Source organism: Enhydra lutris, unplaced genomic scaffold (genome assembly GCF_002288905.1).
Source record: "Enhydra lutris kenyoni isolate GAN:26980312 unplaced genomic scaffold, ASM228890v2 scaffoldscaffold6, whole genome shotgun sequence".
In the NCBI taxonomy this organism is placed as follows: Eukaryota; Metazoa; Chordata; class Mammalia; order Carnivora; family Mustelidae; genus Enhydra; species Enhydra lutris.
In genome coordinates this window covers 25890905-25962121 of record NW_019154090.1, presented here as the reverse complement: position 1 = coordinate 25962121, position 71217 = coordinate 25890905, and the positions used below count along the sequence as shown (strand labels likewise).

The following is a 71217-nucleotide window of genomic DNA, read 5'->3' as shown; positions in this document are numbered from 1 at the left end:
GCTTAACCCAGTTAGCCACCCAGGCGCCCCTCCTTGTTGCATTCTTAACATTAAGATTTTACTTATTTGTTTGACACACAGAGAGAGAGAACAAGCAGGGGGAGTGGCAGACAGCAGGAGAGGGAGAAGGCTCGCTGTTCAGTGGAGCTCCATCCCAGGACCATAAGATTATTTTCTGAGCCAAAGGCAGATGCTTAACGAACTGAACCACCCAGGTCCCCCTGCTTCCCTCAAACTTAGCAAATCTCTGCTCTGACTTGTCAAGATTTCTTTCATTCTGAGTCTCCCTCCAGGAATCTGGGGACTCAGAAAGTTCTTTCCCTATTTTTCTTCTGAAACAACTCTTCCCTGAGCAATAAATGCCTTCCAGTCCAGGTTGGATGGAAAGGGGGTCACAAGCTGAAAAGGAAAAGAAACATAATAGTAATATCTAAAAAAAAAAAAAAAAAAAGATTATCACTGCAGTAGATAACTAACCACCCCAGTATGCCCAGACTGAGGGATTTCTTGGAACATGAGACTTTTGGTGCTAAAACAAGGAAGTCCTGTGCAAACCAGGATGAGTTAGTCACTCTACATTTTAGTACTACTATTACTACTATGAATCCTGTTCCTTCAAACAGAGTCATACAACTTGCTGAGGACAAGTATTGGTTGCAATACCAGACCCTCATCAACACATCAGGAGTGCGTTACCAAAGGTTCTTTTTCTTTCTGATTAAGTGGGGGGGGGGAAATCGTATGGTTGTTTAAATTTTCATTTGCTTTAATATGAGTGAGCAGAAGCATGTTTTCATATGTTTAAAAGCCATGTTTTCTGTTCTTTTTCTAGGAAATACCTATTCATCCCCTTTCATCCACCTTTTTTTTTTTAAATTATGAAGCAAAACAGGCACCCTGTTAAATACAGTGGATTGATGACATTTACATGAACTCCACTTATATGACAATAAGGAATTTTTAAAAAAATGTATCACCTTACGATGCTAATGGTACAGGAGGGAGACATTAGTGGTCCAGAAATTTCAGAAAGCTTTTAGCAGATAGAGACAGAGGGCAAGAAGTAACTGACTTTACAGAGGGAGGAAGTTAGGACATAGAGTCTGTAGAAGGAATATTGATGACTGAAAGGTGAGTCCAGAATCCTTCCACTGAGAGGTTGAATGCTAAAGTGGAGGAAATCTCCCAGACAGTAGGGGGAAAAAAAGCCAAAAAGAGAGAAAATAAGAGAAAAACAATGAGAAAATTAAGAGCTCATTCCATGAGATACAACTGACCAAGAGAAGTTCCAGAAAGAGAGAACAGAGGGGGAAAAAATAGAGAGGAGAAAATCGTCAAAGAAATAATATAAGAAAATTTCCCAGAACAAAGAGATACAAGTCTCCAGATTGAAAGGACTCAGCTAACACAACGAGGGAAAAAACTCACTAAGGAGAATCATCATCACATATCATAACATTATAGATAAAGAGAAGAGCCTAAAAACTTCCAAAGACTAAAAAAATAATTAGTATTATACGAAGGAACAGGATTCAGAACAGGGTTAGAGGTCTTAAATATAGATACCAAAAAGAAAATAGGGCAATACCTTGAACATTCCAAGAGAAAATAATTTTCAACCTAGATTTCTATACCCTGCTAAACTGTTAATCATGTGTGAGACTAAACATATTTGCTTCCATGCACCTTTTCTCAGGAATCTACTGAAAAATGCGCTACACAGAAATGAAGAGTAAATCCAAAAACTGGAAGACGCTGGGTCCAAGGAACAGGAAATCCAATCCAGGAGACAGACACAGGAAAGAGCAAGTATGACAGTTGTACATTAGGTTTGGTGAGCACCAGTCCAGATTGGAGCCAAGGTCTTCAAGAGAAAAAACAAAACTCATGGACTATTTGTTGTGTCTAAGCATCTGGAAAATCCACTGCTAAGTATTTGCCTGATTTATTGACACTATACAAAACAACAACAACAACAACAAACAAAAAACTAAACTAACAATAGCTACAAAGAAAAGTAATGAAAAAGAAAAAAAAAAGGCAATTACTAACCTCAGAAAATACCAAAAGATGTGGAAGAAAGGAAACATAAACATAAACATATTATTTGATTCAGTAGAAAACAGTATGTTTCTTTTTGTTGTTTAAGATTTTATTTATTTCAGGTGCCTGGGTGGCTCAGTGGGTTAAAGCCTCTGCCTTTAGCTCAGGTCATGATCCCAGGGTCCTGGAATCCAGCCCCGCATCAGGCTCTCTACTCGGCAGGGAGCCTTCTTCCCTTCCTCTCTCTCTGCCTGCCTCTCTGCCTACTTCTGATCTCTGTCTGTCAAATAAATAAATAAAATCTTTGAAAAAAAATCTTGAAAAAAAAAGATTTTATTTTTTTCTTAGAGAGAGAGAGCACGAGTTAGGGGAGAGGCAGAAAGAAAGGGAGAAGCAGACTCCCTGCTGAGCGGGACCCGGAGATCATTACCTGAGCGGAAGGAAGAAGCTTAACCATCTGAGCCACCCAGGCACCCTAGAAAATAGTATTTGTAGTCAGTATGCGGTAAACATGATTTACTGGCTTCATTAATATTGAATAATAGCGGATAGGATAGTATGGTAGGTTAACAGGATAAGGGAAATAAACTGGAACCCAAAGGATGATTCAGAGTTATTTGGGACCAGCTAACTATCTTACTTGGGATCAGCTAACTGCTGTGACAAAAAGCATCCACATCTCAATCACTGAATCCAACAAAAATTTATTTTCGGGGAGCCTGGGTGGCTCAGTGGGTTAAGGCTCTGCCTTTGGCTCAGGTCATGATCTCAGAGTCCTGGGATCGAGCCCTGCATCGGGCTCTCTGCTCAGCAGGGAGCCTGCTTCCCCTTCTCTCTCTGCCCACCTCTCTGCCTACTTGTGATTTCTCTGTCAAATAAATAAATAAAATCTTTAAAAAAAATTATTTTCTTGTCCATCTTAAATGGTAGGGGTTGGCAGGCTTCTGGCCAGCTGTCCTTTAAGGGATGTCTCATTGATCTCCTAAGGCCTTGGAGTCCTTCCCTTTTTTTTTTTTTAAGTTTTTATTTTAATTCCAGTTAGTTAATGTGCAATGTTATGTTAGTTTCAGGTGTTCAATGGAGTTCTTCACTTTATTTATTTATTTTTAAGATTTTATTTATTTATTTGACAGAGATCACAAGTCTGAGAATGTGCATATGATACTCAGTTGGCCAGAAATTGGTCTTAACTGCAAGGAAGGTTGAGAAATGTCGTCTACTTGTGTGTTCAGGAGCAAGGAAAAAAGCTCTGGGGAGCAAGTAGCAATATCTGCTAGAGTAAGCAGAAGTAGGGTGTGGGGTAAGGAAGAGCATCTCAGGTATTCATTTATGTAATACTTAACACGTATTTATTGAGCACCTACTATCGACTAGGCAAGGTTTTAGGCATGGCAGCTATAGTAGTAAACAAACACTGCTCCTATGGAGCTTTCTGTTTGGTGGGGAATGGCATATGGATTTTATTTTTTATAAGTAGGCTTCAAACCCAGCATGGAGCTGAACACCGGGCTTGAACTAATGAGCCTGAGATTAAGACTTGAGCTGAGATCAAGTGTGAGAGGCTTAACCCTGGGAGCCACCCGGGGCCCCCCAGGATATGGATTCTTCTTGAGGGGGTGGTGGTTAGACTGGCCTTTCAGACCAACGTGGCTGGAACAGATTTATAGCAATTTTGTAGGAAGCAATAGGGGTTTTGGATTTTATTTTAGGAGCAGTGAGGTTCCGTCAAAGGATGTTAAGCCAGGACCGTGACATGCTTTCTTTTACCTTTTGAAATGATCTCTCTGGCGGCCTTAGGGTAAAATTGGCTTGGCAAGGCAGGGCTGGACATGAACAGAAGCAGATTATTTCAGCCAATCTAGAGGTGAGGGGAGAGCGGCCTGGCCTGGTACGGTGGCACTGAAGATGGAGAAAGGTGGACCGACGGGAGAGATATCTGAGAAATAGATTAAGAGATATGGTGGCTGAGTGGATGAGGGGGTGAAGGAGAGGGAAAAGGCAGGAATAATCCCTAAATGTTTTCGGCTTGAGTGACTGAATGACTCTAAATGAGAGCAGTCTCAGTAGCAGTTCAGGACTTAAGTCAGATAATGAATGTGAAAGCGCTTTCGGAAAGGTCAAATGGCGGATGAAATCCTGTGGCGCGACCAAGGCAGTGAGTTCCATTTTACAGATGGGGAAACTGAGGCACGATAGTCTGGCAGATGGAGGCATTCCACGACGCGCTCGCCTCACACCTCTTGGGTGGGTGAAAGGACCCAAGCGCGTTGGGAACCTGCTAAGCGCCAGTACCGTGCTCCGCCTGGCTCCGCTCCGCCGGTTTCCCTGTTCGCCTCTCGTGTTCCAATAAAGTTATTGAAATTGACACCGGTTGCTAAGGAAGTGGGTCGCTGAGCCGGGTTGCTAAGGAAGTGAGCGGCTGCCTTCTCTCCCCATCCGGGGCAGCGGGGAATGGCTGAGCCCGGGGTTTGCCGCCGCCCCCGCCGCCGCCGCCGCCGCCAGCTGTCGGCTCGAGCCCCAGGTGAGTCCGGGAGGGTCCCGGGCTGCCGCGGGGCAGGCCCATCCTGCCCGCCGCCCGCCTTCTGCCCGGGGGCTCGCGCCGCAGCCGCAGCCGCCGCCTGGCTCTGCTGCTTCGCGAGCGGGAGCATCCTCTGCCCTGCCTCCCGGGCATCCTCCGGAGGTCTGGGCGGCCTCGCCCCTCCTCCTTCGGGCGGAGGTGCGGTCCGACCCTCAGACCCGGCCTCGAGAGGTCGGGGTCCACCCGGCGGGGTCTGCGGCCGTGGTCAGGGACCCAGCTTTGGAGAGAGGCGGGGAAGCGAGAGCCTGGGGTCTGAACCTCGCCGCTGCCCCGGCTCACTGTGTGACCTTGGGCAAGTCCCTTCCCCTGTCAGGCTTCGGTCAACCGTTCAGGGATCTCCGAACACTTGCTGCTCAGAGTGTTTAAGATGATGAGTTGTGTACGTTGAAAATGTCCTGAATGGGGAGAGGGAGAATTCTTAGGGCACCCCGACATGAGGACCAAGAGTCCGGTTTCAAGTCGAGAGTGTCTGAATAGGAGACTGCATCTCCATTTAGTAATTGTGTGGCCTTGTCTTGGGCAAGTTAATCTCTGAGCCGCCTTTTCTGTATCTGTAAAATGAGTTAATGAACCACGGAGGGAAGCCCGTGAAACAGGGTATGTTAGGTAGTTTGGCGCATAGTAAGGGTCCTGCAAGCTTATTAGGAGGCATGTGGGAAGGTTTGGGCGAGGCTTCCTGGAGATGACTTTGAGACGGGTGGGATTTAGGTGTGCAGAGCACCGGATCCTATGTGTTTTCCTCCGCTTTTGACATCCCACTGCCCCCAGTTTTCCTTCTCCATGCTGGTCGGAGCAGGGGAGGTGAAGCGGCCCTGCGCAAGTAGCCCTGGTGGTGGAGACCGAGAGTTCAAATTCTTGTAGATGACTGAGCTTATGGTCTCATTTTCAAATACTTGGGCTTTGTTGACCCTTCCGGAGCAAAAGGGTGTGTCCTTTTTTTTTTTTTTTTAATGTCTCTTGGAAGGTGCTTAAAGTTTAATCGCTATTTGTAAGTGTATAATTAAGAAGCATTTCTCAGGTACATTATCTCATTTAATCTTCACGTAGACTTGGCCAGGTAGGTGTGATGTTATCCCCATTTCACAGACGAGGAGACTGAGGCTCAGAAAAGTGAATGACTTGCCTAAGAATCTTATCTTTATAAAGTGGTGGAGCTGGACGCATTTCCAGGTAAATCCCATATTTTCTCCCCTGTATCCTGATGTCTCTGCTTTCTCAACAACAGCTGTTACAAAGCCACCAGGTATTCTCTGTTTCTTCTAACTGCTATGGCTAGAGCCTTTTTTTCCCCCCAGTGGCAAGGAAATAAGATCTTATATAAAGCTTCATTTAAATAGATATCATCCAAAGTGTGGACCTCAAAAAAGAGCTGGCATGTTTAAAAGGGGGCTTCTCTATCCCTCAGTCCCCTCCTCTTTAAAATGAAAGACGAGGGCTAGATGACATCTGAAGGGCCCTCTGTTGTGCAATTCTGATGGCAAGCCAGTAGTTTAACAACATGGAATCTGGTGTCTGGGTTCAAAGCTTGGCTCTGCCGCCTCCAGGCTGCGTGCCACTGATCAACAGTCTTCATCTCTGTGCTGCGCCTTCCTCATCTGTAAAATGGGGATAATAATAGCATCCACCATGTATGGCTGTTGTGAGTATTCATTTAAGCTTAATACACGTAAAGTGCCTGGCATGTTTGATATACGTTAGCCATTATTATTTGGGCTTAACATAGCACCTATACTCTATATTCTATTTACGGTTGGTGAGTGAATAAAGTATGTGCTCACAGCACCAGGTTTGTCAACCTCAGAAGATCACTGCAAGCTTGAAACAGTGGCTGTCACAGTATAACGTAAATGTTAGTGTTATTACAAGGTGGCTCCAGGAACCTGCACCCCATGCCAGAATGGGTTGAGAAGAAAGATGAAAGCTGATGGTAGGATGTCAGGTGGTAGCCCAGCTCCCAGTTCAGTAAATGTGTGCTAAACCCCTTGGTGCTGAGCACAACAGAGGATGTGGAAATCGGTCCCAATGCCCTATGCTTCAAGGGCCCCAGAACTTAGTTTGCATACCACTGGCTTTGGAAATAATCTGACTTCTTTTTTTTTTTTCTTTTTAAGATTTTATTTATTTATTTGACAAAGAGAGCAAATGAGGGAACACAGCAGAGGGAGCAGGAGAGGGAAAGGGAGAAGCAGGCTTCCCGCTGAGCAGGGAGCCAGATGCAGGGCTATTGCAGGACTCTGGGATCATGATCTGAGCCAAAGGCAGATGCTTAATGACTGAGCTACCCCGGCGCCCTATGATCTGGCTTCTTTAAATGAATTCCTATCTTGTGTTTGCTGCTACTGCAGAGTAAAGCTGCTGGTCCACATGTCTTCTTTTGTGTCCCTAGGCTTCTGTTGGGTGCCTGGGTCCCTGAGAAAGAACCTTCTCTTGCGCTGGTTGATAATACAATGCTCTCTGTATGGTGCCTACTGGTTTACAAAAGTGTTTAAGTGTGCCTTCACTCATTTGGTATTATTAGTAGCCCTACAAGGAAGGTAAGGTGAAAATGTAAGATCCCCATTTTGCAGTCAAGGGACGTAAGATGAGAGAAACCATGCTGGTAGTAAGTGGCCCGTTTCACCTGGGAATTGGGTCTTCCAGCCCCAAGTTCAGTGCTCTTGCCCTATGCTGCCTCAGTTTTACTCACACTGCATTTGCTGATCACCTCATATGTGTCTGGCCCCTGTTGCAGCCTGGAGATATGATGGTTCAGAGGTAGATGAGGTCTTTGCTTCTATGCAGTTTCCATTCCAGTGGCAGCAATGGAGAAATAAACCAATAAATGAACAAGGTAATTTGGATAGAAATAAGAACTGTGAAAACACTAAAACAGTGATGTCAGAAACAGTAGCTTCTTATGGGGATTCGGACGCTGCTACTTTATTTATTTATTTATTTATTTATTTATTTATTTTTTTAAGATTTTATTTATTTATTTGACAGAGAGATCACAAGCAGGCAGAGAAGCAGGCAGAGAGAGAGGAGGAAGCAGGCTCCCCTAGAGAGCAGAGAGCCCGATGCGGGGCTCGATCCCAGGACTCTGAGATCATGACCTGAGCCGTAGGCAGCGGCTTAACCCACTGAGCCACCCAGGCGCCCTACTTTATTTATTTTTAAAAGATTTTATTTATTTACTTGACAGAGAGAAATAGCAAGAGAGGGAACACAAGCAGGGCGAGTGGGAGAGGGAGAAGTGGGCTTGCAGCTGAGCAGGGAACCCAGTGCAGGGCTTGATCTGAGGACCCTGGGATCATGACCAGAGCTGAAGGCAGATGCTTAACGACGGAGCCACCCAGGGGCCCCTTGACACTGCTGCTTTAATTAGATGGTCAGAGAAGGCCTCTCTGTAAGGTGGTGACTTTTTTTTAATCAATTTTTTTAGTCCCTTTATTTTAGTGAGAGAGAGCGCACCTGCACACTCACGTATAGTGGGGAGCGGCAGAGGGAGAGAGAATTCCCAAGCCGACTCCCCACTGAGCAGGGAGCCTGATGTGAGCCTTGATCCCAGAATGCAAGATCATGACCTGAGCCCAAATCAAGAGTCGGATGCTTAAGTGACTGAACCACCTGGGTGCCCCTAAGGTGGTGACACTTTTGCTGAGATTTGCTGCTAGAAAGGGACCAGCCATTTGGAAATGTGGTAGAAGGAACAGCTAGGGTAAAGGCTCTGAGAGAACAAGTTTGGTAAGTTCTGGGAACTGAAAAAAGGCTCAGAGCGGCTGCAGCAGGTGAGCTGGAGGTGAGAGGAGGAGAGTGGAGAGGTGGGCCGAGGAGAGGCCTCAGGTCTTACAGGGCTTATAGGCTAGAGTAAGTGATTGTGATTTGATTTTAAAAGCATGGGAAGCCATTGAGGCTTTAAGAAGGGGAGTGACAATATTCTATTTTTTTTTTTAAAGATCTTATTTATTTATTTGACAGAGATCACAAGTAGGCAGAGAGGCAAGCAGAGAGAGGAAGGGAAGCAGGCTCCCCGCTGAGCAGAGAGCCCAATGTGGGGCTCGATCCCAGGACCCTGGGATCATGACCTGAGCCGAAGGCAGAGGCTTTAACCCACTGAGCCACCCAGGCGCCCCAATAGTCTATTTTTTTTAAGGTTTTTATTTATTTGAAAGAGAACATGAGCAGGAGGGAGGGGCAAAGAGAGATGCAGACTCCCTGTTAAGCAGGGAGCCCTATGTGACTCTATCCTAGGACCCTGGGATCATGACCTTAGCCTACGGTAGACACTTAATTGACTAAGCCACCCAGTCGCCCCTGTTTTTAAATCACTTTGACCTCTTTGTGGCCAATGAATTTTAAGGGGGATAAGCATGGCAGCCAGAAGGGTAGTTAGGAGGCCAGTAGAGAGGTGATGGTGGCCTGCTAGAGGGGTAGCACTGGAGATGGGTACAGGAGCGTGAATCGGGGAGCTGTTTTAGGGGCAGGAGCAGCAGGATGGTGGTTGCGAGAAGAGCCGAAGGAATCCAGGATGACTGCTGGGTTTTTGGCCTGAGCAGTTAGGTAGATGTTGGTGGTGCCATCTGCCTGTAAAATGATGAAAGAACTTTTGGTAAGGTGCCCTGTGAGGAAGAATGAGCAATGGCTTGCGCTGAACCTGCTGGAGGGGCAGAAGGCATAAACATCATACCTTCTAGTCCTAGGGGAGGAGAGCCCAGCTCCTGCTGCAGGAGGACAGCCAGATGCGTCTCACGGAAGCCCCCACTTTGGATACCCGCAAGCCCTGCTCTCCTTGCACGCTGGCTCTTGGCCAGTTTGTGGAGTGGCAGGCGTGGGCTTTGCCAGGGCAGTGCCCATCTGTCTCATGCTGTTGCCATTGCTGTCCTGACTCGAGATCTTGGCTGATGAAGGCTGGAAGGAGGCCGGCCAGCTCAGGGAGAGAGAATGGAATCGCTGGAGAAGCTCACCGTCGGTGCCTCACATGGCCACAGTTTCCCTGCCAAAGTGGTTCTTTCCTTGGCCATCAAATGATATTTCTAAAGTTTCAGAGCTTTTGATTTGGGGATCCCTTGAAAAGCTGTTGTGTCCTGCCAGAATTCCTAGAGGATCCTTGAATGGAGGATCTCTTCTGAGCAAGAGAATTCAAGCCTTTTTTTTCCATACATGTTAATAATTGCTCTTGTAAATTTAGGCTTTACAATGTTCTAAGTTCCACGCTGGGAATAGTAAGACTGATAATTCCATCACCTCCACTTGTAGAGCAGTTCAGAATGCTCTTTCCTGTGCATTCTTACTTACTAATGCCCGTCAGTGGAGATCACGTGGAATATGATCTACCCTCAGTTTATAGACAAGGCACTGAGATGCTAAGAGGTCATTTGTTTTTGTCAGTGTTAGGCACCTGTTAGGTGCTGGGTTAGGTAGATCCTTGCTGCTCAGAGTGTGTTTTGCGTGACGGAAGTACCCATGTCCCCTGGAAGCTTGTTAGAAATCTGGACCTAGATAATTCACCAGGCTATATTTTACCAAGACCCCCAGTGTGTCCTGCATGAGTTAAGAGTTTCAGGTGCACTCTTTTGGTAATAAGTGGCAAAACTAGATCTTGCCCATGATAATGATAATAAAAGTAATAGGACTAGCCAGCGCTTATCCAGCCAATCCCTGTCATAAGTGCTTGACACAGGTTGTCTCTTTTAGTCCTCAAGGCAGCCCTGAACATGGGTACTGATATGAATCTCACTTTCCAGAAGAGGAAAGTAGAGGTATACAAAAGTGAAATAACTTCCCCAGATCTTCTGAGTCCAAGTCCGTTCTTCTACCACTGAGTTCATTCATCTTTCAGGGGGACAGTATATCCTTGCTGTCTTGTCTGGAGCCCTTCTCTTCGTGGGTAACCAATGTCAAATGCTGATGAAAAAGTGACTTCAGGGGCACCTGGGTGGCTCAGTCGTTAGGCGTCTGCCTTTGGCTCGGGTCATGATCCCAGGGCCCTGGGATTGAGCCCCACGTGGGGCTCCCGGCTCAGTGGGAAGCCTGCTTCTCCCTCTCCCTCTGCCCCTGCTTCTGTTCCCTCTCTCACTGTGTCTCTGTCAAACAAATAAATAAAATCTTAAAAAAAAAAAATACCCTATTCATTTAAAAAAAAAAAAAAGTGACTTCAAAGAGTGTTCGAGGAAATCAGGGGAAAAACTCTTGAGCTATATTAACTGAACCTGGATGTCAATCACTTGACCGATAGTCAGTAAACAGATTTCCAATTTATAAGATAAGCCACCTCTAACACTTCTTAGCAGTCCAACCCTCAAGGCCAAAACAGCTGACGCAGGTGGGAACTGTGAGCTTGTACTGCTTGTACTGAGTCATTTGGCCCTACACTGTTTCTTGATAGAGGTGATAACATCTGTATGGGTGAGAAGAGGGCAGCCCAAGTCCTGTACCACCCGCTGACTCACTGCGAAGGCTTCAATTTTGTGGTGCCTCAGTTTTCCCTCTCTGCCCCATGGGCTCATTATTTTCCTTTCAATATCTCCTGATCTCCCCAGAGTCTTAGAAAGATTTCTTGGTCAAGGTATGCCATCATGGGAAATTCTGGTGTGAAAAGGAGGTAGGATCTGAGGAGTTGGGGCAAGAATTTTAGTAGCGATTCTGCCACTTGCTGTGTGACCTGGGGCAAGTAACTCAACCTCTCTGGCCTTCAGGTTCTATATACACAAAATAAGGACCTGGGACAGCCTTCTAAGGCTCTTCCAGCCCTGCCTGGAAGACTGAGCAAGGAGCTGAGTGGTATTTTCTTCTTCCTTGGTGACTTCATGCTGGGCTTTCACCCAGACCTTCCAGGGTGGGGCTTTTAGACCAGATTTCTTGGCAGCCAGAGATCATTGATTGCAATCAGCTCATCTTATTAGCGTCACACATCTGCACTGCAGCTCGGGATGCTCATGTTTAAGGCTCAGTTAGTCATGGTGACACATTGTGTCTCCACACTTTGTCACACGGCAGGCATTGAGTTCTTCACACGGGCAGATCTATCTTTAGTATGCTGATTTATTTAAATCAGAGTTTGCATTAGAGAGCACCCAGTGATAATTGTGGTGGGTGTGGTTTTATTTTTAAAGTTTTTGGCAGGGTATTTGCAGCATTTGCATTTTGTCATCTCTGAACACAGTGTATAAATGGAAGCCGGTCCAAGGAAACTAGAAACTGTAGTGATTATTGGGAGTAGAGACACTACCTGCTCTTACCTACTCTGGGGTCCTCCATATCACCTTCAGCAGTGGTTCTAGGAACTGCTTTCTTTGGGGCTTCAGTGTGGGAATAAAGTAAATAGAAACTAAAAGCTTCTAGCACAGTCTCCAGCAGTAGAGTGGATTGCAGTAGTCATTACTTTGTAACACATTTCAATAACCTAAGCAAAAAAACCTAGCTAGTAAATCACAAAAGATTCCATTCAGGTGAGATGAAGTATCAGTTCGGGTTACTTACAATAACTGCAAGAAGATAGCGCTTAGTTACTGGTTTTGCAAGATCTGCAGTAACAAATCAGATTCTAGCCTAAGAAATACGTCATTTTTTCCTTCCTTATTTCTTCAGTTGCCAGCATTTTATTTTATTTATTTTTAAATTTTTATTATTTATTTATTAGAGAGAGAGAGAGAGAGAGAAAGCATGAGAGGAGAGAGGTCAGCGGGAAAAGCAGACTCCTGGGACGCCTGGGTGGCTCAGTTGGTTAAGTGGCTGCCTTTGGCTCAGGTCGTGACCCCAGCGTCCTGGGATCGAGTCCCACATTGGGCTCCCTGCTCAGCAGGGAGCCTGCTTCTCCCTCTGCCTCTGCCTGCCACTCTGTCTGCCTGTGCTCACTCTCTCTGACAAATAAATAAATAAAATCTTTAAAAAAAAAAAAAAGCAGACTCCCTGCTGAGCAGGGATCCTGACGCAGACTCCACCCCCCCGGACTCCAGGATCATAACCCGAGCCGAAGGCAGTCGCTCAACCAACTGAGCCACCCAGGCACCCTTGCCAGCATTTTTAATTAATTATTTTCCAGCATTTTTAAAATATAATTTTCTTCCTCATTATAAAAATAATGAATTTGTGCTGAGGAAAAATGAGGAAAGTCCTGAAAAGATTAAATAAGATTCACTTTGGGGGCCCCTGGCTGGCTCAGGCGGTGGAGCATGCGACTCTTAATCTCAGGGTTGTGAGTTTGAGCCCCATGTTGGGTAGGGAGATCATGTAAAAATAAAATCTTTAAAAAAAAAAAAAAAAAGGCTTTCAAAGATTCACTTTAAATCCTACCACCCAGAACTAATCACTGTAACATTTTACTATCCAAAGGCAAATATATCCTAAATATATTTTTTTTTCTGGGATGCACCGTTGTTACTTGTTTCCCCTATTATTGTCTTTTAGGCTACTTTCAATATTGAATATTATAAATAATGCTACAGAGAACATCTTGATGATTATCTTTGCATACACCTTTGTCTGCATTTCTGACAATTTCCTTAAACTAGCTGATTTAATTGTTAAAAAATTTTAATTATAAAGGTAGCCTCCTTCAATAATGGTTTGAATAAGGCAGTGTCTAAATAAAATTGCAAAAGCAGACATTATTACAATTCGGTGGGGAGGGATTACCAATGAAAATGGTATCCTATGTCAATTTCAGCACACTTGTCTACTTACAAATACACTTTGAGATAAATGTACTAAAACCGGACCTTTCATTTTCCACTTGGAAATGTTCATTTAACATTTCATAACCATGTTTCCATGTTTATTGTAAACTCTCCCTAGCATTGGGCGTTTGTTTCCAACTTTTTATAATCACATATAGTGCTTTAATGGACATCTCTGCTTCTCTCTTAGCCGCATAAGAGAACAATTCTAAATAAATACTTTGAGGAAAGTTAGAATTTGAAAAAGTTCTAAAGGAGAAGTGTTCATTTTCCTTCTTAAAATCTTATTAGGTGCTTCTAAAATAATTTTTAAAAACCCCAGCTTTATTGAAATATAATTCACATTCCATAAGGATCTTTTAATAATTTTTCTTAGCCTTCTTTGCTGTTTGTCCTGAATTACTTTTCTTTTTGATACAAAATTTCCAGTGTGTAAGACCCAGAAGGTGGTTCTATTTCAACCCTCCATTCCCTGAACAGGCTGTTGGTTGGTTGGTGACTAACCAGAAATGCTGTACATACATTGTCAGGTATGGGCACTGTGTGAGCTGGGAGAGCACGCATATTGTTGCGGACCTGGGCAGTGAGCCATGACAGTACTGGTGGATTTTTGGAGAGGGTTTTAAAAAAAAAGGATTTCCATCGTCACATTACTGAAATAAATCCTGTAATTTATAGGATATTCTGCTTCATTGACTTTGGGAACTGTTTACTCTAGAGGTGGCACATGTAGGCAGAGCTTCTCCAACATTAATGTACACACAGATCACCAGAAATTTTGATAAAATGGGATTCTGATTTTGGGAATCTAGAGGGGGTTAGATTCTGTAGAGTTAAACCAGAGTGGGACAAGAGAAGATTTTTGGTGGCACTCAAATACAGCATCCTAAATTACATTGAATGGCATGATGAGTATTATTCCTTTTTTTTTTTTTTTTTAAGATTTATTTATTTGAGGGATGCATGGGTGGCTCAGTTGGTTAAGTGTCTGCCTTCAGTTGGGTCATGGTCCCGGGGTCCTGGGATTGAGTCCCACATTGGGCTCTCTGCTCAGGGGGGAGCCTGTTTCTCCCTCTCCCTATGTGTCTCCTCCAGCTTGTACTCTCTCTCTGTCACTCACTTTCTGTCTCTCAAATAAATAAATAAAATCTTTAAAAAAAGAGAGATTTGGAGCAGCTGGGTGGCTCAGTGGGTTAAAGCCTCTGCCTTTAGTTCAGGTCATGATCCCAGGGTCCTGGTATCGAGCCCCACATCGGGCTTTCTGCTCAGCAGGGAGCCTGCTTCTACCTGTCTCTCTGCCTACTTGTGATCTCTGTCTGTCAAATAAATAAATAAAAATCTTTTTAAAAAAATTAAAAAAATTAAAAAGAGAGAGGTTTATTTATTTGGGGAGAGGGAGGGCCAGGGGGAAAGAGAGAGAGAAAGACTCTAAGCAGACTCCACGCTCAGCATAAAGCATGGAGCCCAAGCAGGGTGCAGTGTCAGGACCCCGAGATCATGACCTGAGGCGGAACCAAGAGTCAGAGCCTAACCAACGGCACCCACCCAGGTGCACCGAGCATTATTCCATTTTAAGCTCATTTGGTTATTCTCCTGTGTCTAGAAGAGTATTTGTTTGGCTCCTGTTTCTTAACACTTGCTAAACTGGCTTTCCAACCCAGAGAGATCAGACCTCAGTCCTTAGGGAAGCTAAAGTGCTGGCTAGAACTGAGTAACATTGTTATGTGTCCTTGTATTTATTTTCATAGTTACCTTCTACTTACAGCATGTGATACTGATTTTCTAGCATGTTAGTGATACAAAGTTTAAGAATAAATTTGGGTTAAAAGAAAGTAGATTAAAAAAAAAAGAAAGTAGATTTAAGGAAAAACCTTGAGTAAATAATAATACAGGTGGTGCCTGGAAATGGTAAAAAAAAAAAATGTGAAGAGACAACCTGATGACTGATATCTCGGGCTGGTATGGAAAAAAGGCCATGAACTTTGGAGCCAGGTAGACCTGGTTTCTGAGTATTTTGCCACTTATTAACTTGGTGTGCCAGGTTACTCCCCACTCCCCATCTCAGGACTTTTCTGCTCTAAATTGGGTCGGGGCGGAAGCCCCTCCTGCAGGTCAGGCCCTGTAATCCTTATCTCCTCGGATCCTCACACAGCCCCCCTGGTGTTGGTGGTCTTCCCATTTTACAGACAGCAGATAGGCTGGGAGGGCTGAGGGAACTCATGCGGAGCCCCAGAGCTGGGACAGTGGGCCTGGGTTTCAATCTCTGATGTGCCAGGATCTCTCCCTCCGTATTCCAGGCCACTTCCCTCTTCTAAGTGTAGATTTTGCTGAGGCTCTCTGCCCAGCTGGAAGGCAGTCTGATTAAAATGAGACGTCATTGAGGGGCTTCTGGGTGGTTCCATCAGTTAAGCATCCGACTCTTGATTTCAGCTGAGGTCATGATCTCAGGGTCCTGGTCTGCTTGAGATTTGCTCTCTCCCTCTCTTTTTGCCCCTCCCCCTGCTTGTGCACTACACTCTCTCTCTCTCAAATAAAAACATTTTTTAAAAAATGAAAAGTCATTGAGCACACCCATGTTCACTACAGCATTATTCAGAATACCCAGGAGGTGGAAGTAGTCCAGATGGCCATGGACAGATTAGTGGATTAAAAAAATGTGGCATCAGGACGCCTGGGTGGCTCAGTTGGTTAAGCGGCTGCCTTCGGCTCAGGTCATGATCCCAGCGTCCTGGGATCGAGTCCCACATCGGGCTCCTTGCTCAGCGGGGAGCTTGCTTCTCCCTCTGCCTCTGCCTACCACTCTGTCTGCCTGTGCTCATGCTCTCTCTCTCTCTCTCTCTAATAAATAAATAAAATCTTTTTTAAAAAATGTGGCATATATGTACAATAAGATATCATTTAGCCTTCCAAAAACAAGGTGATCTTGTCACATGATACAACATGGAGGTGCAGTGGTAGTTTCCAGGGGCTGGGGAGAGGGGGAAACAGGGAGTTTTTGTTTAATAGGTATAGAGTTTCAGTTTGGCAAGATGAAAAAGTTCTAGAGATCTGTTACAAAACAATGTGGATGTAATTGACACCTACTGAACTGTACACTTAAAAATGGTTAAGAGGGTACATTTTATGTAAGTGTGGGTTTTTTTTTTTTTACTACAATTAAAAATTTCTTTTTTTAAAGATTTTATTTATTTATAAAGATTTTATTTATTTGACACAGAGAGAGAGATCACAAGTAGGTAGAGAGGCAGGCAGAGGGAGAGAGGGAAGCTGGCTCTCTGCTGAGCAGAGAGCCCCATGTAGGGCTCAATCCCAGGACCCCGAGACTATGACCTGAGCCAAAGGCAGAGGCTTAACCCACTGAGCCACACAAGCTCCCCTAAAGATTTTGTTTGTTTATTTGACAGAGAACACACAAGCAGGAGGAGCAGCAGGCAGAGAGAGAGGAAGAAGCAGACCTCCCACTGAGTGTGGACTCTGATCCTGGGTCCATCTCAGGACCCTGGGATCATGACCTGAGCTGAAGGTAGATGCTTAACTGACTGAGCCAGGCAGGTACCCCCACAGTTATAAATTTCTTAAAAGTAGAAAAAAAGAAAAGAAAAGCATTGGTCAGAAGGCATTTTTTTTTTCATTTTGGAAAATTCTAAGCATACATAAAAATAAAATAGTATAATGAGACATGAACCCATTACCCACTTCCAGCAGTTATCAGCACATGGCACTTCTGTTCTACTGATAACCTCCCATCCACCCCGCCCTACCCTGGTTTATTGTGATCCCAGACAACACATAACTTTATCTGAAAACACTTTTGTGTGTATGCCTAAAAGGAAGAACTTTCTTTAAAGAACACATTTTCACACCTAAAAAAAGGTAATAATCTTTTTTTTTTAAATATTTTATTTATTTATTTGAGAGACTGAGATCACAAGTAGGCAGAGAAGCAGGCAGAGAGAGAGGAGGAAGCAGGCTCCCCGATGAGCAGAAAGCCCGATGTGGGGCTCGATCCCAGAACCCTGGGATCATGACCTGAGGTGAAGACAGAGGCTTTAAGCCACTGAGCCACCCAGGCGCCCCATAATAATTCTTTAACATCATCTAATATCCAGTTCAGATATCCCTGATAGTCTCATACATTTTGTAACAGTTGACTTGTATGAATCAAAATCCAAAAAGGGCCCCAGTCAAGAGCCAGATGTTATATTTGGTTGATATAAGTGTCTTACATCAACAGAGTATACATTTTTAGCAGGGAAACAACTTTATTTCTTTCCTGGATTAGTACATCCAATAAGAAGTTCCTGGCAGGAGGGCTCATCTGGCTTTATAATCTCGTGGTGGTTGAGAGTGTATGTTGGGCTGGTGTGGGCAACAGGGTGCACTGGTAGTAGGGGAATTAGTGAGACAGCAGGGGGATTGTTACTGGGGTAAGATGGCACCCTCTGTCAAGAGAGGAACGTGTGTAGCTTTTCCACCTCTGGGAAAGGATCCTGCTCCTTACTCCTACCTGTAGTTAATGTATGTATGTATGTAATGTAGTGTATGCTCAGGATATTCCTGCAGCATTGTGTGCAGTAGCAAAAGACCAGAAACCATGAGAAGATCCCTCAGGAGTTGAATAATCAAATATATTATAAATTTATTTTATTTTGTTTTTTGGAGTAAACTCTACACCCACTGTGGGGCTGGAACTCATGACCCTGAGATCAAGAGTTGCTCTACTGGCTCAGCCAGTCAGGTGCCCCATCAAAAACGTTATAAAGCAACCACACCATGACATCTGGGCAGCTGTTTAAAGGGGGAGGTGGTGCAGAAATTACCTCATTGATCTATAAAGTAAAATGGAGAATATAAATAGTATACATATGATTGAGTTTAAAAAAAAAAAGAAAGAAAGGTGGGAGAGCAATATAGATATATTAATCCTTTGCATATGCATTGAGTATCTCTCCAAGGGGTAGGGGGTAGATTACTTGTTTACTGTATACTTACCTATATGACTTGAATTGTTGTAATCTATGCATATATTGATACACAAATGTACATATACATATGTGTATGTGTTCAGAGCAAGTTCATATGTAGGTCTTTAATAAGATAAGCCTAGTTTTGAATTTTGACCATTCCACTTAATTGCCTTGAGCAGATTAATTTCTCTGAATCTCCCATCCTTTTTTTTAAAACAAGGCTAATACCTCTATGCCTCCTAAGGTGATTTTGAGGATTAGAAGAGGAATATACATTAAACTCTTTTTTTAATTTTTTTTTTAAGATTTTATTTATTTGTCAAAGAGAGAGAGCACTCAAGAAGGGGGAGCAGCAGATAGAGGGAGAAGCACTCCCTTCTGAGCAAGGAGACAGATGTGGGACTTGATCCCAGGACCCTAGGATCATGACCTAAGCCGAAGGTAAATGCTTAACCAACTGAACCACCCAAGTGTCCCTACATTAAACTCTTGACAAACTATGAGTTGTGACTATTGAATATAACAAAACCCCAGACCCACATTGATTCTAATGAGGAGTATCCTCTAGATTTGAATATATGTATTCAAATCTATATTTATATATTTATAAATATATATATATATAAATATAAATATATATTTAAAGATTTTGTTTATTTATTTGACACAGAGAGATCACAGTAGGCAGAGAGGCAGGCAGAGAGAGGGGGGAAGCAGGCTCCCTGCCGAGCAGAGAGCCCGATGTGGGGCTCGATCCCAGGACACTGAGACTATGACCTGAGCCGAAGGCAGAGGCTTAACCCACTGAGCCACCCAGGCACCCCTAGATTTGAATATATTTTTAATGTATTTTGTGAGTGTTTCACAACTGGATAAAAAAAGGGGGGGATTTCTTTCCCTCTTTTTCCCCCTAGATAAATGCCTTCTTTGTTTGCCTGTTTGGGTTATCAAATGATAGGGCATGCCTGGCGCCAATTTGAACTTAGGACAAGAATTTATTTGTTCATGTTTCTTTTATGTGAACTTTGTAGGTATTTTTTTCCAGATAAGTGGCCTGTCTTCCTAAGACACTTAACCAGAAATCAAGGTGCTAAACTTTTTCCCCCCAAAGAAAAAAATAGCTTTATTGCAGTTTTCCCACTTGATTATAAGAAACGAAATGTATGTACCTATCAAAAAGGCCAAAGAAAGCAAGAAAAAAAATTGCTTGCAAGCTCACCCCTGAGATCAGTGTTGCTTGCATTCCCTGAGCGTTCATTACACATCTTGCACTAGGCTAAGCATTGAGCATTTATTAGTTTATGTAATCCATAGAACATTTCTTTAAGGTAGGTGTTATTAACTGCATTTTATGTAAGAAACTATGACTTCTGTAACTCTCAAGATTTTGTAGCTATGTGGCAGTGCAGAAATTCAAACTCTCTTGTTGAACACAAAAGCTCATGCTTTTAACCATGACTTTATACCATTTCCCTGAATCTTTCTCTGAACATGTGCATGTACACATGTAAACATAAATCACATCATAATACCTCTTCTGTTCGGTAGCCTGCATCAGCAAAATGTCATGAACGTCTTCCTATAACTAAATACCTAGAGGTGTATTGCCAATTTGATGACTGCATAACTTCCCATTGTAGAGGTGTGTCATAGCCAGTCCTTTACTAATGAATATTTAGGTGGTCAGAGAAGGTACTGTAATAATTATAAACATGTATGTACATCTTGCACATATATTCCACTACTAATGTCCTCAAATGATGTCCTTAAAATACTTCCAAGAAATGGAGTTGCTGTTTCAAGGGATTATAACATTCTGAGTATTACATTTCAATCGATTGATTGATTGACTGAAGGTATTGATTACTCCAACTCTTTTCAAATAGTCTTTGCCAGTTTGAGAAGCTGTGGCTCTCATATGTACTATAAGGGACAGTTTAAAAAGTTTTTAGACAGTTTGCACAACTATCTGGCTATAAACATTGCCTGTAATAACAACAGACTATATTTTATTAGTCTGGTATTTTGCCATCTTTGCTCTAAATGCCTTTAGGACTGAGGCTACATGACAGACTGTAATGATATTAGAATATCAAAGTTGCCATTGCTGTAGACCCCATGGAAGGGCTTTATGACCCTTCTCCAGAAAGTTGAGATAAGTACTTTTACTCCTAGGGCCCTTTGTTCATCAATTGAAACATTTTTTTTCTTTTTTTTAAAAAAAATATTTATTTATTTTTATAAGTAATCTCCACACCCAGCGTGGAACTCAGACTCACGACTCAGATCAAGAGTCGCACGCTCCACCGACTGAGCCAGCCAGGCGTCCCAAAACATTTTATTACCTTATGTCCATGGTGGCCAGTGAAAAGAAGAAAAGAATGAGTTTTAAGACCTGGATATTAGTTTACTAATTAACTTCCCCAACTTTATCCATCTTCTTTTTCCCATAATTTTATTTTTCTGACCACACAATATACTCCTACAATTTAAAACTCAAGAGATCTGGGGCACCTGGGTGGCTCAGTGGCTCAAGCCTCTGCTTTCGGCTCAGGTCATGATCTCAGGGTCCTGGGATCGAGCCCTATATTGGGCTCTCTGCTCAGTGGGGAGCCTGTTTCCCTCTCTCTCTCTGCCTGCCTCTCTTCCTACTTGTGCTCTCTCTCTGTCAAATACATAAATAAAATCTTAAAAAAGAAACCAAACTCAAGAGATGGAAAGGGTAGATATACAAAGTCTCTCTCCTACTCTTGGCCCTCACCATACAGCTTTTTCCCTACAGGCAACCAGTGTTGTTTTCTGGCTCATGAATGTCCCTTCAAATATATTTTATGCATATATAAGCAGATATAGAAGTGTTCCCTCAACACAAATCCAGTGTGCTTCTAAAAGTTCTGCAGGGCAGTGAAGTTCTTTTTCAACAGGCGCTGAATAATCCTGCTTTGAAAATTGTGTAACTCCTATAGTGATCACTGGCCATTACGGGAGCCAGGGGCCCAGAATTGGACTTGCTCTCTTGGGGTGGTTCAGGGATTGCAAACAAGGAGCCCTGGTACTTCAAAACACTTAGCAGCAGCTGTGAGAGAGTGGTGTTGATGGTGATGAGGTGGATACAGAGTAGAAGCAGCCACTTCCCCTGGGAGAAACTTGCACAGGGAGTTGTTTTGGGCTGCTTAATACGGAGTTGCTTTATCTTCTTGCCTGGGAGTTGCAGTGGTTTTTTGGATGGCCCACATGACTTCAGCTGCCTTCCAGATACTCTGAGTCCTTGAACTCCTGGCAAGGCAGTTGGCAGGTGGTTGCCTGGTCTGTTCTTAAAGGACACTGCGTTGGAATGCATTGATTAAAGATGCATTAGTGTACACTTGCAGGCCTGTTTCCAGTAAATTGCTGGGCCTTTATTTTTTTCCCATTTGAAGATACCGCATACTCATTAAAGAACATTTGGAAAACACAGGAATGTTGAAGAAGCAGGGAAAATCACCTCTAGTCCCATCACCTAAAGTGGACCACTGTTGATCTTGTGATGTGTCTTATTTTTATAGAATTGTGATTGCATGCGTTCAGTATTGTAAACTGCTTTTTCACTTATGATAAACATTTTCCATGTCATTACAGGACCTTAGTAAGTGTCATTTAAAAAGATAGGCTGGGGCGCCGGGGTGGCTCAGAAGGTTGGGCCTCTGCCTTTGGCTTGAGTCATGGTCTCGGGGTCCTGGGGTCGAGCTCCGCATGGGGCTCTCTGCTCAGTGGGAAGCCTGCTTTCCCCTTTCTCTCTGCCTGCCTCTCTGCTTGCTTGTGATCTCTCTCTCTGTCAAATAAATAAAATCTTTAAAAATAATTTTAAAAAATAAAAAGATGGGCTAGCATGGCAGGCCTTTCTAGTCAGATCATGTGAACATGAATTTGGTTATAGACAGAGATGCCTATAGGAGCCAGGCAGGAAGTACAAATGAGCAAAGCATGCTGGGAGTGAGACATCGGGAACAGGATTGGGGAGGATTGGAGAGCTCAGGTCCTCCAAAGAGGCAGCTGTTTCTCAGCTCCCATTGCTGCAGTTAGCGCATGGGCCAGGGGCTGTCAGATATTCCCATTCTTCAAGAGAAGCAGAAGACCTGGTTTTTTTAAAATGTGAAATTGGTAGGGTTTGGTTTTTTTTGTTTTTTGTGTTTTTTTGAGAAAACATTTTTGAGAAAATTTTAAACATTCAGAGAATAATATGAGAAATAATCAGGATTCACAGCTGTTAACATTTTCTCTTATTTTCTTCAAGCCTCGTTTCCCATTTGTTTTGTTTTAAGTATACTTAACTTCCAGCACAGGGCTTTAATTCATAACCCCTGAAATCAAGAGTCACTCACTCCACCAACTGAGCCAGTCCAGGGCCCCTCCCTGTATTTTTTTTTTTTAAGAGAAGTGATAAACTATTATAGATAAAATTGAAATATCCTTCCCATTTTTAATCCCATTCTCCACTTCTCACCCTGCCCAATTTGGGCAGCTCCTATCATAAATTATTGTATATCTTTTTTTTTAATTAACATATAATGTATTATTTGCTTCAGGGGTACAGCATTTTTTTACTACTTACATATACATAAATGCAATTCCATGAACACCATATTGTTCTGTAAATTTTTAATCATAATTATCGCTCTGCACTTGTTTTTTCACTCAGCCTGTTTATTTTTCCATGTAAATTTATATAAGTCTAATTTGGGGTTGGCAGACTCTTTCTGGAAAAGATCAGGCAGTAAATATTTTAGGTTTTGTGAGCCAGCCTGTCTCTGTTACAGCTACATAGCCCTGCCATTTTATAGCTAATGCAGTCATAGATAATATGTAAACAAAGGGTTATGGCTGTGTTCCAATAAGATTTTATTTACAAAAGACAGGTTGTTGGCTCAGTTTGGCCCATGGGCTATAGTTTGCTGACCCCTACTCTAATGCATTCCTTTTACCTACTGAATAGTATAGTGTCTATGATATGATTACACCACATGTTATTTTTCAGTTCCCCTGAAGATAGATATCCAGGTTGTTTCCCATTTTTCTATTTTAACATGCGCAGGAAGCATCCTTGTCCATGTTTCCTTGTGTACATGTGCAAAAGGTTTTTCACTAGGACATACACATACATAGTAGTGGAATTGCTGAGGCTTTTTTTTTTCTTTTTTAACAAATAAAATGGTCTGAGTAAAATGCTTCAGGTACAATGTGACCGGTTTGTGACCTCTGTCCTAGAATCTCTGTAGGAAGCCAATAGTGAGATTCTAACCCACACCTAGTTCTAGAATTTGAGGTAAGACTCTGTGACAACTAGCAAAGGTGAGGGTGGTTAATCTAACTGTAAGGGCGAGAGCCATCTGGAAGAGGTCATTGCCATGAGCAATGTGAAACTGACTTCCTCAGTGGACAAAAGAGGTGAAGTTGGGGAGAGACGCGGTTTTTCATGGGGTTTCATTCAGACTGTGGTTGTTCCTGTTGGAATAACAAGTTCTAACAGAAAATGTCTTCAGGATGAAGGTGACGAGCTGCTGACCTGTGGTTGCTTCTTTCCTGGCAATGCCGTGAGTTCCTTTAAAGATTTATCACTGTAATTAGACCGGCTAGAAGGAGAATAAGGAAGGTAATAAAGTAAAGAAAGAGTGTCAGGGCATCCTTCCAAGAAAACCCTCTCCTTTGAGGAGGACCCACAGCAAGTTTTTAAGCCCTGGTGGCAGGAAATTAAATTAGCCCATCTTCCCAAAGTTCTACATCAATAATACATGACTAGTTCAGTTGAGCTCAGTGGGTTCTGAAAAGAAATGGTGTTCTGTGTTCTGAGTTGAGATTTAATTAAGGGGATGCAGGCTTTGGGAATTCTTCTTTTTAAAACATTTTAAACATGATTGTAGGTCATTATCATACCTTTGTTTTTATCATTTCGGAGAGCTCAAAAAATAGACCGTGCTCTAACACAAGCAGCTGAACATGAAGGTCACCCTGCTGCAAGCTTTTTTTTTTTTTTTTTTAAACAGACTTGGAGCCACATTGTTCTGGTAGGTAAGAACTGGGCAGCTCTGCCTCTTTAGGAGTATGCAATGCAGAAAAATTGATCTCTCCACTGATGCATTTGCCACTTACCACCCCCCCACCTTTTTTTTTTTTTAAGTTTTATTTATTTAAGTAATCACCCAATGTGGGACTCGAACTCACAACCCAGAGATCAAGAGAGTTGCAGACTCCACCGGCTGAGCCAGCCTGTCACCTCCTCACCCCCACCCCTACCATTTCTTACTCTGAGTCTAGGACCTTGTGTAAACCATCCCATGTGCTGCAGCAAAGGCCGCCCCAGTGAAGGCTCAGGGGGCTGGGGTTTGAACTTGGCACCTGCACAGCTTTTGCAGGTCTCTGCTGACGTGGAGGTAGAGACAGGCTCGGGTCACAGCTGCAGTGGTAGCTTGGGGGCCATTGCCCTGGAAGAGAAAGGGAGATGTAGTAAGCAGACTGGCCATTCTAACATCCAGTTCTTTCTTCTCAAAATGGTAATAGCACATAACAGGTGAGGAATGAGGGACTTTTACATGGTTTTCCTTAAATGGCTTGAGCTTCACTTTTTTTTTTTTAAGATTTTATTTATGTATTTGAGAGAGAGCAAGAATGAGCAAGCACAAGTAGGGGGAGCAGTAGAGGCAGAAGCAGGCTGAGCAGGGAGCCTGATGCGAGGCTCAATCCCAGGACACTGGGATCATGACCTGAGCCAAAGGTGGATGCTTCACTGACTAAGCCACCCAGTTACCCCGTGAGCGTCACTACTAATGGAATATTGATTAGGTGTTTGGATCTCAGTTTAATCTGATTTTTTTTTTTAGGGTGATGACTACAAACTGAACAAGAGATTAAAAGTTAGGGCTCACCAGTAATCTCTGGAATGACCCTTTGATGAGGGTTTTGGATGAATCTGTATCGGTTTATTTTAATCCAGCTTTATGTTAGTTCATAACATACTTCCACCTTTGTAAGTGCCCCTTAGCCTTAAAATCATCCATAAAGAAGGAGAATTATCCCTGTCTTACCAATTTTATAGAAAATGGGTTCCAAGAGGATTAAAGGTCTTCTAGCTCTTCATTCTAGACATCTAGACATTCTAGACATTATTTGATTACATGTAATGACTAGAAAGTGCAAAAAATAACTTTTCATGTTTCCATGTGCTTAGCAGCAGCCAATTTTTGATAAAAGCTTAATGGGAGAACATATTAACTCTATATTAATGTACAGCACATAAGCCACAGACTGGCCCATCACTGCCTCACATTCTCACACTCCTTTGTTAGCAGGGAATAGGTCACCCTCACAACTAAAAAGAAATTGTTCGCGCTGTCCTAAGTGTCTGTTGAAATCACAAATGCATATATCCTGTGAGCCAGCAGTTATGCTGTTAGAAATTTATCTTACAGATACACTTTCCCACATGTAAAAGGATGTGGGCCTAGTTTTTTTCACAGTAAAATATCAGAAACAGCTTAAGTGCTAGGATTGTGGTTAAGTAAATTGATGCTTCCAGGCAGTGGGATATTTTGCTGCTGCTACAAAGAATAAGTTAGCTGTATATTTATTGAGGGAACATGGTTTAGTGAGGAAAAGCAAGGTGCAGGACACTGTTATTACTGTGTATAACATCCTACACTTGTGTTAAGAAGGAGGGGGTAGGTATGTACTAATACGTATTTGCTTGCTATGCATAGACTAGCTCAGGAAGATTAAAAATCTAATAATAGGGGCGCCTGGGTGGCTCAGTGGGTTAAAGCCTCTGCCTTCGGCTTGGGTCGTGATCCCAGAGTCCTGGGATCGAGCCCCGCATCAGGCTCTCTGCTCAGTTGGTAGCCTGCTTCCTCCTCTCTCTCTCTCCCTGCTTCTCTGCCTACTTGTAGATCTCTGTCTGTCAAATAAATAAATAAAATATTAAAAAAAAAAATCTAATAATACTTGCCTTGTGGGCAGGGACCTGGGTGGCCAGAGAACATGTAAGGAAAAAGGACTGTCATAAAAGAGGTCACTGAATCAAGAAGCAGGAGAATCACCTACTTAAAACAAAAACCAAAAGACACCCCACACTGAGGTTTTTAGGAATTTGGGATCCTCGTACGTACCTCTCCACTCTGATCTGCTTGCTTCCTACCCTTTCCCAAAGGACCCATTTAGTCATCCTTTCTTCCGTTCCCTGAGTTTTCTGGCACTAAATGAAGTTCTCGTTTTTGGTTTTACTTTTTACTTTTTTTTTACTTTGGTTTAAAGATTTTTTTAAATTTATGTGACAGAGAGAGAGAGAGCGCACAAGCAGGGGGAGCAGCAGAGGGAGAGGGAGAAGCCGGTTCCCCGCTGAGCAAGGAGTCCGATGTGGGACTCGATCCCAGGATCCCGAGATCATGACCTGAGCCAAAAGCAGAGGCTTAACCATCTGAGCCACCCAGGTGCACCTACTTAAAATTTTTTTTTAAAGATTTATTTGTTGGGACGCCTGTGTGGCTCAGTGGGTTAAAGCTTCTGCCTTTGGCTCTGGTCATGATCCCAGGGTCTTGGGATCAAGCCCTGCATTGGGCTCTCTGCTCAGCAGGGAGCCTGCTTCTTCCTCTCTCTCTCTCTGCCTGCCTCTCTGCCTGCTTGTGATCTCTATCTGTCAAACAAATAAATAAAAAAACTTAAAAAAAAAAAAGAATTATTTGTTTATTTTAGAGGCAGGGAGGGGCAGAGGGAGAGGAGAGTCTCAAGCAGACTCCGTGCTGAGCACAGAGCCCCACTCAAGGCTTGATCTCATGACCCTGAGGTCACGACCTGAGCAGAAACCAAGAGTCAGGCGCTTAACCAACCCGCCACTAAGGCGCCCCTACTTAAAAAAAAAGTTTTTAACACCTATTTTTTTATTTGCATTCAAGTTGTCTTCAATTTTTTGGTTGAATAAGTGCTTTCTATAATGTATTACACCACATCCTCATTTATTTGCGTACATTTTGCATAAGCCATAGTTTATGATTTTAGAATGGAAGAGTATTATTGACACAAGGTAGGAAATTCAAACAGTACAAACAGAGCATAAAGTGAAGTTTTTTTTCTCTCTCTCTCGACCTGAGAGTCTTCTAGGCCCACAGTTCCCTTACTGAGGCTGCCGCTGCTCCCACTTTGATATGCATGCTTCTAAGAATATTGTTTTGCATATCACACATAAACGTGCATGCATGTATCCACCTGCTTATACCCCGTGTTAACTGTACTGTGCACAGGGCTCCTCATCTACTGTTTCCACTTAGCAGTGCGTCTCAGGTTAGGGTTACATTTAGATTAGCACATTCTTTTCAGTTACTGCACAGGATTCCACTATATATATGTTATTACGTATGTATGTATTCAGGCAGCCCTCTCTTGATGGGAGCTGGGGTGGCCCACAGTCTGTTGCTACCACAACGAATATCCTTGTATCTGTGGGATAAATTCTTAGAAATACAACAGCTACATCAAAAGGTATCGATAGATAGTTTCAAATTGCTCTCCGCAGAGGTTTTAGTAGTTCAACAGGACAGAATATTATCCAGGCTCCTAAAAGGTTTCTAGCTGCTGCAACCTGGAGTATAAGATAAAATATCAGTCAAGGGGAAGACAGGCCCATTCACACAGCTGGTGGACTAAAGTGTGTACTTTTCCTACTGAAGCTTGTTAAGAACCCGTGAAGAAATGCAGCGTGCATTGTAGTCCTTTCCGTAGCCATCAGAAGGGTAGCCAGAGGAAGGTGACGTGGATGGGCTGGGTGCTATTGACCAGCCTTCAGTGACAACTATTCTGTCCTCACTTAATTTTGCTTTTTTTCTAGGACCTTAGCATCCTGAGACGTTTTGGATTCATAGCCCTCAAGGTTGACCCGGTTAGAGACCATCATGTCCAAGTTAAAAAGCTCGGAGTCCGTCAGGGTGGTGGTTCGCTGTCGGCCCATGAACGGCAAGGAAAAGGCCGCCTCATATGATAAGGTAGTGGATGTGGACGTGAAGCTGGGGCAGGTGTCAGTGAAGAACCCCAAAGGCATGGCCCATGAAATGCCCAAGACCTTCACCTTTGATGCAGTCTATGACTGGAATGCCAAGCAGTTTGAACTCTACGATGAGACATTCCGACCGCTCGTGGACTCTGTCTTGCAGGGTTTCAATGGGACGATTTTTGCCTATGGACAAACTGGGACTGGGAAAACCTACACGATGGAAGGAGTCCGTGGTGACCCTGAGAAAAGAGGGGTCATCCCTAACTCATTTGACCACATCTTCACCCATATCTCTCGATCCCAGAATCAACAGTACCTGGTCAGGGCTTCTTACTTGGAGATCTACCAGGAGGAGATCCGAGATCTGCTCTCAAAGGATCAGACCAAAAGGCTCGAGCTCAAAGAGAGGCCTGACACTGGCGTGTACGTGAAAGACCTGTCTTCCTTTGTCACCAAGAGCGTGAAGGAAATCGAGCACGTGATGAATGTGGGGAACCAGAACCGCTCTGTCGGTGCTACCAACATGAACGAGCACAGCTCACGCTCTCATGCGATTTTTGTAATCACCATTGAGTGCAGTGAGGTGGGCCTTGATGGAGAAAACCATATCCGCGTAGGAAAACTGAACCTTGTGGATCTTGCTGGCAGCGAACGGCAAGCCAAGACCGGTGCACAAGGAGAAAGACTGAAGGAGGCCACCAAGATCAACCTGTCCCTTTCAGCCTTAGGTAACGTCATCTCTGCCCTAGTGGACGGCAAAAGCACTCACATTCCATATCGGGACTCAAAGCTGACCAGGCTCCTCCAAGATTCTCTCGGTGGCAATGCTAAAACTGTGATGGTAGCCAACGTGGGACCTGCCTCGTACAATGTAGAAGAGACTCTGACCACTCTCAGATATGCCAACCGTGCCAAAAACATTAAGAACAAGCCAAGGGTCAACGAGGACCCTAAAGATGCCCTCCTTCGAGAATTCCAGGAAGAAATTGCTCGGCTCAAGGCCCAGCTGGAAAAACGGTCCATTGGCAGGAGGAAGAGGCGGGAGAAGCGGAGGGAAGGTGGTGGCAGTGGTGGGGGTGGGGAGGAGGAGGAGGAGGAGGGAGAAGAGGGTGAGGAGGAAGGGGATGATAAGGATGATTACTGGCGGGAACAGCAAGAAAAACTGGAGATTGAGAAGCGGGCCATTGTAGAGGACCACAGCTTGGTTGCAGAGGAGAAGATGAGGTTGCTGAAGGAGAAGGAGAAGAAGATGGAGGACCTGCGGCGGGAGAAGGACGCGGCTGAGATGCTGGGCGCCAAAATCAAGGTACCACAGCCTTCCTCAGCCCCTCTGTTCTCTCAGGGCTTTCCATTTTATCCAAAAAATGGTATGACAGATGACATCCCTTTCAGTTTTACATTCCTAACAGCTCGGTGGGATCCAGTGTCTAGTAAACATTTGTTGAAGGGAAGTAAAAACCATTTCTTCAAGTTTATGTCGAACTCATAGGAAGAATAATTATTACATATGTGCAAGGTATAAAAAGCAGCAATAAAACTGACACCCAGGGGCCCCACAGCCCGTGTGACAGAACTGAATCCCTATCTTCACACGCTTTGTGTCCCTCTCCCCCAGAGCTAGCCTTTGTTTCGAATTTGGTGTTTCCTGACTTTTCTTTATGGTTTTCTCATATAGGTATATGTCTCTAAAAAAAAGAGAGTTCCACACAATTTTGTACCTTTATATAAATGAAATCCCACTCCTGCAGTTTGCTTTTACTTGCCCAACCTTACGTAATGAGATTTGTCCAGATTGACACTTGTAGCTGTGATTCATTCATTATTACTGCTCTGAGAAGCATGTGGTATTCCATTCTCCTGATAGTGGGTTGTTTCCATTTTTTGCTATGAATATTTCTGTACTTGGTTCCAGGAGAACACATATGAGCAAGAATTTCTTACCTGGCACCATTAGGTCCTCGGGTTTGTACAGCTGTAATTTTGCTAGATAATCACAAGTTGTCTCAGTGATGGCCACGTGAAGCGAAGCTTCTACCAACACAGTATGAACTCTGGTTGCTCCTCGTCCTTACCAGCGTTTATGACTATCTGCTTTTTTTTCCTTATTGACATATAATGTATTATTTGCCCCAGGGATACAGGTCTGTGAATCATAAGGCTTACACACTTCATAGCACTCACCATAACACATACCCTCCTTAGTGTCCATCACCCAGCCACCCTATCCCTCCTCTCCCACCCCTCAAAAACCCTCAGTTTGTTTCGTCAGATTAAGAGTCTCTTATGGTTTATCTTCCTCCTGATCCCATCTTATTTCATTTTTTCCCTCCCTACCTCCTCTGCCCTGCCTCTCAAATTCCTCATATTAGAGAGATTGTATAATTGTCTTTCTCTGACTGGTTTATTTTGCTTAGCATAATACCCTCTAGTTCTATCCATGTATGACTATCTGCTTTAATTCTCTATAAAATGGTATCTCATTGTGGGGTTTTTTGTTTGTTGGTTTAGCCCAACTTGGGGCTTGAACTCACAGCCCCGAGATCAAGACCTGAGCTGAGATCAGTCAGGTAAGCTCAGGTCTTGAGCTTACTTGACTGTGCCACATGGGTGCCCCTCTTTGTGGTTTTAATATGCAATGCCTCCAACCATAGAAGATAGAGAACAGTTCCCTCGCCCCCCAAATGCTCCCTTGTAGTCAGCCCCTTCCCTCAACTGACTCCAAGCCCTGTGAGTTAGTGGCTGACTAGCATTCTAGAGCGTGGAGACTCCTGTGTCTTTTCTTTCTGGTGCCAGTGTACCATTCCATCAGGTGCCCAGACTCTGGGCTCCCACTGACCTTTACTGGCAGAGGAGAGGACAGAGCCAGCCCTGGAAATCTGAGGATGACCGCTGCCTGCCCACAAGCCGGAACGGCTCTGAGGTGTCAGGTTCTTTCTTAATGAATTTATGAAAACTCTGCCTTCGCCTCTCAGATGTATCCTTGTTTATTAATTTTAAAATGACCAGTGATCTCTTTTTTCTCACCTCCCCTGCCCCCACTGTATGAAGCTGTGGCTTTATCTGTGGCTTCATCTGTGGCCCTTTCACAGAGCTGCCTTCTCTTTTACTTCAGAGGCAGGGGTCCTTTCCAGAGCTTTCAAGACCTGATGTGAAAATGGAGTCCAATACAACACAGTTAGGGGGTCACTTTGTTCCAGGGAGGGGCCTAGTCTGGGATTCAACGTCAGACGCCACTTCATCCATCCTCACTCCTGCACTTGACATGTAACGGGGAGTGTCCATGTTTGATGTGCATGCTGGTTTTTAGGATCACATCTGTTATTCAAGCCCAGGAACACCTAGACTCTCTAAACAACCTGGGTTATTTGGGCAACTCTCAGAGGCCAGGTGTGGCAAGACTCAATATTACCTCATAGTCACTGAATCTCTTAGACTCTTTTTTATTGGAGAATGATATTACTTCTGTCTCTCTAAATCTCGGGATGCTATAAAATCATAGGACAAAAGTATTGTAGAGCTAGGGGCGCTTGGCTGGCTCAGTGGGTTAAAGCCTCTGCCTTCGGCTCAGGTCATGATCCCAGGGTCCTGGGATTGAGCCCCGCATCAGGCCTTCTCAGCAGGGAGCCTGCTTCTGCCTCTCTCTCTGCCTGCCTCTCTGCCTACTTGTGATCTCTGTCAAATAAATAAATAAAATCTTAAAAAAAAAAAAAAAGTATTATAGAGCTAGAAGGAATGTGTGTGTGGGGGGGTTAGTAATCCAGTACAACCACTTCATCTTGAGAGAAGAAGAAATGGGCCTAGGGGTTCCCTGAAAGATGTTCGTAAGTTTCTTAAAAGCAAGGTCATCGGGGCGCCTGGGTAGCTCAGTGGGTTAAGGCCTCTGCCTTCGGCTCAGGTCATGATCCCAGGGTCCTGGGATCGAGTCCCGCATCAGGCTCTCTGCTCAGCAGGGAGCCTGCTTCCTCCTCTCTCTCTCTGCCTTCCTGCCTGCCTACTTGTGATCTCCATCTGACAAATAAATAAATAAATAATTAAAAAAAAAAAGACAAGGTCATGGAGGTTTTGGTTTCTCTGCTTTTTGGGTACAAACTGTTCCCATGGCTTTACCCACCATCTAAATATTTGCTCAAGGTGACCCATCTGCATAGCGAGCCCAGAGCTGTCTCCTAATTTTCGATCCTGGTAGTCTCTGCCCACTGGAAATTTCCAGAGATGGCCATGGCCACCCAGAACCTGTTTCTGCCTGCCTTTCCTCAGTCAAGCCAGACCCCTAGGAGTTATCCCTGCGAGCTGTCCTTCCCTCTCCCTTATGGCCCAGTCAGTCCCCAGGCCTCTGAATCCTGCATCATCGGATTGGCTCTCTTGGACCCATCCACTTTGCTCTCTCCCACCATTACTGCTCTAGCCCAGGCCTGGATCCTCAAAACAGCCTCCTGACTGGTCTCCCTCCACCTGGCCTGTCCTTTTCCAGTCATCCTTCCTGTGGTGGGGGAAGAATGTTTCTAAAAACCGAAACTGACTGTGTAAAACACAAATCTGTGTACCCTTATGCTCAAAGAATGGTCAGTGTGATTCCTGCGGGTCTCAGATCAACTTTAGTTTCCCATAACAGGGCTTTGATGTTTTTGAACTGAGCCCTGATTGCTTTACCAACTTTGTGTATCATCACTTCCTACCCTACCGTCTCACACACCATGTTTTTTTTTTCTTTCCTGAAGATTTTATTTATTTATTTATTTATTTATTTATTTATTTATTGTGGGGGGGGGCTTGTGCAAGCAGGGGGAGGAGCAGAGAGGAAGGAGAGAGAGAGAATCTCAAGTAGATTCCACGCTCAGCACTGAGCCCGATGCAGGGCTCAGTCTCACGACCCTGAGATCATGACCTGAGCCGACATCATGAGTTGAATGCTTAACCGATTGAGCCAGCCAAGCACCGCTACATCAATTTTTTTTTTTTCCTTAGCTAATTCCTATTTTTACTTCAGCACTCTCAACAGGAAGCTTTCCTTGATTCCCTCCAAAAGCCCGAGTTCTCTCCCTCCTGTATGCCTCTCCTATTATCACTCTGTCTTTTCTTTGCTTTTTTGAAGATTTTACTTATTTATTTGACAGAGACGCAGCGAGAGGGAACTCAAGCAGGGAGACTGGGAGAGGGAGAAGCAGACTCCCCACTGAGCAGGGAGCCCAACGTGAGGCTTGATCCCAGGACCCTGGGGCCATGACCTGAGTCAAAGGCAGACACTTAATGACTGAGCCACCCAGGGGCCCCTGCTCTGTCTTTTCCTCATGCTCGTGTCTGCCTGCATAGCACGAGAGCCTGCTTGCTTATCCGTGGCCCTCAGTGGAGTCTTCAGCCTTGTGATTCATATTCTGTTGCCTCTCTAGTACCCAGCACATAGGAGGGACTCAATATGTTTTAAATAGGGTCAACACTTTGTACATACAAAACTCCCCAAAATTTTTTTAAGAAAGCTGAAATTCCAATAGTCCTGGGGGAGCTGTATCTTTAGTGTTTCTGAGGTAAAGCCCCAGTGGAGCCACCTCAGGCCTACCTCGGTGATGGTAAGGACACTGCTGTGCACAATCTGTCTTCCCCCAGAGTTCACCCGTTTGGCTCAGTCCTGAGCTCATGATGTTTTACAGGCTTCCCTCTGAGGAGATATGTTCTGAGGGAGATCATTCACGAGATGGATTCTACTCTTTTTTCACTCAGGCCATGGAGAGTAAGCTGCTTGTTGGAGGAAAAAATATAGTAGATCATACAAATGAACAACAGAAAATCCTGGAGCAGAAACGGCAAGAAATTGCAGAGCAGGTAACTTTTCATTCCCTTTTGAGGAGAAGGGCGTGGGACAAGGCGCACCAATGCTACAGAGTAAATACCTCTTTTATTAGATTCTTCAGAGGAAATGAAAATGGGGTGTTCAGCCCCTTCCCAGTGGGAGACTCCGATCTGGAGCACCCAGCCCTGTATTCTTGTTTAGACATAGTCTGTAGGCAAGCTGATGAATTTTGTGATGTTGCCCAGAAACGTCGAGAAAGAGAAATCCAGCAACAGATGGAAAGCAGAGATGAGGAGACCTTGGAACTGAAAGAGACGTACAGCTCATTGCAGCAAGAGGTGGACATCAAGACCAAAAAACTCAAGAAGGTATAAAGGAACGAGGCCAGGCAGAAGTGTCTTGAGACTTGGAGGAAGGGAAGAGCTCTGTTGTCTGGAGGGCTCCCCTCCTCACCTGTCTTTCCCCTCGGTTCCAGCTCTTCTCCAAGCTTCAGGCGGTGAAGGCGGAGATCCATGACCTCCAAGAAGAGCACATCAAGGAGCGTCAGGAGCTGGAACAGACTCAGAATGAGCTCACAAGGGAGCTGAAACTCAAGTAAGTTCTGGACCTTTCATGGCACCCTCAGCCACTTGCCAGGTAGTTTGTTGAGTAAGAAACGTGAATCTAAAGGCAGGGCCTCTGCCTACTTCTCCCTACCTTGTCTGTTTTTTGTTTATTCTGAGAAAATCACTTTCTGTCTCTGGATCCCATCTGTTACGCAAATGACTTCACCAGATCTCTGAATTTCCTTCCACCCTACCTGCTGGAAGTTTTTAAAGGCTCCAGCCTCTATTGATAAAAGGGAATCTTTCTTAACTACAATTTTCTGAGGGGTATAATGAACATCCAAATGCCCCTCAACCCAGATTCATTGATAAACTACCTTTTGTCATTTATCTTTCATAGAAATATTCTAAAATCTCATGTAATGTTAACCTCGTGTTATCTTATTCCTACAGACTTACATACATGATTATAATGCTGTTTCAAAAAATGCTTTACTGGGGCACCTGGGTGGCTCAGTCGTTAAGTGTCTGCTTTCGGCTCAGGTCATGATCCCAAGGACCTGGGTTCAAGCCCTGCATCGGGCTCCCTGCTCTGTGGGAAGCCTGCTTCTCCCTCTCCCACTACCCCTGCTTGTGTTCCCTCTCTTGTGCGCTTTCTTTCTCTGTCAAATAAACAAACAAAAAATCTTTAAGAAAAAGTAAATAAAAAATGCTTTACTGAGATGTAATTTATAGACCATACAATTCACCTATTTAAATTAGTATACAAGTCAGTGGGCACCTGGGTGGCTCAGTTGGTTAAGCATCCAGCTCCTGCTTTTAGCTCAGGTCATGATCTTTGGGTTGTGAACTTGTGTCCCATGTCAGGCTCCCCACTGGGCACAGAGCCTGCTTAAGATTCTTTCTTCCTTTGCCCCTCCCTGCCCCATAAATTAAATAAATAGGTAAACAAATAAATATACAAGTCAGTTTTAAAAACATGTATTTAGGGGCGTCTGGGTGGCTCAGTGGGTTAAGCCTTTGCCTTCAGCTCAGGTCATGATCCCAGGGTCCTGGGATGGAGGCCAGCATAGGGCTCACTGCTCAGCAGGGAGCCTGTTTCCTCCTCTCTCTCTGCCTGCCTCTCTGCCTACTTGTGATCTCTCTCTGCCAAATAAATAAATGAAAATCTTTAAAAAACAAACAAAGAAAAAATATTTATAAAGTTGTAAAGCCATCACCAAAATCTGATTTTTTTATTTTTATTTTTATTTTTTTATTTTTTAAAGATTTTATTTATTTATTTGACAAAGAGAGAACACAAGGGCACAAGCAGGGGGGAGTGGCAGGCAGAGGGAGGGAGAAGCAGGCTCCCTTCTTAACAAGGAGCTCAGTGCAGGACTTGATCTCAGGACCCTGGCATCATGACCTGAGCTGAAGGTAGACACTTAACCAACGAGCTACCCAGGCACCTCTACCACAATCTGATTTTAGAACATTTTTTGTGTCTCCCCGCCCCCCTCAAAGAAACCCTGTACCAGTTAGCAGTCATTCCATATTACCTGCCCCCCCTTTCAGCCCTAAGTACCTACTAATCTACTTTCTGTCTCTATAAATTTGTCTATTCTGGACATTTCATATAAATGGAATCGTATAACATGTGGCCTTCTGTGACTGGTTTCTTTCGATTAACATGACGCTTCCAAGGATTCTCCATGTTGTAACATGTAAGGACTTCATTCTTTTTTATGGCTGAATGATACTGGGTTTTATAGGTATACCATATATTTAATTCATTTATCATTTGATGGACATTTAGGTTGTTTCCAGTCTTTGGCTATTATCAATAATTGCTATGAACCTTCATGTACAAGTTTTTAAATGGATGTGTTTTCATTTCTCTGGGATATATATACCTAGGAGTGGAATTGCTTAGGTCATATGGTAACTCGGTATTTAAGTTTTGGAGGAATTGCCAAACTGTTTTCCAGAATGGCTGGATCATTTTACATTTCCACCACCAATTTTTCCACGCCCTGTTGACACTTGTAACTGTCTGTCCTTTTATTATAGCCTTCTTAATGGGTGTGAAGTAATATCTCATTGTGGTTTTGCTTTGCATTTCTCTAATGACTCATGATGGAATGTCTTTTCATGTGCTCTTTGACCATTTGCATATCTCCTTTGGAGAAATGTCTGTTCAAATCCTCTTCCCATTTAAAAATTGGGTAATTTATTGGGTCTTTTTATTATTGAGTTGTAAGAGTTCTTTGTATATTCTGGAGACAAGTCTCTTATCAGACACATGATTTGCAGATATTTTCTCAAATTCTGTGGGTTGTCTTTTCACTATCTTTATGGTATTTTGTTTGCAGCACAAAAGATTTTAATTCTGAAGTAGTCCAATTTATCTATAGTTTTTTTTGTTGCTTAAATTTTTGGTATTGTATCTAAATTTTCCTGGTCTGGATATTGCGTATCAATTTATAATGGAATAATGTGGCCACTGGTGGCTGACTTTTTTCACTTAGTATAATATAGTGTTTTCAAGGGTCATACATGTTGTAGCACATATCAATATTTCATTCTTTTTTTTTTTAAGTTTTTTTTTTAATTTGACAGAGAGAGATTACAAGTAGGCAGGCAGAGAGAGATGGGGAAGCAGGCTCCCCGCTGAGCAGAGAGCCAGATGCAAGGCCCGATCCCAGGACCCTGGGATCATGACCTGAGCTGAAGGCAGAGGCTTAACCCACTGAACCACCCAGGTGCCCCAATATTTCATTCTTTTTTTGTGGTTGAATAATATTGTGTTGTATGACTATACCACATTTTATGTATCCATTCATTGGTTGATGGACCTTTGGGTTATTTCTCTTAGCTATTATGAATAATACTGCTATGAACATTTGTGTACAAGTTTTATTTTATTTTATTTTTTAAAATTTTGTTTGTTTGACGGAGAGGGAGACAAAGCGAGAGAGGAAACATAAGCAGGGAGAGTGGGAAAGGGAGAAATAGGCTTCGCACTGAGTAGGGAACCCGATGTGGGGCTCAATCCCAGAACCCTGGGATCATGACCTGAGCCAAAGGCAGACACTTAACAACTGAGCCACTCAGGCGCCCCTGTGTACAAGTTTTATTCTGGACTTCTGTTTTCAGTTCTCTTAGGCTATCTTAGAGTCTTAAAGTTTGAGGTCTTACATTTAGGTCTGTGATCCATTTTGAGTTAACTTTTGTATATAGTCTGAAGCACAGTTCCAAGTGCATTCTCTTGCATGTGGATATCCAGTTGTCCCAGCACCATTTGTTGAAAGGGTCTTCTCTCATTGTCTTTGCACCCTTGTCAATTATAAATGGAAGGGCTTATTTCTGAACTCTCAATATTGTTCCATTGATCTGTTTGTCTTTATGCCAATACCACGCTGTCTTGACTACTATAGCTGTGTAATAAGTTTTGAAATGAGGAAGTATGAGTCCTCCAATTTTGTTCTTTTTCAAGATAGTTTTTGGCTATTTGGGGTTTCTTGCATTTCCATATACATTTTAAGGTCAGCTTGTCAATTTCTGTGAAAAAGCCAACTGGGATTTTGTTGGGGTTGTGTTGAATCTATAGATCCAATTGGAGAGTACTGTCATCTCAACAGTTAAGTGTTTTGATCCATGAACATGGGATGGGATGTCTCTTTATTTTTTTAGATCTTCTCTAATTTTTGTCAAGAATGTTTTGTAGTTTTCAATAGACAAGTCTTTGCACTTCTTTTGTTAAATATATACCTATGTGGTTTTTTGCAATTGTATATGGAATTATTTTTCTTAGTTTTATTTTCAGAATATTTATTGCTAGTGTATAGAATCACAATTGATTTTTGTATACACAACGATATCTTTCCACCTAACAAAATTAGTGTTGTTTCTTACTATTATCTCATACCTTGCTCATATTCGGATTTTATGGGTTTGTTCATATTAATATCTATATGAAGGCCACATATTGCATTTAGTTATTATTTCTCTTCAGCTTATTTTAATCTGGAGCAGTCCCTTTTCCTTTTAAAAACTTTTTTTGCAGTTGACTTATTGAAAAGCGAGGTCAGCCACTTGAAGTGTCTTACAGTCTGGATTTAACTGAAAGGTTTAATTGAAAGCTAGTTCCAAAGCACTGGTTCTCAACCTTGGCTGCTCACTGAAATCGTAGGAGGAGTTTTAAAAAGGCCCCACCCCAAAGATTTTGACTTAATTGGTCCTTCAACTTTAGCAGGCACCAGATCATCTGAAGGGTTTGTTAAGTGTAGATTACTGGGTCCCAAACCCAGAGAGTCTGATTCAGTTCATCAGGCATGGAGCCTGAGAATTTGCATTTCTGGAAGATTCCAGTTGCTCCTGTTGGTTCTGTGAACACACTTTGAGAACCATGAGGTTCTCATGAGGTCTGGGCAAGCTATTTTTCAGAACTCTGTAAGTGGTATTAACGTGCAGCCTGGCTTAAGAACCACTGAGTTAACGGTTTCAACCAACAATAATTTGTCTGAAATTATTATTTCATTAGGGGTTACATAATACTGTTTTTCTCTATCAGTCCTTCCACAATATTTGCTGAAATTTTGCTTTTTTTTTTTTTTTAAGATTTTATTTATTTGACAGAGACAGACACAGTGAGAGAAGGAACATAAGCAGGGCAAGTGGGAGAGGGAGAAGCAGGCTTCCTGCTGAGCAGGGAGCCCGATGCTGGCTCGATCCCAGGACCCTGGGATCATGACCTGAGCTGAAGGCAGAGGATTTAACAACTGAGCCACCCATGCGCCCCTTCTTTTCTTTTCTTTTTTTAAAAGTAATTTCTACACCCAATGTGGGGCTTGAACTCATAACCCTGAGATCAAGAGTCACATACTCTGCAGACTGAGCCAGCCAGATACCTCTAGCTAGAATTTTTCTTCAAAGAACTCTTCAGAGGGATTCTCTTAATGACCAAGTTTTAAATTTGGAAGGAGCTTTTATAATTAAATGTATCCTCTTTCTAGGTATGTACACCTAGGAAAAAAAACAGAACAAAATATGCCAAAATATTAATAATAGCTATCTTTGGATAGTGAAACTGTATGTAGTTGTATTTTTCACGTTTTCTGCTGTATAAATAGGACTTTTAAAATCAGAAAAAAGCAAATATATGTCATAAAAATAATTTCTTAAATGTTTCAAATAAAATAAGTAGAAAATTTCATCTCTCTGAAATATTTTTCCCCTAGGGAAGCCATTTTCATGGCTTTAGCTCTTATTTATATTTTTTGAATGAACAGTGAGTCAGCCTCTTTCTCACAGTAGGTACCCTACACGTCACTGGTGTCTGTTGTGTGTCTTTCCCACTTTAACACCCCTTTGGCATTGTTCTGTCCTGAGGTTTTGAAAGCATGAATGCAGAGGTGTGGGACAGCTGCCACCATGGAGAGACACAATCCAGTGGGTTCCAGTTTCATTGTTCGCTGTGTTCCCCAGCACTTCTCAGGCTGAGACTCTTCTCGGGAATGGTCCTTTATTCTCAGTGGTCTAAGGGGATGAAATCCACTCAGTCTTGTCTTTTGTCCTGGCGACTAGCGTGGGAAATTTTCTAGCTTGGCCAACAATCCATGGGATTGGAAGAAGACCATTTCACTTCTAATCTCTTTTCAGCATTTTGGAAATTAACGCGCTAGGTTGGGGGGTACCAATGGCCCCCTAAGAGACACTTCAGTTAGTGCGTGTGCACTCTGGGATAGGCCAGGCATGGCCACTTTTCTTCCATTCTCCTCCTCAAGCTGCTCCTCCTTAGGCAGAAGTGACCTCCCTAGAGTCTTGGGGCAGCCCACTGTCAGCACCTGTCATATCTAAGAGGGCCACACCATTACCTCTCTGTCTTAGGCAGGGACGAAGTGTCATTCCTGTCTGTACCCCAGCTCTCTGCCCAATGGCCAGCCTGCAGGGCCTGCCCAGGAAGTACTTATAGAGTGGCTTGACTCTTATCCAATGACTCCCACATGTAGGATAGCCAGTACTCTAGCTGTCTTCTTTGTCCACCTGTGTTCATTCATGATTGTGTGCTCTTACAGGCATCTTATTATAGAAAACTTCATCCCTCTGGAAGAAAAAAGTAAAATTATGAATAGATCCTTCTTCGACGAAGAGGAAGATCATTGGAAATTACATCCTATAACCAGACTGGAGTAAGTCACTATTCATTTTAAGGTGGGGAAGAGGGAGAAAATATGGATAAGCTGGACTTGGCCCAAGGGGTATGGTAGGATGGTGCTGTTAGGAATTGGGGGACTATCACAGTGAATTCATGTCCTTTCCCAAGTTCCTGCATTTGTGCTTCCTCAGCTGTCATGGGAAGCATGCTAGGCCAAAGCGGGCAGTACCTGGGTAGGCGTCATATTGTATGGCCGTCTGATGCAGCGTTGACTTCCAGTCTACTTCTGGGTCTTGCTAGAATAGTGGAAAACGGTCTGCCAAGGATGTGGGGGTGGGGAACACTGACAGCTATGTCTTGTGCCTGCCATCTAAGAACTGGGTGATTACACCAATCCCTTCCAGCTTAAGAGATGCATGATGTCCGCATTTGAATCAGAATGTGACTCAGAAAATATAAGCAGTTCCTGCCCCATTCACATGGTAGCCCTTAGTCCCGGGAGTTACTAGGTTCAGGTCTATTTCGATAGGCTCAGTGTCTTCTGAGAGCTGGTTCCACAGGACTATCCTGGGACTGTGGAACACACTCCAGCCAGGGCTTTAACCACTGCAGTCCATTTCCAGGAATCAGCAGATGATGAAGCGGCCAGTCTCAGCTGTGGGGTATAAGAGACCGTTGAGCCAACACGCAAGAATGTCCATGATGATTCGTCCAGAGGCCCGATATCGGGTGAGAAGATTGTCCTTGTGTTTCTCTCCTATCTCTTTTCAAGGAGTTTAGGTATATGTAAAGCCTCAGGCACCATTCTGCAAAGTCACAGAGTATGTGTCCTGATTCCAGAGGTTCCTGAGGACATTTATATTAACATAATAATTATAATGGATAATAAACATACTAAGTAAAGAAAAAATAAAAAGAACAAATAATTATGAATAAGAAGGCAAAGTAGAATGAGATTTAGAAAATTAGCCTACAGAAGGAGGAGAGTACAAACATACTGTCAGTAATGGCCAAGAAACATCATCACCGCGAAGCCTGAAAATGGCTCTGTGCGAAGGCTGGAGGGAATGCAGATGTGCAATGACGGGAGATGGAGATGGGTTATAGAACCTTCAGTACTTCCGTTTAACGGGATGTGGGTCAGTCAGGTAGTTATTTCAAGTGACATAATTGAGGACTGTTTAAATGACCCAAACACATTTTGCAATAATCCCACTGTACGAACTGCTACGCATAAGCACTCACTGTATGCCGGGCATGTACTCAGCGCTTGATGGCTTTCTCTAATTGAACGCTCCCACCTCCTCTCTGCCGCAGGTCCCATGGCTTAATAGGTAGCTGGTAAGTGGATGGACCAGGAGACACAGTGTATTGTTAAGTTATAAAACAACTGGTACTGAAAGTTTATGTATGAATTAAATACATGGACTGGTTATCTCTGGTTCATGGAAGTGTACTCAATTTAATTTGCCTTCTTTTTGCTTATCTGTATTTTATATCAGCAGGGAGCCTGTATCATTGATATCAAGATACAAGCCTGTATCTTGAAAACTTTAAATTGTTTTTGAGTCTCCCTTGGCCACCAGAGCAAAACAGATTGGGATTAATTAGTTGCTCAGGTGCTGTTCTTCCTGTTGCTGAGTTATTTAAAATAAAGGAAACAAAAGCAAAAAAGCTACATTAGGTGGGGTTTTCTGTAGTGGAAGGTGAATAATGTATCTGTGTCCTCAGAAGCATTTTCCTAGCAGTTTCAGAGGGTGCATCTCTTGCCCATTATTTCAGGTCTCAAAACTAGAACATGATTTCAAAGCCTTCAAATCAGAACGTGTGGATATCCAAGGGGCTAACCTGATACAAAGGTAGAATTTAAAGCAGCGGCTTTCAGATATTTTTAGCAACGGACACACTCCATTAAGAGAAAATTTAAGCAATGTCTCAGTATATAAAATTGATTGATGGAGCCATTCCATCTCCCCACCTTCTCCCCGCAGTGGCCCTTCTGCCCCCTCTGGAGTTCTGGGGCTTGAACTCTACTGGGTAGGAGGAGCTGAAGGACGAGATGTATACCGTGGGTGTTCTTCCCTCTACACACTCATTTCAGCATGTAGGACCCAGGGAAAGGCCCGCTACAGGCTGTCAGGTGAAGGAATCCAGCTACAAGGCCAGTTATGAGGCAGGGCAGGGTATGATAAAAGATAAAATGTGGTTACAAGACACACACTGCCACACACCTTCCATAAACGTATTCCCTGCCTGCCTCCTTCCCATAGCAACCAAAAGGTTCATCAGAGCTGCTGTGGGTGGTGAGGTTATCAGTGATAACCTTCTTCTTCTTTATACCTTTTTGTATTTTCACATTGTCTGCAGTAAATGGGTTCTACTTATTATTTTTCCCTGCTTATTCCCCTTAGGTTATAATATATGTCATTGTTTAAAAAAACATTTTTTTAAGGAAATAGAGGAAAGCCCAGAGAAGAAGATAAAAACATCTGTGTCCTCACCAGGAAAAAAGTTATAAATCTGTGTCATTACAGGCTCTTGGTAGGCTCCCAGTAGCAAAACATGTGCAGTTCTGTCTTTTGGAGGGGGGCAGGATTGCTTGTAGGCTCTGTGTCTGATCAGAGGCCGGCCTCACTAGTTATGGCTGTGCTTCTGCAGGCAGAGAACATCGTGCTGTTAGAGCTGGACATGCCCAGCCGAACCACCAGAGACTACGAGGGCCCCGCCATCGCTCCTAAAGTCCAGGCTGCACTGGATGCAGCCCTGCAGGACGAAGATGAGATACAGGTGGATGCATCATCCTTTGAAAGCACGACAAATAAGAAGTCCAAGGCCAGGTGAGTGGCTTTTGCTGACCTGCGGTTAAACAGAACATGCTCGAACAAGGACAAACAAAGGTAGAGGTTTATCATGGAATGCTTTACAGAACACACCAGAAAATGATGCCATATTACTCCTGGGTTTGTTCATTTACTCCACAAATATTTATGGCCCAGTCAAGTGTCATGAACACCAGAATGGCTAAGGAACGTGTGTTCCCGTGAACTAGGGGACAGTTCTTTGGTCCCCGCCAGGTACTAGGCGGTTGTCAGTCCTTTGACAGAATGATCTTACTGTTTTCTGCAAAAACTTACGAGATGAATGTTATCATTAATCCCATTTATAAAATCTATAAAATGAGAAGATTGAGTCTTAGAGAATTTGAGAAAGTAGCCAAGTTCAAGGAAGTAAGTACAGAGCCAGGGTTCAGACCTAGGTGTGTCTGAATCCACAGCCCAGACTCTGAGCCTCACGGCTGAATTTACCTCATTTAAATGACCCGTGAAATAACCAAGTACTTAATTTGGTGCTAAATTAGAAGTTCTGTCTTATTAAATTTTGGACTAGAGGCTTAAGGACAACAAATGGGTGAAAACCAAAAACGGAAGAAATTCTACCTGCAAACAGTATTTTTTACCGGAAAAGACAATCAAGATCTGATGTAAATGGAAGAACAGTTGCCAAGAAGCAGGTCCCTTCCCTGAGGTGTCATGCCTCAGTTGGCCAGTCACGTTGGCCATACACAGAGGGTCAGGCTGTGCCAGTCTGGTGGTTTTACGGTGGAAAGTGTACTGGCATTCAGGCCATTGAGGAAAGGCTAAGGCTACTTGGTGAGAAAGGAGTCTGATCTGTGTCAGGGACAGAGACGGGACATGACATGTAAACATGTGCTTGACTTTTGCAGGCCTAAAAGCGGAAGGAAGTCGGGATCCTCCTCCTCTTCCTCAGGAACCCCTGCATCTCAGCTTTATCCACAGTCTCGAGGACTGGTTCCCAAGTAAAGCCAGTTCCTCCTCTCCCAGGGTGTAAATAGCATTTGCCTTCTGAGAGAAGAGATGAGCAAAAACCTGCAGAGAGGACTTCAAGCCCAAACTCAGAACTGTGCCCCTGGGGAGAAGCGATGGCCTCTTTGCAGATTAACCATCGTAATCTGGTTGAAACGTGCCGGCACTCACCTGGCACGCAGAGACTCTGGGAAATATCCTTTAATTAGCATCTCAGAAATGCATGGGTAAGGTAAAGCGTGATAGTCGAAGTGGAAAGCAAGGGAATGACCAGTGACCTTGCTTCCCTTCTCCCTTGCCTTCTCCTCTCCCTTCCCCCGCCCTCCCTCCCACTCCCCTCTCCTTTTCTAGCCTGTTCTTTGTGTTGGGCTCCTTTCTTGTTGAACAACAGGGCAGAATCAGGAGTCACCTGAGCAGGACCAAGTCTTTGGAGCCTCAGGATAAAATGACAGTGAGATTGAAAAGTAAAAGCCCTAGAACTTGAATAGGTGCTTGTTCCTGTAGGTAGAATGAGAATTCTCATTTGGATCCAAGCCCCCGATAGGCTTGATGGGCCTTTGGGATCTGCTGAATAAGGAAGTGTTTCCCAAGCATGTTGGAAGCAATAGAAACAACATTCCCTTTGCCTCCTTGGAGAGTTTTAGGGAAACAGCTTCTTTAAAACCTTAAAACTATGACCATCCTTGTCTAAGACGTAAATCTGTAAGCTGATGCCATGTCCATACACTGTGTCACTTTACTCTTCATTTGTCACCATCTTTCCCCTTGCACACATCCTCTGAGCATCCCTGCCTCAGCCCATCCTCTGCCTGCACAGCTGCTCAGCCATGGGCCTGTTTTACGGGAAGAGGAAGGTTGGGTCTGCTTTCTCTGACCAGACAAGAGTTGGGAGAATGAGACGTACAGTGGCACTTTTGAATTCCCCATTTTGTTCCCTGTCTGCAAAAGGGTGATGAGGCAGTGCAGACACAGAGATGTGGGACTCCGGGCTGTGGGAGAGGACGATAGAATGGATGGGAACGAAGGCGTCCTGCCAGCCTTCCGCAGGACCCTCACCTGAGGCCAGAAGAGCGGCTCGCTGCCGACAGAGCCGAAGGTGGTGGCCCCGAGTGGCCGTGCAACTGAGTAGGCTCAGAGGAGAGAGTTAGAAATTCCCGTTGACATAGACTAGTTTGGTTTTTAAGTTTTAGTTCTTCGTATTATTGAAATTCAAAGCTTCATTTTATGTTGGTCCTTAGGTGAATATTACTTATTTTCCCCCCAAGAGAAGCTCAGAAGTGTGCGTGCGTGTGCAAGCACAGTGGTGCCTGTGTTCTTCGAGTGTGTCCATGTGTGTCTGTAAGAGAGAGACCAAGGACTTGCCCAGTTTTAGAAATACACTAATGTGCAGTTATTGCCTTTGTCTGTATTGAAGGCCCACTGAATGACGAATCCAGGCAGGATGTGCTCCCATGTGAGTGTCTGAGTCCACGAGCCAAGCCTGAGGGCACAATAGGAGTCCCCAGGTCTGCCACCCTGGTGCACCTTGCTGGCACGGTGCCCCAGGAAGATGGCGACTCAGGTGGGCCTTGAGTTATATTTTAACTCAGCTGCTGAGTTCCCAGGGCACATTTCTGGATCAGAACCCGTGGGAAAGAGGAGGTACCAAGTGCAATGTCTTAGCATTCTACAAATGGAGATCTGGCATCTGGCCCCTTATCTCCTTTTTAGTTACTGTTCTTTCTGAAACTGGGGCCCTTTGCAGCAATTCCCAGAGCATAATGGAGCCTTTCCTCATCTTCCTTGGGATCAGACCCTGCTTCTTATTTATTAAGAATTTACCTGTTTGAGTGGGAACCAAATGATGAGGTGGGTAGTCTGAGATGCTTATCTGCCAGCTACACCTGTCTCTTGCACCACATTCCCTCAAAGTTAGTCCGAATCCCATAGGCTGAAAATATTCACCTAGCACATCTGAGAACTGAACACTGCAGATAACACTGTACCTTAATACCGATGTCTCGAGGTGGCTGTTCTGAGCAAGGGTGGTTGAGTGACCGTGGAACTTTTCTAAGAGGGCGAAGGAAGAAAGCCAAGCGGGCAGGCAGGATTATTAAAACAAACTTGCCTTACGCACAGCTGTGTTCATCTGGCAGTCTGTGAGCCCAGGTAGAACAGCTGTGAGGAGGTGGAGCTGTCCCTCCCCGAGCAGTCTCTGGTGCTTTTCTTCTCTCAAAATGGATCCGATAAATATTTGAGTAGAGCATACAGGAACATGTCTCACTGCTACCAGAAAGCTGCTGCTTTGGGCTCTGAATTGAGCCAAACACATGGAGGACCGACCTGGTTTTCATGTCTATAGTCATGCTAGAATGTTCCAAGCCGTCTGAGGGTCTTCATGCAAGAGCAGCTAGTGAAGTCTGGAAGCAAGTCTGAACAGGATCTAAGAAGATCATCTGGGAGAAGGAGTTTGAGACTGTGTGCGACCCTCATCAAGCCCGTTTTTGCTCTGATCAGTAAGAATGTATCTGGCTTCCTGTTTGAAAGTCACATGTCTCCCAGATCCCTGGATTCAGAACCCAAGGACACAAATCATAGGCATGAAGCACTTTCTTAAGACTCTGACCTAATATTGGATTGTTCCCCGACGAATGCCTGCATGCTGCTTGAATTGTACCACCCGCACCTCCATGACCAAGGGCGTCAGAGAGTTCTGCAGTTCAGGCCCGGGCCACTCCCTGCTTTTCCTGTCTGACTCTTGTAAGTCCTCCGTTACTGAATGTAGAATTGTTGCCAAGTTCTTGAGAAGCGTCGACTCCCTGCTAACATGGGATATCAGTTCTGCCTCACATTTCCGTATGGTCCAGGCTCATCGCAAACAACACCTTGGGCCATCTCAGCACCATCAGTGGATGAAAATGGGCTATTAATAAGCCCTTAAAGCCATAATCAAAATGCTCAGAGGGAACTGGATAAGGACAGTGGGCCTGGCTGTTGTCTACTGCACATGGTTTTGTCCAGTACTGTTTGGCAATCTGCCCCCTCTCTCCCCGCCCTTGTTTTCTTGAATGAAATGCTTTTGAGGTTGTTTATGAAGGGAGTGATCCTGGGGCAGGCAAGGGGCAGCGGGCTTTATTGGCTCTTTGGAGTTACTGTTGATCTTGACCTTCTCTTTGGCTACGTTTAGACAAAGAATATGCCAATACTTGGGGCTCTAAGTTTTACAGTTGATATTTATTTGTATCATCTCTTTGTCTAGGAATGTAAAAGTGATTCTAAACTAAGATGTGTAATAAAAATCAATCAGATTTATTGTACCTACGAAAAGGTGTCCTTATAAATGACTAATGCTTTTGAAAATGACATGCTCATGGCCGACACACTGCCACTCTCTTTAAACATTTAAACTTCCAGGGAAAGGAGGGTGGGAATAGAAAATGAAGACTGAGTTGGAAGGCTGGCATTAAAAAAAAAAAAAGATAGCAACAAGGTAAAGGGACATAAAAGGAAGAAAGAGCGACAAATAAGTGCTTCTCAAGTTTTTCCACAGAGGTTTTCCACAGGTAGGCCTGGACATCAGGCGTGGCATTTCTTTGAACTTCTGTTGTTTTGGGTTCAAAATTTCTTTTAAGTTCATTTCACATTATACTTTAAAATGTGTCCCTTTTTTAACACAAAAATATATGATGTTACTTACCATCAGGTAAAAAAGGAAATAACCAGAAATGGGCCGCATGCTGCTCTCGTGGTCTCCCATAGGCCCAGGGCTTTTGGACTGTCCCCCCGGGGGCTTGAAAAGAAGGGGCACAGACCCTGGACTCTGAGCTGGGTTTGAGTTCTGATTCTGTTTGCTTTCTATTATGTAACTATGAGGAATTCAGTTTACCTCTCTGAAGCTTGGTGTCCTTGTCTATAAAATGGGACAGTAATCCCCACCTCACAGGGTCATTGTGAAGATTAATAATGTAGTTAAACCAACAGCACACAAGTGTGTGGACCATAGCAGCCATTTAAAAATGTGGTTATTGCTGTGACCTGGCTCTGTGTTCAGAAGACACTAGGAATAGTTTGTATCCCAAGAAACTAGAAGCTATGACTGGTCACACCATGTTTAGAAAATTCTAGGCCTTTCCAGAAAAGCTGCTAACTGCTTGACAAGTGTATGTGAAGTACCTACTATGTGCCACATTGTTCCGGGCACAGGGTACACAGATGTGAGCCACTCTGTCTTGGTGTCTGTCCACACAGCTTGTCCTTAAATGAGGAGGGAGGCAGGATAAATGTTAACAGAGTGCACACAAGTGTACCATTACAAATTATGACAGATCCCATGAAATGTTATTACAGCATATTATAGGAGACTAAGAGGGTCCTAATCGGGATTGGGTGGGTAAGTTAAGGAAGGGCTTTCTGAAGAAATGGCATTTACAGTGAGACCAAAAGAATGAGAGATTTGGGGGCGCTGGCTGTCTTAGTCGGTAGAGCATGTGACTCTTGATCTCAGGGTTGTGAGTTCAAGCAGCATTCTGGATGTAGAGCACACTTTAAAAAAGACAAAAAAAAAGAAAAAGGGGGGCATCTGGGTGGTTTGGTTGGTTAAGTGTCTGCCTTTGGCTCAGATTGTGATCCTGGGGTCCTGAGATGGCTCCCTGCTCAGTGGCGGCCTGCTGCTCCCTCTGCCCCTCTCCTTGCTCAGACCTCTCTCTCTCTCTTGCAAATAAAATATATTTTTTAAAGATTTTATTTATTTATTTGACACAAAGAGACAGGGAGATCCTGTCCCCACATTGAGCCCCCTGTTGGGCTCCCTGCTCAGTGGGGAGTCTGTACCTCCCCCTGCCCCTCACCCCGCTCTTGTGCTTGCGCTCTCTCTCAAATAAATAAGTAAAATCTTTAAAAAATAAATAAATAAACAAGTATGAGAGGTTAGCTGGGTAAAGAAGGGGAGGGAGTCTGTGAAGGTCTTGACGCAGAATTTCATAGGAAGGCATCTCCAGTCCTTTTTACCCTCACTACAGGGAGGCATGGAGAAATATTAGGGAAAAAATTACAGCATAGGACTTAAACCAAAACAACAAATTTAAAGAGCATAGAAAGGATAGCATCCTATGTGACTTAGGCAAAGGAGTTTTAATTGTGTTTCTTCGTAGGATGCCCTCAAAGTATGTGTAATGTTCCCATAACCCCCTTTCCTTCCAAAAAAAAAAAAAAAAAGTTAAAAAGCATAGCTTGGCTTAGCCTAAGTAATTATTAATTTAGGATAATTCAAAATCCATTAGCCAGAAAGCAAGAGTTCAAAATGTGCTTTGAAGAATTATGAGTGTATTCTTGAAAGTGACAGAATTCTGGATGGGACAGGGGCTCATTCATAAGGGAGGTATAGTACAGAGCAGCTGGGCAACCTGGAAATTCCTGTGACTCACCAAGTTGTCTTCTTCATCTGCTGGGTGGTTCTTCTAAAAATAAATAAATAAAAATTTAAAGACCATACAAGCTTTGTGTGATTCAGCAAGAAATATATATTTGGTCTTTGTCCCTGAAGAGCTTCTGTAGCCCTTGGAATTTCTTGAGTGACAGAGGAGATAGGAGGATTTTTTGGTATTCCTAACAAACCCCTCTCAACCCTGCCTGAATCTATGATAATAAAGTGACTCGAGGTGGGTCCCTAGATAGCTTCCGAATAGGAGCTGGTTGCCGGAGGAACCAGTCTTGTGACTAGAGGGTTGGAACTTTCAGCCCCACCTGCTGACACCCTGGGAGGGGGGAGGAGCTGGATTGGGTTAATCACCAATAGGCAATAATTTAATCCATTGTGCCTGGGTAGCAAAGCCTCCATAAAAGCCCCTAAATGACGGGGTTCCAAGAGCTTCCAGGTTGGTGAACACAGCGAGATGCTGGGGGGGTGTTACATCGGAAGGCAGCATGGAGCTCCACACCCCTCCCCCCATCCTTGCACTGTGCATCTCTTCCATTTGACTGTTCCTGAGTTGCATCCTTTATAATAAATTCGTAATAGTAACTAACACTCTCCTGAGTTCTGTGAGCTGTTTTAGCAATGATCAAACTTGGGGCATGGGTCATAGGAACCCCTGAGGTACAGCTAGTTATAGTTGGCTGGAAATACAAGTGTCAGCCTTGAACTTTGAGCTGGCATCGGAAGTGGGGCAATCTTGTGGGGCTCAGCCCTTAACTTGTGGAATCTGTGCTGACTCCAGGTAGGGTCAGAATTCTTGGTGTCTGGAGAATCAAAGATTTGGTTGTTGCATGGAAGGAAAAAAAATATTTGGTTGTCAGGGTGTTGTGAATAACAACAGTTGACCTTGGAAACTGTATTTTGAACTTCACGCTAATGGCTTAAGTCTTGGGGCATGTGATTTTGGCAAGCCCTATTGCACTAGACTTGACATCTGATTGAAGTTTACCCTGAGAATCTGGTCTCCAAGGATCATGTGGTAGTTACATCTGTCACCTGGGTCATCAGTAGCATTCGTCAAGGACGTAACTGTAGCTCTTGCAGTTGCTCCTGTTTTGACCTCTGTTTCCATCACCAGAATTGTGGTTAACCATCGCCGGGTGCTTCAGTTGGGTGAGCCAACTGGGGACTTGCTTTTTTGGAGTGGGGGAATGGGCAAAGAGAGAGGCATCTCTGAGGGCAGTATAGCCCTCAGGAACTTGTTGAATCCTATTTTGCACCAGGTGTCTTGCTCTGCAGTGGAGATGGGGAGGAGTAGAATGTTCTCAGGCCCTTCGAGGACACAGTCCAGAGCAATTAGGACCTGCGAGGATGCCTGCCTCCTCCCCTCATATGCTCTCCCAGCCCTTCGAGGCTGGAGCCAACACAGCTCTCCTTTTGGTTCCTTGGTTGTGCCAACTGCTTTCATGCCTTGGCACCTTCACATGTCCTTTGTCCTCTTTCTGGAAACTTCTCCGCACTCTTTGGTGGGCTACCTCCTACTCATCCATCAGGTACCAGTTTAATGTCACCTCTTCAAAGAAGCCTTCCCCAAGCATCCATCCTGGTTTCTCCCCATCTCCACCTGACTGTATGGTACCTCTCATCTTGTTTCCCTCTTAGCCCCTTTCCCAACTTATGATGATAGGTTATGTTTTTTTGTTTTTGTTTGTTTTTTGTTAGTTTGTTTTTTGCTTTCCTCTCCCCTACCAGACAGTAAATTCCCTGAGGGCATGTCCTATAGTTTTCTCCAAGTTTGACACTTATATGAGTTGGAGGCGTGCAGACACCTACAGTTGAGAACAGTGTTTTCTAGCAGAGGAAGGAGAGATGTGCCACTCCAGGAAGGAGAGGTGAAGCAAGGCTTTGCCAAGGAGACAGCATTTGAGCTGTGCTCTGTGAAAATGGGTAGGGTTTTACCCATCTGGGAAGGAGGGAGGAGCATGCGGGACAAAGGGCAACATGAAGGAGCTCCTGGGGAGTTCTGGTGGTTGGGGAACTGGAGAGTGATGGGAGTGAGAATGACTGGGCTTGGGAAGGGTCTTGACTTTGTGGCACAGCCTGAAGATAGAGAGTCCTTGAAGGTGTGTGTGTGTGTGTGTGTGTGTGTGTGTGTGTGTGTGTGTGAAAAACATGGCCCTATTTACACTTGAGCATTTTCTCCTTGAGCCAGCCTCATATGCTATTATTTCCTCTGAGATAACAGAAAGCAATTTCACTAAGTGCTGCTTTAAGTTTGCCCGCTGTTTCATGCAGGTTTTTCTGGGCTCGGCTGGCAAATTCCATTCTGCAGGGAGCTTTCCCTGGCACAGCTCGCTACCCAAGGAATTCCAAGAAGCACTTGAACTTGACTTCAAGGTCTTAGTTTCCTGAGAATGGGGCTGAGGCATTTTTTAATGCAGTGGTCTGGAAGGTGGTCCCTTTGCTGCCTTTGGGAAGAGAAAAATTAAATTGCTCCTGGTTTTGAAATTACCCTTCTTTATCCAGCCAACAGAGGATTTAAGTATGCTGTTCAAGTCTGCACTAGGTGTCATGGACTACAGCTTGGGAACTTGCCCTTCCAGAGCTCCCAGTCTGGTAGGGAATGACTTGGCCATTCACAAATAAGTCCAAGTCCAGGTTGTCAGTGATACCTCTGATGGGATGCAGAGGGGGTCACAGATTTGTGTAAGGAGCGTGTTAAACGCAGCAATCAGTCTCTTTGCTGGATTATCTGAGGGGCAGCGAGAGAAGCCAGAGCTTTGGAATTCGATTAATGTATTCATTTTTTGATTATCTACTATGTTCTACCCAATTGTTCTAGTCCTAGGGTTCCAGGATGAACTCCTGTGCCCAGGAATGTCACATTCTAGGGGTGGGGACAGATGGTTAACGAAGTGTGTGTTGGGGCACCTGGCTGGCTTAGTCAGTAGAGGATGTCTTCGTCTCAGGGTGGTGAGTTTGAGCCCCATATTGGGGGTAGAGTTTACTTCAAACAAACAAAAAAGAAGTTATGTGTTATGTTGCGTGGTCAGAAATGCTCTGAAGGAAAACAAGGCAGGTCTAACGAGACTGCCAAGCAGGGGGAGGTGGGAGCTGGGTTAGATCAGGAAGTTAGGGAAGGCTTCTCTGCAATGGTGATATGCGACATTTGAGCAGAGCCCTGAGTGAAATTAGGGAGCAAGCATGTGGGGATCTGGTACCCGGAGGAAGAGTATTCCAGGGAAGAGACCACGGTGCAGAGTCCCAGAGGTGGGAGTGTGTTTGGGGAAAGCAAGGAGGCGAGAGTGGCTGGTGGGCAGTGAGTTTGGAAAGGTGGCCAGGGGCCAGCTCTGAATTGTAAGTCAATTTTATCTTTAGACCATTGGAGGCTTTTAAGCAAAAGAGGGAAATCTGACAGGAATGCTTTAAGCAGATCTCTCTGGCAGCTTTGTGGAGAAGAGAGGTAGCGAGCAAGGGGACAAGACGAGGGGTGCTTGAAGGGGTGCAATAATTGGGGTGAGGGGCCATGACCTGCCCCAGGTGCTGGGAGAGGAGAGGAGAAGTAGGCGCCTCCGGGTGTGTGTTGGTTTCTGGTAAGTGGATGCACGAAGCGAGAGACATAGAAAAGGCCGCGGTGGTACCAGTGGTTCCCGGGTGTTTGATCTGAAGCCAGTGGAAATTCCACCACTGCTACTTCCTCCTCCGTGTCCTCCCCACTTTCAAAATAAAAGGCTTGATTAAGATATAACTCACTTCCCACACCGTTCACCCACTGAAAGTGTATCAGTCACGGGTCTGGAGTGTATTCACAGGGAACTGTACAACCATCACCACCATTAATTTTGAAAACATCTCTGTCCCCCTGGTGCACCAAATGCAGCCACGGCACCTTTGCTCCCAACTGCAGAGGGTCAGGCTGCCACTGATCGATTCTCTGTCCAGGTCTGGCTTTTGTTGGATCTCAGAACCCCGGTTTGCTCATCTACAGCTTCACAGGGCAATGGCGAGGTTTAAAAGAGAAGATGAAGAGGGATACACGAGGGCATGCCTGATGGGCCAAGCAGCCCAGCCTTGACCTTGGTGAGTGCTTTGGAGATGTCGGCCCTCTCCGCTGCTGGCTCTTGGTCCATCACCTTACCGAGGCAGCGCGGGCAGTGGAGAACAGCGTAGGCACTGGACCCACACTGCTGAATTGTGAATCCAGAACTCACCATTTACTAGCTTTGTGATTATGGCGATGTTTTTTAACCTCCCTAAGGGCCTCAGACTCCTCCACTGTCAGAAAGGAGTCATAGCAACTAGTTTCCAAATGGAGAGGCAGGCCGTGGATCTATTTTTAGTGTCGTCCTGTTGTTGGATCTGTACCTTTGCAAAAGTCACTTGTTGCATCTAAGCCTCATGTTGCTCATCTGTAAAGTGAAGGTAAAAGGCATTTTTTAAAAAGATTTATTTGAAAGAGAGAGAGAGCACACATGCGCACAAGCAGGGAGAGGGGCAGAGGGAGAAGGAGAAGCAGACTTCCTGCCGCGCATGGGCTCAATCCCAGGACCCTGAGATTGTGACCTGAGCTGAACACCAAGAAACCAAGAGTCGGGCCGCCCAGCCGACCGAGCCGCCCGTGCTCCCTACTTCACAGGGCTCTGGGGAGGACTCCGTGACCTCCCGAGCCACCAATATGCCAGGCACTGCTGTGAACACAACAGAGAGAAAACCTTGCCCTCCTAGAGCTTTATGGAACTAGTTGGAGAGAGACCGAAGGCAAAGAATAATCATAAGGATATAATCATCAAAATAAATGAAATCTACACAGAGAAGTTAGAGTCTCCGTAAACCGCCTGGTGCCCGGCCCCTGGCAAGCACTCCGTAAATGGTGGCGATGACAGTCACGATGTGACAGCGCTTTGTAAAGCCAGGCAGCGCAGCACAGAGGTACGGGTACAGGTGGCAGATGTGAACACATTGCCTTCATTGAAGCTTTACCCCCTCTCTGCTCAGTCACATTTCATTCAGCCCCCAAGGCCCCCCTCCAACTGCCTGCTTGAAATCCTTGTCTCTTAGGGTACGGAGCTTTCTCCTTTCTTCTTTTCAGCCAGCATTTAGTGACCGCCACTTTTGGCTGTCAGGTAGTCGGGGAGTGGTCAGGAGGGCAGATGGAAGGAGCCCAGAGGCCAAGCAGAGGAGAGCCAGACTGGGGAGGAGCGAGGCAGCCTTGATTTTACTCCGCCAGTGGAAACGTCACAGCATTCTTGCTTAAATACTACGTGGCAAAAGTAAACCTTTGCATTATGGTCAAAGGAGTAATAATCTGTATTTAAGGACAATCAAATCGAAGATCTACAAGATGGAGAGGGAAAGACATATGGAGGAGCAGAGACCTCAGTGCAAATAACGTCTCAAGGTGAAAACCATATGCTACTCCATCAGCGAGAAATGTGGCAAAACGGAGCAGGGGGTTTTTAGAGCTGGATAACCCTGGGTTAGCGCTTACTACCCGCGGCAAGCTACTGCACCTTGGTGAGAGGGTTACTACCAGCCCTGTTGCTTTGGGAGTCCATCGAATGCCTGGCACTCTCTAGGCAGATAATAAGAGGCCCATACTATTCGATAGCAATGTTAGTAGTCAGTAACCGGGCAGGCATTCCTGAGAGAGCTCTGTCAACCAGAACTGAATTCACATCCTGATAACGTCCGGCACAGTGTGCTTAACCTTTCTGAGCCCTGAGTTGTCTTCTTTCCTGTAAAATTATTGAATAATACCTTCCTGGTCAGGTTGAGGTAAGGAATAAATGTGACAATGAAACGTTTCTAGGCTCTATGCTCGTTGTTCACTTAAGTGCTATTTTTAAATCAAAATGCAGTGAGTTTTATTGAATAGTCTAGTCTGATTATAAGAATCACATATTCTTTTTTTAAAAAAAGATTTTATTTATTTATTTGACAGGCAGAGATCACAAGTAGGCAGAGAGTCAAAGGGTGGAGTGCAGGCTGGGGGGGAAGCAGGCTCCCTACTGAGCAGAGAGTCTGACGCAGGGCTCAGTCCCAGGACCCTGAGATCATGATCTGAGCCAAAGGCAGAGGCTTAACCCACTGAGCCACCCAGGCACCGCAAGAATCATATATTCTGATGACAACAAATTTAAATAGTATAGAAACATTTAAAGGAGTAATGACAAATCACTGGAAATTCCATTAACCGTAGCTAGCTGATGGCCAATCTTTTAGATAACTCCTTATACAAACTTCTAGTTTGATTTTCATAATATACATGGGTTCATAGTTCAGACCTGTCTGGTTTTTACTCTGTAACATGTTCTGGACATATGTCCAGTTCATCAATATAGACATACCATTTTTTTTTAAAGATTTTTTATTTATTTATTTGACAGACAGAGATCACAAGTAGAGAGGCAGGCAGAGAGAGAGAGGGAAGCAGGCTCCCCGCCGAGCAGAGAGCCCGACGCGGGACTCGATCCCAGGACCCCGAGATCATGACCCGAGCCGAAGGCACAGACCTAACCCACTGAGCCACCCAGGCGCCCTAGACATACTATTTTTAATGGCTGCCTGGTAATCTATTTTACGGAATACCAGAATTTACTTAACGTCATTGATAGTCACTGAAGGCACTTCCAGATTTTTACTATTTTATACAATGTCATATTAAGCAAACTTGTACATAGATCATTGTGCTTATGGATAGATTCACCTGTTGAATTTCCTCTCTGGGATAAATCTCCGTAAGTGAGATTACTAGATCAAAGGCTTTTCCCATTATAATCTGTTCACACACTGCTAAACTGCCTTGTAAAATGTGTGAATTTGCACTCCCACCAGCAGTGCAGAAATCGTTCTTGTCTTCCCATACCCTTCCTTGCTAACACTAGATTCTGCCAGGCTTTTTAACTTTGTCATTCTGGTCTATTGAAAAATGGTATTCCCGGGGCCCCTGGGTGGCTCAGTCTGTTGAGCGTCTGACTCTTGGTTTCTGCTCGGGTCATGACCTCGGGGTCATGGGATTGAGCCCCGAGGCAGGACCCACACTCAGCGGGGTGTCTGCTTGAGATTCTCTCTCTCCCTTGCCCTCTGCCCCTCCCCCTACTCTCTTTCTCTCTCTAAGGTAAATAAATATATCTTAAAAAAAAAGAAAAATGGTGTTACAGTCCTGTGATTCCAAGATTACTAATGAGATTGACAATCTTTTCAAGTATTCAATCATCTTTCTTCTTTTGTTAATTGCCTACTTAGGCCATTGTTATTTGACTATTTTCCTATTGAGGTGCTTCTATTGACTTTTAAGAATTCTGCTTATTAGGAATCTTAACTCTTTGCTGTATATGTGAAAAATATTTCCCCTACTTCATTGTTTCCCTTTAACCTTTAACCTTGTGTGTTTGCCTTTATCCTTGTTACGGATGCACTTTTAATTGTATTTAGTCAAATATATCGATTTCACTTGATGGATCTTCTTTTAATTTGTATAGCATGTTTAGAAATACCTCCAGTTCCAGGATTATAAAAATATTCACTTTTTTTCCCCTTCCAATGCTTTGTTTCTTTCACGACATATAAATCTTTGATCGAGGTGGATTTTTTTCTCCAAATGGCTACCCAGTGGTCCTATGCTACTTATTGCCATCCAGCTTCTCTCCATCAATTTGAAATGTTACCTTTATCATACGCTACAGTTCCTTATACACTTGGTTCTATTTCCGTACCCTGTTCCATTTAATTGGTCTGCTTTTTTTCTTTTGTCAAAATTGCACTGTTTCAGTTGGCATAGCTACCTAATACATTTTAATATCTGGTAGAACAAGTCCCAACTCACTAATCTTCAAACTTTTGGGGGTCAGTAGGGCGGAGTGGTTAAATTCATGGAGCTTGGGTTCATTCAGCCAGCCCTGAGCTTTAATTCCAGGTCAGCTGCTCACTAGCTGTGTGATCTTGGGCAAGTTATTTCCTTCCCTCTGAACCTCTCCTTCCTCATCTGTATAATGTTGATAGTAATGGTACCTACCTTATGGTATTTTTGTGAAGATGAGCTGAAATGAGGCGTAGCAAGTTCATGGGATAGGGTCTGGGACGTGATAAATGGTCAGTAAATGTTAGGTCCTTTTGTTATGAAAATAATACATCTGTCTTTCCCGTTGAATTTTAGGACCACTAGGATCTTGACTGGGGTGACATTTACTTGATAGGCTAATTTGGGGATAATTGATATCCACATGTTACAGGGTCTTCCAGTCTAAGGCCAGCTGTGATCTTTCCCAGTTCAGACTTCATGCTCCTTTGTAAAGTTTGTAGCTTTCTCCATATGAGATGTGCACAATTTCTGTTAACTTTATTTCCAAATGGTTGAAGTTTTTTTGTTGTTGTTACTGTTCTTGTGAATGGGATCTTTTATCCACTGCTCTGTTCAAATGGAATTATTATTGGTCCATAAGAAAGTTATTCATTTTTCAAAATTGAGATAGAACTGACACATAACATTGTATTCGTTTCAAGAATGCAACACAATGACTTGGTATTTGTACACATTGAGAGACAACGACAATGAGCCTCCATTACCACACAGGTACATATCTGTTTTGTTCTTGGGATGAGAATTTTTAAGCTTTTTAACTTAGCAACTTTCAAATATACAGCAGAGTATTGTTAAATGTAGTCGCCGTGCTGTACACTGCATCCCCATGTCTCTATAACTGGAAGTTTGTCACCTTTACCCGTTATGTCTACCTCTCAACCCTGCCTCTGGCAACCACCAATTGTTCTCTGTATCTAGCTATTCATTTCTCAATGTTTATTTTGCACCCTAAGTAACTGTAAATGTTGAGTTAGGAAACAATTTCTCCCCTACACAGTGTCTGCTTTGGGGGCATCCTCTTCCTTCAGCTCCAAGGAGCACCCCTATTCCGCCCCACCCCTGGCTCCTATCACCAGGGCTCCTACCGCATTGTTTTGCCATTGCTTGTAATCCAAGCTATGTAATGCAGAACGGTGCTGTTAGTCCCCAGGGCTCAGCACAGAGTTTACATCCCTGTAGAAGCTTATCAGCGGCATTTAAAGAAGGTGCTCCATGCCGTATTTACTGTTTTCTGGGTTAGAGGAGCCTCTCTTCTGGGACACAGCACAGCGCAATAAACAGGCCTACGGTACCTGACCTCATCTGGCTGGCAGTCTAATTCAGAAGCAGACACTGAAGACATCATCATCAACGTTAAGAGTGAATTCTATTTTCCCTCATGATAGTTTGAAGGCAGCATTGGGTACTGTGGGACCATGAAAGACTCAAGGAGTATAGGGCAGCATGGAAAGCCTTGCTGAAGAACTAGTCAGGGAGGCATCCAGGATGACTCTGCACTGCTCTCTTACTCCTTCTCCACTGTGGACCTGCCTTAGCACCCAGTCCCGTTTGACTAAATCCATTCGGCGATCTAAGAGCCCCCTACTCTGTGTCAGGCCCTGTGTTGTTGGGTCTGGGTAAAATTTATCTGGAAAAGGGGTCCTATGCTTTTTAGTAGACTTCACAAAATGTAAGAGCCACTCAGAAGGAAGGTACTATGTCTGTGGTAGTTACCTACTGCTGTGTAACAGATTACCTCAAAATGTCATGCCTTAAAATAGTAAATATTTATTACTTCATATAGTTTCTGTGGGTCAGTCCAGAAGTACTGTATTTGGGTGATTTGGACTCTGGATCTCTCATGAAGTTGCTGTAAGGATGTTGGCGAGGGCTGAAGTAAAAAAAAAGCTTGTCTGGGGCTACTGCCTTGTCCCTGGGGCTGCTTACGTGTCCTCATGACACAGTGGCTGGCTTCCTCCAGAGAACAAAGCCGAAGCTGCCATGTCTTTTATGACCTAGCACCGGAAGCCCCCCACAGTTATTTCCAAAATATTCTTTTGGGTCCACAGTTCAGCCCTCTTCTAAGGGGAGCTAAAAAGAATGTGAATAATCAGGATTGGGAATCACCGGGGGCCATTTTGGAGACTGGCTACCAGTGCCTTAGGAAGTTGGAATGAGGAATTTGAGTCTAAGTCTTGACGGCAGCACAACTAACTGTGGGATCTTGGGAAAGCTCCTTTGTTCTACTGGCCCTGCCATTTTACTTACTCTTCCTCACATGGCAGTTGTGATACAGCTAAGTCTGTGAAAGCCATTTATCTGAGCCTTTAACTTCACACACAGACACTGGTGATCCTTAAAGAAGGGGAGGAAGAAAAGCCAATTGGTGGCAGGGTATAAGCTGTTTTCATTATAAAACACTGAAAAGGAAGAAATAATATCAATCAGTCATCACATTAGCACTACCACTTTTAGAATTTTGATGTTAAAATGCCCTTTAAGGTTTCTTTTCCTTCTTTGCAGAGCAAGGTGAAATGGCTTAAATTGAGACCAGAAAGATTTACGGTAGGAAGGAGTACAGCTCTCTGGCATTAAGAGAGATTAAAAATGGGGATGGGCTCCTCAGTGAGGTCTTGAAATCTCCATCTGCAGGGGGATGATATTTTCCACAATTTTGGTAAAAACTAGGTCAGGTCATTCTTTGAGGCCATTTTTAGGGGGTCCCACAAATCTTCTTAAGTAAAATGAAAGGAAGAATTATTATTAAAGATGGTCTCACACTGTTGAGCATTAAAATTTTAATTTTTCAACATACTCATATGAATAGCACATACTCATTCTAGAAGATCTGGAAAATACAGACAGGTATAAAGAAGTGAAAAACATTACATCTGCCACCATAATCTAAATGCTCTGTTTTGTGGTTAAATGAAAAATATATTTTTTCAATTAAAAAAAATGTAATACTTTGTAGGAAAAAAAGAAAAAACAAAAACTGACCTCAGTCTTACAACCCAGACGTAATCATTATTAACATTTTGGTGGGGTAAATGAAATTTAAACACGTTTTTTAGTCTCATGGGAGACTGAAAAAAAGGAGTGGACTTAAATGATGGAGAATGGCAGGTAAGCTGAGTTAGGGCTCCCCATCATGGGGACCAATTCTGTGCCCAAAGACAATAGGGAGGTCAGGAAGTCTTTATTCCTGAGCATCTTTACAATTTGCCTAGATATGTTTGGGTGAAATCTTGTCTCAGTCTTTCCCAATTCTGCTTGGGCATGTTCCAAATAACTATTTCAGGCTCTTCAGTGGGAAATAAATCCTCAGGGATTTTGTCCAATAAAGTAATTATTGAGTAAGTTCATTCATTCAACAGAGTGAGTGCCTGCCGTGTGCCAAGACTGTGCCAGATGTTGGGAGTGTGTGTGATGATGAACCCAAGATGCTAACATGAGCACAGACATTACACCAAAAATCATACAAGGAAATGAAATGTGGGAGGGACAGGAAAGATACACAACTTTCGATCATCTGCTGTTCTGGAAGTTTAGTAAATGTGATCTCATGTAATCATCTGGAACCTGGAGGAGGAAATTTGCCTCTGAACCTCAACTTCACTTGAAAATGGAGACAGAATTATTGGAAGAGAACCTTCATTAGAGTGGCAAACTCTATTCCGGAGCTTAGTTCGCTGAAGTATAAAAATGAGGCATTTTTTCTGCTTCAGACTGAACCTTCTCGGAGGCAAAGAGAGCTGGCATTTAGTGAGTCTACTGTGTGCTAGGCACTTTACAAAGATCCTACTTAATCCCAGTTCTACACTTTGAGTTTATGTATCATGTTGTCCAAATGATGGCATTGAGTCAGAGAGGTTTCAGAACTTGACCAAGGCCAGTTAGCTGGAGAATGAACAGCAAGAAGATTCAGACTCAGGACTGCTGAGGTCAAAAGCCCCTGGCAATCCATTAGCTCACAGTGAGGTTCAAGAGGTGTTTTTGCCCTTTTGGGAATTCCTGGGTCTGCTAGCGGTGTGTTATTCAAATTCCTGAATGTGTGTGCTGCTCATAACTGTTCAGTTTGAAAACAGTGACTCATCCCCAAACAGAGCAGGGTTGAATACAGACCTGTTTATCTTAGACGGTCCTGCGGCACCTGTGTTGATTTCAAAGATAATTTGTAATCAAAGCACTGTGATTAAAAACAACACACACACACACACACACACACACACACACACACACACACACAAAAGTATAGGTTTATGTTTTGGTGCTTCTGACAACAGAATAAATTTGAGTCTCATTCACTTAAAAAAAAAAATCACATAATGAAAATAGTTCATTTTGGGGCTTCCCATGATCTTTGTTCTCTCAGGAACATTCCTATGTAATAAAATGTTATTTGTATAAAAAAATAAAATCACAGCTCTTTAAGGTTTAATGACTAAAATCAATTTTTCAACATATTTTGTACAGTCCTCCGAACATACTCTTTTCACACTTTACCTATGATGTCAGTAGTTTCTGTTTGATTCTGTAAGGGCAGGGACCTTGAAATAGTCACATCTGGATTCCCCCACGGTTTGACCCAACTGTGAGAGAGCCAGTCACTATTGTCTGAAAGAATTCCAGTGTATTAGCTTTTTTAAATTTTATCTTTTTTGCCACTGTAAGAAGTTACCACAGATTTAGTGGCTTAAAACAAAATCCATTTATATCTTACACTTTCTGTGGGCCAGAAGTCTATATATAGTATGGTTCAGTTGGTTTTCTGATAAGACTAAAATCAAGGTGTTGGCAGGATTGCATTCTTCTGCAGACTTGGCAGGAGTTTGGGGCGGGGGGACTATCCTGCTTGCAAGCTCATTCAGGTTGAGAGAGTCCTGTTTCATGAAGTTCTAGAACTGAGGTCATGTTACTGGCTGGCAGGGCTTTGAGTTACTGGCTTCGAGAGGCTGCCTACATTGCCTGGCTACTGGCCCCCTGCAAAGCCAGCAACACTGGGTTGAGGTCCTCTCAAGCTTCAAATCTGATTCTTCTGCATCTGTCCAAAGCATCTCGTCTGTGTTCTTCTTCTGCTTTTAAGGGCCCATGTGATTATACAGGGCTCACCTACATCATCCAGGATAATCATGCTGTTTTATAGCCTTTGATTCTAGCTTCAAAGTCAATTTCCCAATGGAATGTAACATAGTCACAGGTTTCAGGGACCAGGGCATAGATGGTTTGGGTGGTGTGTGTTGGAGAGGACATTATTTTGCCCTCAGGGCCTGTACTAAACATGAAATTTAAAAAAAAATTATTTGACAGAGATCACAAGTAGACAGAGAGAGGCAGGAAGAGAGAGGGGGAAGCAGGTTCCCCACCAAGCAGAGAGCCCAATGTGGGACTCGATCCCAGGACCCTGAGATCATGACCTGAGCCAAAAGCAGAAGCTTAACCCACTGAGCCACCCAGGCACCCCTAAACATGTAAAGAGTGAATCTTTTCTAATTACTCCTTGGAGGTCAGAGAAGGATGAAACTACTCAAGAAGAAAACAGTTGAAACAAGTCAAATGACTTGTCAAAGGTAACTGTGTCAGCTGCAGATTAAAAAAACAACTTTTGCAAAACAAAAAAAATCAGGTGAAACAATTTTGTGGTGGTGATGGTAGGGGGTTATTATTCCTTTCCTCCTTCTTGGGGTGAAGAAAGGGAGAAAGATTTTATTTTTTTAACTTTCTACAGTCTATTCACTTTGCAATATTTTATTTACTGGGCGTGGACATCTGTCTGATGAGCATCAAAGCAGGAGCACTGGCTTCCATGGTGTTAGGACTAGGCAGCACAGTAGGGGTCTTCTCTAACCCTGGCTCTTCCACGTGCTAACATCAGGGAGAAGGTTCTTTCCTCACCAGGGAAACCTTTCAAACGTGGCCTTTGATTCTGTCTTTCTAATTTCGAAGAGCTGCTTATTAATCCAGCTTAACACTGATTTTAAGGATGTTTCTGGACAAATAAGTACAGAGAACCTATGTGTTCAGTACTCTGAACCTCATTTCATTTCATACTCTGCAACCAAGGCTCAGAGGGGCTCAAGGTTTCATACTCTGCAACCATTGTTTCTCAGCTTATACTAATTATTAAACACTTGTTCTATACCAGGAGCCACATTATATGGACCTAATGTCAAGGTCCCGCTTCACACCCTCTTCCAGTCTGCCAAGTGTTTTATGTTAATTTTAATCCTAATAGTGCTGTGAAGTATTAGACTAATGTAGATTTAAAAAATTGAGGCTCAGGGCACCTGGGTGGCTCAGTGGGTTAAGGCCTCTGCCTTCTGCTCAGGTCATGATCCCAGGATCCTGGGATCGAGCCCCACATGGGGAAATCTCTGCTCAGCAGGGAGCCTGCTTCCCTTCCTCTCTCTCTGCCAGCCTCTCTGCCTACTTGTGATCTCTGTCAAATAAATAAATAAAATCTTAAAAAAAAATTGAGGCTCAGAGAAGTTGAGCCCCTAGTTTTAGGTACCCAGGGGGTGACTGAGCCAGGATTCCAGCATAGGTCTACTTGACTCCAGGGCCTGTGTTTTCTTCAGGGTACCACCTCTAAAAAGGCCTCAATTGCATTCTGGTCAGTATGGTCCAAAAGTCCAAGTTCTTTACGCCTCATTATCACGAAGTTTGCCAAATGGTTAAGAATGCTCTAGGCTGCGGGAGCAACTTCTGCAAACATATAGTGGTATTAGCAGCATCAAAGCACAGGAGGAAATGGGGAACTGTTTAGGTCCATCAAACGTGGAATAACCGTTTTACTGGTATGAGTGTCTCATTGTCTCATTATTATTCAGCGGTGAGTCATTTAGGGCAGGACCAAAAGGGAAAGTCCTGTCCCTTGTCATCTCTATGAAGTGTCGGTGAGAACCGTTTAGGCGGGGAAAGGCACAAAGCGAGCACTGGGAGTCGAACTACCCCCAGTTCTCTATCTCCACCCTTAACCGCCCAGCTGCCGGGATGCGAGAAGCTCCGAAAGGGTTAAGTATGGCTGGGGAGTCCAGCCACCGCCCCTTCCCAGCATCGCCTCCCAGAATGCCTCAGGCTCCCAGCCAGTTCCCGCACATCGCGAGACTCCGCCCAGTCTCTTCCCCGAACTACTGCCCGTAGGTCTTCTTTACCGAGCTGTGTGAGGGGGAGGAAAGTAGGGGAGGGCGGAAAAGAGCCGCGAGGTACGCCGGGAAGTGTGGTCCAAGAGTTTCATGCAGCCATATTCTTCCGGAGCGGGGGAGGCCAGAGAAGCAGCCTGGACTACGATTCCCAGCCGCCCTTTCGGTTTGTTTTTGTTCAAAAAAAAAAAAACCCCCACACTCCCCCTCCTCACTCTTCACACACACTCACACACACACACCCACGGCGGACACGCACACACCCGGGCGCCGAAGGGAAAGCCGCGTCTCGCCTTCCTGCCCCACCGCCAGGCCTGTCTTGGTCCCTCAGCAAAGCGGGAAAGCGGAGGCTGGAGCTGTGACCTCTGACCCCGTGGTTATGCGGAGCCGCCGCATTCCTTAGCGATCGCGGGGCTGCCGCCGCTGCCGCTGCCGCCGCCGTGGGCGACTGACGCAGCGCGGGCGCGTGGAGCCGCCGCTACCCCTCCCCCACCGCCGCCCTCGCGCCGGGTCTCGCGCCAGCCGGTCCCCGGGCGCCCGCCCCCTCTCCCCGGCCGCACCCGAGTCCTCGCGCGTCGCCGCTGCCGCCGCCACGCGCCCCCCGCCGCCGCCGCCACCACCGCTGCCCCAGCCCCGCGCCGCTGCCACCCGCCCCGCCCGGAGGGCCCGCGTGGAGCCGCCGCCGCCGCCGGGGAGGAGGAGGATGAAGGACAAACAGAAGAGGAAGAAGGAGCGCACGTGGGCCGAGGCCGCGCGCCTGGTGAGGCGGGCCGCCGAGGGGGCTCAGTGGGGGACGTGGGGGGGTGGGCTAGCAGAGCCCCCTCCGCGGGTAGGGGGAGGGGCGAGGCCCTGCCCACTGCAGGAGGGGGCGGGGCCACCATTTCTCTAGGAACGGGGCAGCTTCCCCCACCCCCCAGGCGTTGGGTGGGGGAGAGGTCCCCCGCCGGTCGGATGTGGCGCCTTTTTCTGCAGCTCCCCCACCCCCTAAATTCCTGCGGAGGGGCGAGCTGGCAGGCCGGCTCCTCCCCCTCTGGGCGGCGGGGCCCCAGCCTCCCCTCCCCCACTATTTGGCAGCGTCTGGGGGTCTGGAGAAGCTTCGTTTATGCACTCGGGGGAGTTAGGTTTCCGGGAAGGGTCGGAAGCTCCTCCCTCGCTTCCTGGTGGGCCATGGGGTGTGTGTTTGACTCCAGGGGTCGGAAAACACCCCCGATTTTAAGGACGCGAGTGACATTTTGAGCTTTGCCAGTCTAAACCAGGTGTGTGGAGGGAAGCAAGTGCTTACTCCCAGGTGGAACCCTGAGCAGTGGTTCTCAAACTTTAGTGTTTTGTTGGGGACACCTGGGAGGTTCTTAAGAATGCTAGTCCTAAAGTCCTAGTTAAGATGTTCTGAGTCTGAAATTCATACTTGAGTAGGGAGCCTCAGTGTCTTCATTTTAACCAGCTTGCCATGTTGAGTGTAATGCAGGTGGCCCGGGACTACACTTTGAGAAACGCTGACTAGAGCGTTTTACTTCATAAGCTATACTGGAGATAGGCACTCTGCAGAGAACTGACTCTACTTTGCAAAGGATGTATGTGTGTGTCCTCCTCTCCTTAGTGTCCTGGTGCGTGTTTTACATGAAGTGTTGGACAAAGACCAAGTATCTGTGAAGATTCTGCTCACTGAGGACTTAGCAAAGGAGGGAGTAATTTGAGTGTTGAAGCTGCCTTAGGAGGAGGGTTGTGTGTTTTGCTTTCATAGCGTCAGAGGACTTGTAAGCGAAATACCTTCCTTTTGGATTTGCACCCACAAAGCTAAGACACTGGGAGACATGTTCTCATAAAATCTTGGCAGATGACAATAGTAACTTCTCCCAGAGATGTCAGTTTCTCAAGAGCTATGTACAGAGTTGGGTTATAGTGCGGATAGCGTACTTGTCTCTTGACACCTTGTAGTTTATATGTAATTGCTGTAATTCACTTTTAATGATGAATGAAGCTTTACTTTCTGATCTTTTACTTTATTGGGAAGTGAGGTTCCTTCCTCACAAGTGTTGCGCAAAGAGATGACTGTTGTGTTGGGGGTCTTTACAGCTCCATGGTACACCTTTTCTTTCTTGGAGCATGTAGAATTCAGTTATTGACTTACAAGAACTGTCTGGTTTACTAGAGAGTGTTCCCTGGTGTTCCTGATTGTCTTCCCCAGGCATTTGTTGCCCGATGAACAGAAATAGCAAGTGTGTGCTCAAGTTTCATGCTTCAGTTCACTTGTTTTAGTTTGGCATATGAAATTTGAAGATTTTGAAGTTCTAAATATTTTTTGACTCAATCAAAATTGGAAGCTTTGGCTAACTTTGAGATGTCTTGGAAATTTTAGGATTTTTCCAGTGTTGCCACACCTGGAAACAAATTTAGGCCTGAAGGAGAGGAGGGGAGAGCCAAAGAATGTGCTTGCTTTCCTTCTCCTCAAGCTGAGTCTTGGGTGTTCATTGAAATTCTCTAAACTCCTGGTATGCAGGTGTTTATGACTCTGGGCACCAAAAGGAAATTTACTTGCTAGAGTTTTACTTGTTAGAGGTAGGTGAAAGTGCCTTTAAATCCCGTGTTATTTATGTTCTAACAGAATTCTAAAGTTTATTTGTCTCAAAGCTCTGTTGGCTCTTACAAGTTGAAAGACTTTGGGAATTCAGTGTCCACTGTTCTATTCAGCCTCTTTAGCTTCTTGAACTTACTGTGATCTGAACTCCAGTATCTAGGTTGTTAGTTTTGTTTTGTCACTGGCTGAACTTCATGCCAGATTATCTGAGTAAGTTATTTCTCTCTTTGTTTTATGGCTCTTCATTAAAAAATAATAGGAACAGGAATGACTTTGTAGACAACTTGTGGAAACGTGGCTTGTAATTGTGCATATCTTTTATTGTTTTTTATTAGAATTTTCTGTCCCTTTGGACAAGACCATGTTTTGGGTGAGAGGCAACTTTTTAGAGTCCTTTCCCCGTTTAGAGAAAACTGCTGCAACACCCAAGCGCTGGGGAGCTTGAGAGAGCTTACGCTGGACAGAGCAGCTGGACTAGAGAAAGCAGGAAGGGGAGGGCGGGCGATTAAATCTACTCTTCAGACAGGTGAATTTGGAGTGCTTGCCCTGGCAATCAGATGCACTTGCTTTGGGGTGGTTTCATATTGTTCCTGACCTTGCTTAGATTGGTGGCTAGAGTGATACTGGGAATTCTAAAAAACTATTTTGGTAGGAAAGAAGAGACTTCTGGAGAATTTCAGTCATGTAGTATATCCCAGGAGATTGGCTTTTGCAGATGTTAATTATGTTGTCGAGGAGTAGATACTCTTCTTTCAAACATTTTGTAGTATTGTCTTTCCTAGATATAAGAGGTAGACTTTAGAGGGTTGGATGGTATAAATCCTACTCCTTGTTAGGAACGATTTGTTTGGGAGAAATTGCCAAGGGGATTTCCCGTTAAATTGAATGTCCTTAAATGGATTCTCCCTGGCTTTGAGAAATTCTTCATTGTCCGCTTTATCTTTCACTTTGATTGAGGACTGACCATTCTTACATCAAACATTTTTTTTTCTCTTTGAAGTAGGAGAAGAGATACTTTTTTTTTTTAAAGTGTGCTAGAAAGACAAGGACTAGAAATAGAACACTGCTGAATTGTTCTTACACTAAAGCCTGGAGGCATATACAATTATAATAAAAGTGAATACTTTGTATCTTTTGATGTAACTTCCTTTTAGAGAAGTTAGATTCTCAGGCTCTAGATTCTCTTAGATTCTCAGGCTCTTCCCGACTGCTGTTTAAATAATTTAAATAAATTGGTAATTGGTAACTAATTTTAAATAATTGGTAACTAATTTTTCAGAGTCATGCTGCCTAAAAAAATTACCGTACAAAAATTCGCTAGCTCAGCTCTCATTTAGAGAGAAGTGTTGTCTGTGGCAGTGAATATTAGTAGCTTCTAACGGTTTGTTGTGGGTTTGTTCAAGTCAACACTGTTTAACTTGGCACTCAGGTTCTTAGAATACAAAGATGGATAAGGTTTGCTCTTGAGGAACTTATGGTCTTCTGGGAATGAAGGTCTAGACCCATGAATAGAATTTTACTACATGCATGATAAGTGCCATCATAGATGTATGTATGAGAAACAGACATCCTGGTTCAGGCTTATTGTCCAGGCATCATTATGACTGGTTCTTCCTTGCACTCACAAGTGTCCTACTTCGGAAGGTAAATTACATGTGTTGTGGACTACGAGGACACTGAAAAGAGACATTTAACTCTGCCTGAGAGAGGACAGAGAAGGCTTCCTGGAGGAAGGTGCCTTTCAAACTGAATCTTGAAGGGTGAGTAGAAGTTAGGCCCCTCACGGAGGATGTTAGGAGCTGGCGAGAAGGAGCCGGTGGTGTGTGTGTGTTTGTGTGTGCATGCTTGTGTACAGGCAGGGTGGAGAGTGTGGGAATTGGGTAGAAGAACTACTCATAGTTACTGGAATGTGAAGTTGTGGGTTATCAGTTTGGCATTCAGGTAGAGAGACAGGCAGAGACCAGATTCCAAGGGCCTTGTATGCCAGGCCCGTGAGCACATATTTATTCTGGGCGCCAGAGGCTCGCGCTTCCATGGCCGGTAATTCGTAAAACAACTCTTACGAGAAGACAGCCATATCCTTCCATCATAAGTCAGGCCACTGACGCTCAGGTTGGGTAGGTAACTCGGCCAACTTCGGAGGGCTAGCATTTAAATCCAGGTCTGTCTGGTTCTAAAGCCTGTGCTTTTCCAGTGAGCTGGTGAGTTCTTCTTCGGAAGCTTTGGCCTTTGCTGTATGTGATTAGATTGCTGTTGAAGAATTTTAAAGTGGGGAAAGTGACGAGGGCAGATTTATTTTGTTGGGTTGACCTCAGGCTATAGCAGGTAAGTTCTGCAAGAGCAGGGATTTGGTCTTGTTTACCGTTGAATTCTAGAATTGTTCCTGGCACGGGGAAGTATTTCATGTATTTGCGGAGTGAAGGATGGTGGTGGAGAAAGGATCAATTTGAAGAAAGCAGGGCTGGTTGCAGGGATATTAGCCAAGGGGCTGTGTGTGGGTGAGGGAAGGAACTGGGGGACAGGTGAGAGAGTGAGGGGTGCTGCCTAGGTTTCTGCATTAGGTGCTGGAGGAAGAGGGGCAAAGTATTGGAGTTGCTGGTTAGAAGAATTACAACAGATGATGGGGGGGGGATGTGGGTCCAGAAGTGAATATTTGAGTCAGAAGCTGGGGAGGCTAGAGGTGGATATTTGGGAGTTAGCAGACTATAGGTAGTAGTTGAAGCTATAGTTGAAGTTGAGAGGTGATAATACTACTTGAAGAGAATGTAGAATTGAGAGAGGCTAACAATGGGACCATGGTAAATAGGGGCTTGATTTCAGCACCTGCTTCTCCAAAGCTTGACTTCCTTTAGTGCTGAGGGCTCGTGTTCTTCCGCCAGGAAACCCTTTAGCAGCAGTCCTTGTCAGACTTGCTTCACATTTTCTTTGTGACAAAGCAGCGCTTCAGTTAGTTGTTACAGTTAAGGGACTGCAAGATGTTGTGTGGAGTAGCCTCAGCAGCTGATGTAGAGACAGTGCAGAGATACTGACAGCTTTCCTCCTCCCTGAGAAGGATAGCATTTCTAAAACATCTCCGCTCCGTCCCGTGAGAGAGCTGCAGTTGCTCGCTGGGAAGCTGCTGCCATGACTTTGTTGGAGACGATGCTAACACAAGTGGGACGTTCTGTTTCTCGTTGCTTTGCATGCACCAGTCATACAGAATCAGAGCCTCATGTTGCCAAATGGAAAAATGTACTGTGACAGTTAACACCAAAATTTCACAACACAGTGGCGAAACCATCACTTAAAAATATGGGTACTAATCAGACTTCTAAGTCGGAGTGCATTTCTGTCTTGTCATTATTTTGTAGCTCTGTGTATTCTGTGCTTTAGTCATGTGAACAATATGAAGTTAAGCAGTAACCAGTGTTGCTAAGGCCCAACCACCATATCATAGCACGTGTGCTAAGAGGATGGGTGTTTTTAGAATTAAGAGTTAGAGTATTTACGCTAATTTCAGTCACTTTTAGCAGCATCTTAGATAGATACGTAATTTGGTTTCTGAAGCAGTGTTAACTCTGGAAAAACGAAATTGACAGCCGTGGTGCCTCACAGCAGAACTAGCTCAGGATATGGACTGATGGGTATAAATGGAAATTGTGCACTAAAATCGGAACATTTATATTTCTTCAGGTACTAGAAAACTACTCGGATGCCCCAATGACACCAAAACAGATTCTGCAGG

General features: G+C 44.2%; 2 protein-coding genes across 5 annotated transcripts in view; both read left to right on the top strand.

Annotated features, from left to right (window-relative positions):
• Positions 1–28139: 28139 nt before the first annotated feature.
• LOC111141766 (kinesin family member 3B) lies at positions 28140–47845 on the top strand. Its single transcript, XM_022494570.1, has 8 exons — positions 28140–29557; positions 33967–34068; positions 34282–34404; positions 34512–34630; positions 40641–40754; positions 41344–41449; positions 43379–43557; positions 44445–47845. The coding sequence occupies exons 1-8, from the start codon at positions 28154–28156 to the stop codon at positions 44539–44541; spliced, it is 2244 nt and encodes a 747-aa protein (XP_022350278.1). The 5' UTR covers positions 28140–28153; the 3' UTR covers positions 44542–47845.
• A 17757-nt stretch (positions 47846–65602) lies between these two features.
• LOC111141404 (additional sex combs like 1, transcriptional regulator) overlaps positions 65603–71217 on the top strand; it is an 80285-nt gene continuing 74670 nt past the window's right edge. For all 4 annotated transcript variants that reach the window (XM_022493929.1, XM_022493927.1, XM_022493928.1 and 1 more), the window contains exons 1-2: positions 65603–65678; positions 71166–71217. The exon at positions 71166–71217 is cut by the window's right edge and continues 31 nt beyond it. In XM_022493929.1, the coding sequence (XP_022349637.1) occupies positions 65622–65678; positions 71166–71217 (109 nt within the window). In that variant the 5' untranslated portion in view covers positions 65603–65621. The remainder of the gene's footprint in view (positions 65679–71165) is intronic.

Bases quoted from the DNA above. Each gene is read 5' to 3' on its own strand.
- LOC111141766 (XM_022494570.1), top strand. From the start codon at position 28,154: ATGTCCAAGTTAAAAAGCTCGGAGTCCGTCAGGGTGGTGGTTCGCTGT. The intron at 29,558-33,966 runs GTACCACAGCCT...TTTTTCACTCAG, and splicing joins TGCTGGGCGCCAAAATCAAG to GCCATGGAGAGTAAGCTGCT. The intron at 40,755-41,343 runs GTAAGTCACTAT...GTCCATTTCCAG, and splicing joins CATCCTATAACCAGACTGGA to GAATCAGCAGATGATGAAGC.